The sequence below is a fragment of the Sylvia atricapilla genome, chromosome 24 (assembly GCF_009819655.1).
Source record: "Sylvia atricapilla isolate bSylAtr1 chromosome 24, bSylAtr1.pri, whole genome shotgun sequence".
Taxonomy (NCBI): domain Eukaryota; kingdom Metazoa; phylum Chordata; class Aves; order Passeriformes; family Sylviidae; genus Sylvia; species Sylvia atricapilla.
Window position 1 is genome coordinate 1,055,436 of NC_089163.1, and position 70,016 is coordinate 1,125,451.

At 51.2% G+C, this 70,016-nt stretch overlaps 2 protein-coding genes across 7 annotated transcripts in view; both read right to left on the reverse strand.

The window, feature by feature from the left end:
* Positions 1-22,248: 22,248 nt before the first annotated feature.
* On the reverse strand, positions 22,249-47,978 carry CLIC4 (chloride intracellular channel 4). Its single transcript, XM_066335070.1, has 6 exons — positions 47,822-47,978; positions 33,876-33,985; positions 29,162-29,287; positions 28,274-28,380; positions 26,925-27,106; positions 22,249-26,267 (listed from the first exon to the last, which is right to left on the reverse strand). The coding sequence occupies exons 1-6, from the start codon at positions 47,891-47,893 to the stop codon at positions 26,103-26,105; spliced, it is 762 nt and encodes a 253-aa protein (XP_066191167.1). The 5' UTR covers positions 47,894-47,978; the 3' UTR covers positions 22,249-26,102.
* A 12,607-nt stretch (positions 47,979-60,585) lies between these two features.
* SRRM1 (serine and arginine repetitive matrix 1) overlaps positions 60,586-70,016 on the reverse strand; it is a 19,252-nt gene continuing 9,821 nt past the window's right edge. For 3 of the 6 annotated variants that reach the window (XM_066335035.1, XM_066335033.1, XM_066335038.1), the window contains 10 exons: positions 69,298-69,569; positions 68,216-68,296; positions 67,827-67,913; positions 67,065-67,209; positions 66,789-66,830; positions 64,407-64,511; positions 63,466-63,927; positions 62,371-62,548; positions 61,750-61,944; positions 60,586-61,578 (listed from right to left, as the gene is read on the reverse strand). In XM_066335035.1, the coding sequence (XP_066191132.1) occupies positions 61,474-61,578; positions 61,750-61,944; positions 62,371-62,548; positions 63,466-63,927; positions 64,407-64,511; positions 66,789-66,830; positions 67,065-67,209; positions 67,827-67,913; positions 68,216-68,296; positions 69,298-69,569 (1,672 nt within the window). In that variant the 3' untranslated portion in view covers positions 60,586-61,473. The remainder of the gene's footprint in view (positions 61,579-61,749; positions 61,945-62,370; positions 62,549-63,465; positions 63,928-64,406; positions 64,512-66,788; positions 66,831-67,064; positions 67,210-67,826; positions 67,914-68,215; positions 68,297-69,297; positions 69,570-70,016) is intronic. The other 3 variants (XM_066335034.1, XM_066335037.1, XM_066335036.1) reach the window with 3 other exon arrangements.

Here is a 70,016-nt window from a genome sequence, read left to right on the forward strand (position 1 = left end):
TGGGGTGGGATACGATGGGATGGGATGGGGTGGGATGAGGTGGGATGGGAGGACCTGAGCTCCCTGAAAATCCCTTTCAGCCTCTCCAGAGGGGTCTGGAGCACTCCCCGTGCCCAGGGACAGCCCTGGCGGGGTGAGATCCATCCGTACATCCCAGTCCAGCATCCGCTCCCTGCTCTCATCCTGTCAGCACTATCTGGAGCCCCAAAACCTCCCCACAAATCCTGCAGGACCCAAACTCCCGGGCGGTGCGAGCCCAGACCCCTCAGCACCCAGCCTCCAATGACAGCTGAAAGGCAAAAATAAAACTATCCCAGCCCACAGCAGGATCCCGTGCCAAGGCGCTGCGGGCCGGGGCTCCCGGGGAACAGAGGAATTCAGTGCCAGAATTATTCATGAGCCCGGGGCAGGAGCGCCGGGGACATTCCCAAAGCTCTCCCTCCCCTCTGAAGCATCTCTGTGAGTGGAGCCCACAGCGGCTTTTACGTGGAAAGAGAGGGGAAAAAAACCAAAATTAGGAAAAGCCCAAACCACAATAAATGGAGCTCGTACCCGGCTCCACAGCCCTGGCCAGCAGGAATGTGTTCCAAGGAAAACCCAAAGCTTTTCTCCACAGCTACTGGGAGAGGAAACACCCCGAGGTGTAGCTGTTATTTACAGGAACTTTTTGTTCCAAAAGGAGCCGTGCTTTTCTCTCAGCCTCGGTCAGAACTGCAGTGGGAAGAGAGAAGGGGAAGGAAAGGGGGGAAAAAACAAAAAGAGGACAAATAAAAAGGGTCTTGCTGTACTGGATGATCCATGAAATCCATGTGGGCTTGGTGCTGGTGCCCGTGGAGAGGATGAGGATGTGTCCCACCAAACAGCACCTAAAATCCTGATGGGAGGCCCAGAGAACTGATGGTGTTAAATGTGCCCAGCACCTGAGGGCCAGAGGGGTGTGATTTTTATGTGGGCATTATTTTTATATGGGTATTAGTATTATTTGTCTTGTTCTACGGGTGACGTTTTTATAAGGCTGGTGTGTTTTATATTGGGGATATTTTGGGTTCCACACAGGTTTTGTCCCAATTTAATGAATTTAAATGGAAAGGTGGACCTCAGCACAGCTGTGTGGGGTTGTGGGGCACATCAGCCTCTCCCAAAGGCTCCCAAACACCCAAGGGCTCCCTCTGTCCCAGGGGGAAGCTGAAAAACAGGGCTGGAAGCCACAGCGTGGGGCAGGAATGTTTGGGTTTTCTTTTGCAACAGAAAACTGAAAGGGTAAAAAAAAAAATAGCTGGAGCTTGGAAAGCTATTTTTTGAGCATTCAGATATTAAATTGCGTGGAGTTTGGGCTAAAAAATCTCCTAGGAAAAATGAAGACTATTTCCTTTGAGATCAGAGCTAACAAAAGTCTCAGCAGAAAGCTTGTTTTATTCTCATTCCAGCCCAAACTCTAAAGCCCAGCCTCTGTTTTAATGACTCTGTTGTGTCCAGACTGCCTTGGTAAATAATCTTTTAACTTGCACAAATTCGGAGACTACACAGGATATAGGGGAAGGATCCTGGCTCTTGCCTTGCCCACATCAAGCCCTTAATGAACCATGCCCAAAACGAGCAATCAGCATCATTAAGGCCCAATTCTGTTCCTCGGAAACAGGAATGAAATCCTGTTCCTCTGAAACACAACCAGACGGCCCTGAGAGGCGCAGAGCACCCATCCAGCACCCCCAGGGACCCCCTGAACCTGCAAAAAAATCCTCTCTGTGGGCACCCAGCTGGGGCAGAGCGAGGTCTCTGCTCTGGCATCATCTCCGTGGGCACCCACGGGGGGTTAATCCTCCTGCTGGAAAGGACGGGGGCTCTGCGGGGCTGGGGTGGGTGTTTTTGTGAATGCTGCCTATTTAGAAGCCTAAATGATGGAAAACATGGAAAATTCATTAGGGTGTCTGGGCAAGTGTTGGGTTACACGTCATTCACATCCACTTACTCAGCGGGACCTCGCGCCTTGGGGGAGAGATATATTTATATACATTTATATCCACGGATTTTATATAGAGGAGTGGTTGGGGGGGGGGGGAAGTTTTTTCCCCTCCATTTAATTTCCAGACTGGCACAAAAATGAGACTTTTTTTGCTTCTTTTCGAAACTGGCTGCCCCTCTTGGCCTGGGCCGGCTGGGCTCTGTCCCCTTCCCAGCCCTGGGAGGTGACTGGTGCCATTCCCACTGCTTGGAAAAGGCAGGAGCTGCTGTCCCAGGATCCATGAAGGACAAATCGACGGCCAGGGCAGGGCCTGCAGCTGGGATATCACTGCTCCTTCAGTGCTGGCTGAGAGCAGGGAGAGGAGCTGGGGCTGGAGGGCTGATGCAGTGCCCGAAGTATAAAACCCAAAAAAACCCCTCAATCCTTCATTCCTGATCGCTCAGAATTTCTCCAGCTTGCTGCAATACAAAACCAACCCAATGAAAACATTGTTCCAAGGTCGTCGGAGCTGTTTCGTTCAGGATGTTACCTTTTTCAGGGAGCTCTTTCTCCCCAGCTTCAGCCTCGCCTGACGCCACCTTCCAGCCCTGAACCACATCAGAGATGCCACCAAGCAGGGCCCTGTCACCTCCTGATGGCACCTGAACCTGCATCCCGGTGCTGGCAGCCCCAAAAAACCACATCTTGAAAGCCTCAGCAAGCGCCTCGTGTGCTGTTCTGTGATTTAATCGCACGTTTTATTTTTATTTAGTCCATGCAAAGCAAGGCCCCCGTGTAACTGTTAATTCCTGCCAGCAGCAGCTCGGGATGCAGGGAAGGTGTTTTCTTGTGCAGAGGCTGGGCTGGGCCGGGAGATCAGAAGACTTTAAATTAAAATAAGCTCATGTGAGCCTTTATTCTTGCCTTAGCCCACAGAAGCTAAAAAAAAAAACGCTGTTAAGCGACGCAGCGCCGGGATCCCGCCGCTGTCAGACAGGCGGCCCTGAGCTCAGCTCCACTTCAAAGCGGCGGGGCAGGGCACGGCGGAGCGAGGCTCATTAACCCGGGGATGGCGTTAGATGCGCCGATAGCGGGCTCTAATTAGGGCAGGAGGGGCGGCCGGAGGGGGAGCCGTGTCCCGCGTGTGCAGCGCTCGGGGCCGTCCCGGAGCATCCCCCAGGTGAGCGCCCCGGGCGGGGCACCTGCTGCGTGGGCAGGGCTCACGCGTGACCGGGCAGGTCCGAGGAGCCTCCCGGAGCCTCCCGGAGCCTCCCGGAGCACCCACAGCTCCCGGTACCTCCCGCCGGCCCCACCCTGGACCCCGGGATGAGGAGCGGGATGCGCCTGGGGAGAGGGTTGGGAGCGTCCCCGCCGCCTTCAGTGCGGCCCCCAGGCTGCTGGGGGTGGTGGGGATGTTCCCCGGGCTCCTGGAAGGCGGCACCGTGTGCCCGGAGCGCGACGGGGCTGGAAAAGGCACGGCTGTCTTCTTGGCTGGGTGGCTGAAGCATCCCTGGGGTGGCAGCGGGGCTTCAGGAGAGCGCTGGAGCAGCGAGTGCTGCCCGAGCTCCTGCCCAGGGCACCGGCGGGGAGAGAAGGGAAAGCCCGGGCACGTTTTGGGGCTGGATGGCCCAAATTCAGGCTGTGGGAGCACCCAAATTCAGGCCGTGTGAGCACCCAAAATCCCGGCCCTGTGAGCACCCAAAATCCCGGCCCTGTGAGCACCCAAATTCAGCTTTGTGTGAGCACCCAAAATCCCAGCCCTGTGAGCAGCCAAATCCCAGCCCTGTGAGCACCCAAATTCAGGTCTGTGTGAGCACCCAAATTCCGGCCCTGTGATCACCCATATCCCAGCCCTAAGAGCACCCAAATTCAGGTCCTAGAGCACCCAAATTCGGTCCTGTGAGCACCCAAATTCAGCTTTGTGTGAGCACCCAAAATCCCAGCCCTGTGAGCACCCAAATTCTGGCCCTGTGAGCACCCAAAATCCCAGCCCTGTGAGCACCCGAATTCCGGCCCTGTGAGCACCCAAATTCATGCCCTGTAAGCACCCAAATCCTGGCCCTGTGAGCACCCAAAATCCCAACCCTGTGAGCACCCAAAGTCCCAACCCTGTGAGCACCAAAATTCAGGCCCTATAAGCACCAACCCCGCGATGCTGATGGGGTGGGTGGCCAAGGACCAGCTCGGGGTCTCCATCACTCGGTGATCCCTGTGGATTTGCCGGGATTTGCCCCTTCCCCAGCCCGGGCCGGGCTCTGGCGGCGCTCCAGGAAAGGATATTTCTCCCCAGCGCTACCAGGGGCAGGATTTCCTTTCCATCCGAACGATTTGTAAAGCCCCCGGGTCCCTGCAAAACGTACACGGGGAGGGGTTTAATTTGGGCAGGAAAATAAGCAGGTTTGGCTGGGTGGGCCCAGAGGTGCTGGTCCCGGTGTGTCTCCGGGGTGGCTGCAGCCCAGTCCTCCCCTTGGCGGGTTTTGCTGTTTGTCTTTTCGCAGCCGGTGGGTTTATTAAGGCCCGGGAACACCCAGGATTATTTTGCTGTCTGCCATGAAATCGATCCACTAATTTCATTTCTCAGTCGTAAATGAAATGAGCTGTAAAGCAAAGTTGGGTGTTTCAGCCGGAGTGAAAGAATGAATTGTTCTAACGGGGGACGTTAACGAGGGGAGTAAATGTTCCTGCGAATCCTGGGGGTTCCCAAGCTGTCCCTGGGAGTTTTGGGGGCTCCCTGCACCCCTCACTTGTGCTGCCTCAGACCTGTGTGGTCCAACACAGAACTTCACCTGAGCCCCTCTGGGCGTGGAGATACTCGAGGGAGGTTTGGGGGCACTGGTGGCTGAGGAAAAGGGATCAGAGGGAAATCTTTGCTGTGGGAAGGGGCTGGTGGAGAGCTCTGCCAGCCCTTCATCTTCTCATCCTCACCTCCTCATCCTCATCTTCATCCTCATCCTCTCATCCTCATCTTTTCCTCCTGGTGACACTTCCACATGGAAGACAGACTAAAAGCAATAACGAACACAAACCCGAAGCAAAGAGATATTTGTTACCAGCAACATTTACAGCTGACCCAAAGGCTACTGGGGTTTTTATACCGAGGGTTTTTTCACTCAACCCCTGCTGCTTTCCCAGGAGGGTGGGCAGAGGTTTCCAGCCCCGGGGCCGGGCAGTTCACAGCTCAGGGGATGTTTTTATCCCTGGCACAGAAGGCAGGAGGTTTGCTCAGCTCCACACCATGAAAGAATAAACCCAGGATTTGGTCTTTGCTTTCCTGCCCGCAGCCTGGCAGCCCGACCTCGGGAGCCCTCCTCTCATGGCAAGAGCCCAAGATCCCCAACTCCCCTCCTGCCCTTGCTCCATCATTTATTTTCCAGTGGAAAAATAACCCAGCGCTGATCCGGAGCACTTTGACAAGTCCAAAAATACGAGGCCGTATTATCTGTAAACCGTTTTTTTTTTTTTAAAAAAGCCCCACAGTGAAAGCCCTATTGGGGCACGAGGAAACTCCAGCCAAGTTCCCCGCATCCGCCCCCTGCTCCAGTTGTATTCCCCTGGAAATCCTCGCAAAGAAAAACACAGGGCCTGAAAGAAAAAAAAAATAGAAAAAAAAAACCTTGGTTTTCATTAAAACCCTCGAATGTGAGGGGTTCTGTGGCTTTCAATGGGGCTTTGATTCCTATAGATGATGGAATGTTTTCAGAACATTTAAAAAATGTTCTCCACCTTTCTATCTTCTATCGGCGGGGAACTGCGCCGGCGTTTTTCTCCCTGATAGAAGTGGCGAGGGCTGGCTGCAGATCCAAACCCTTTCCTTTATTTACCTTGAGGTTTCGGTTTAAAAATGTGATGATATTTTCTTGTGGCTTTGGAACCAGAGGAGATAATCCACGTGGGGGGAAAAAGAAATGGGTGGAAAACGCTGCAGGAATTTTTTTTCAAGAGGGATTTTAATTATTAATTTTTATTTTTTTTTCCCTATGGAGAGGAAGCGGGGTCACTGAGCACATGCAGGCACCCACGTACCTCTGTGAGCCCTTTTTGGGGGAAGCTGAGAGGCATTTCCTACCCTCTAAATCACCTCCAGTTTTGTGGAGATTGCCTAAAGAGATGATTTTATTGCCGTGTTCCATCCCTGCTCCTGGGTCCGCCAGCTGGTGGCTTTTCTAAATCCCCTTTTATAGGAGATCAGCCTTTTAATGTAGTTTAATTCCATTTTGTTTTAGTGAGTGTAAAGTGGGTTCTTGGCCTTGGCCTTTTTGAGGGTGAGGTTTAAAGGGCTGGAGAGAGCTGAAGTTTCCCTTCTCATCTCCCCCAACCTCAGTGCCAGCTGTGCCTGAGCAGCCCCAGGGTGCTCAAAATCCCCGGCTGGGACAGCTACGTGGACTCATCTGCACCCCGGGGACTGTCCCCAGGGCCGGGCCATCCCCAGGGCTCTCTCTGCACAGCGCTTTTACTGCAGCTTTCTTCTGTCCGAGTCACCCCCCGGTGTCACCTCCCGGTGTCACCTCCTCACCTGGCCAGGAGCCGGCAGTCCCCTCCTCACACAATCCCCACCCCAGCCAGCTTTTCTGGGGCTTTTCCCTGCAGGAACCCCCAAAGCAGAGCCCTTGTCCTGCTCCTCAGCGGGGCTCGGGGCAGGAGGAGGTGCCCGAGGTGGCACGGGGCTGGTGGCACTGGTTTGGCCCGTGGCACCCAGACACGCCACTGTCACTGGCCCTGCCCTTCCCCGGCTGGCAGCTCGGCCTCGGCTCAATTAGCGCTGGTTAATTACCGCCCCACAAAGCGCCACCCAGGCTGTGGTGGCCCGGTGCCACCGCCGGTGCCCGGCCCCGCTGCCCCGAGCCCGGCGAGCACCTGCAGCGCTCCCAGCCTGGCTTTATCCCGGTTCCTCCCAGGGGACTCCAGGGATGTGAGTAAAGCCGAGGGAGATGAGCATGGAGCGCCAAAACCCGGCCCCAGCCCAGGCGTGCTGACCCAGCGCCTTGGGGAGAGGCTTTGGAGCTGGAACTGGGCTGGAATTGGGCTGGAGCTGGGTTTGGAGCTGTTCCCTGAGTCAGGGTCCCTGTGCGTTTGGGATCCAAGCAGCAGCAGCGATGTGGAGGGGCTGGGATGTTCCGTGGGATGTGATTCCATGGGGTGTTCCATGGCATCTTCCATGGGCTGTGATTCCACGGGCTGTGATTCCACGGGCTGTGATTCCGTGGGCTGTGATTCCATGGGATGCTCCATGGGCTGTGATTCTGTGGGGTGTTCCATGGGATGTTCCATGGGCTGTGATTCCACGGGTTGTGATTCCATGGGCTGTGATTCCATGGGGTGTTCCATGGGCTGTGATTCCATGGGGTGTTCCATGGGATGTGATTCCATGGGGTGTTCCATGGGCTGTGATTCCATGGGATGCTCCATGGGATGCGATTCCGTGGGGTGTTCCATGGGCTGTGATCCCATGGGAGCCTGGCCATGGGGCTGCACTTCCCCGGGCAGGGCTGAGCCCATCCAAGGTGGGAACAACGCGGGGTCACGGCTTCTCCCTGTCCCCTGGGGAGCTCCTGGGCCACCAGGACAGGGGCTGAGGGCTCTGCCCAGCCCTGCCCCAGCCCGGCTCCTGCCCCAGGGCTCTGGGAGCTGAGCAGAGCTGCAGTGTGCCAGAGCTCACGTAGGCAGGAGGAGCTGCCGCCTCTCCAGGGCGGGATGAGGACGGGATGAGGACGGGACACGCTCCCCTCTCACTCACCTGCAGCAGGAGACTGGGCTGGTTCCGAGCTGGGAATGCCCAGAGCCCCCGAGCGAGGAGCCCGAGCCAGCACCCTGCTCCCCCCTGCCCCCAGAAATACAAACATCCTTCATTTTTTAATATCTAATTACAACGTTTTAATGTGTTCCCCCGGCACGGCGGCCACCACCGGAGTGGAGAGGTTATAAAACACCCCCACGGAGCCTCTGTGGATTTGAGGAGCTTTGTTAATTGTTAATTAGCACGTGGAGCAATGCTGGGTTAATGGCCAAGGACATTGTGGTCCTTGTGTGGCCGTGGACCGGAACAGCATCCCAAAAGAGCATCCCAAAAGAGCATCCCAATCCAGCATCCCAATCCAGTATCCCAATCCAGCATCCCAAACCAGCATCCCAATCCAGCATCCCAAACCAGCATCCCACAGATTCGGGGCTCTGAGCCCCTCTGGAGCTGGGCCTCTCCAGGTCCCTCCCAAGGCTCCAAACAAGTTGAAATTATCCCAGTCAAAGGCCCCTCTGTCACCCAGCCCGGGGCTGATCCGTGCCTTGAAAAGCTCCAGCATTTGCCTACGGGGAGGAAAAAAACCCCTTATTAGATTAAAACCAAGCCCCTCTGCATGAATCCTCTCCCTCTTTCCAAGGCTGGTCACTTTAAAAAGCAGAGATTGGAAAAAAAAAAAAACAAAATCTGGGATGGGTTTAAAGAACTCAGCCCTTCACAGGAGATGCTTCAGCCTGCTCTAACTTCACAAATAAACTTTGAGCCGTGGCACAGCTTTGGCAAATTCAGAGCCCTCCAGTGCAGCGTTTCCTGCATTCCCGATTGCAATTGGGAGCCTTGGGAAAATATACAGGTGGAGGGAGCGGATTTAACTCTTTGCTCCCCAACTTGGCCACCCCCCGAGTGAGGAGGATCTCAGGGCTGCTCAGGAAGGGACAACACTCTCAGATGGGGAATAAATCCCTGCCTCAGCAGCACAGGGAGATGCTCAGGGTGGGCTCAGGGAAAAGCAGGATTTGGGAATGAAGGAAAAGGCTGGGAGCCAAGCTCTAACCCAGCTTCCCACTGCCTGTGCTGGAGAACACCCGGGGACAAGAGGGTTTCCACAGCCGTGGGATGGCCCCTGCCTGGCATCAGCTGCAGGAACACTGAGAGGCTTCACAGGCTGCAAAGGGATTTTTATTCTGGGTTTTTGAAACAAAAATCAGGGTAATAATGATCATTTTTTTATGAGGAACCCCAGCCTCAGGTGAGGCTCAGGGAGGTCTGGGCTGGCCGAGGTTCATTGAGGAAAACCCAAGCACAGCGAGTCCCAGTTTAATTCTACAAATGCCAGCGGCCTCGCTGGCCACAGCTGGGCTGGAAAGCCAAATAAATGCAAATAAAGTAATAATAATTAAATAAAATAACAAATTAAAACTGTCAGCCAGGCCTTTTGAGGCCTGGCCCAAGCAGCAGGAGGAAATTCCAGCCCCTCTGTGCCAGCTGCCACCACAGGAAGGTGCTGGAGGTGCCCAGAGAGCGGCTGGTGAGGAATGCAGGGGCTGGGCTGAGCGGGAAGAACACATCCACACCGGGATGGAGAGCCTGGATCCAGCCCTTTTTACCCCTTTAATCCCAAATATCAGCCTTGGCCTGGCTGCAGCACTGGACGTGTGTCAGCCAGGACATTGCTGAGGGACAGACGTGTCCTGGAGCTGCCAACAGCCTCCCAGGAGGAGCAGGAGCTCCAGACCTCCCAGGGGAGCGTGGATGAGCTGGCAGGGACACAGAGTCGGGGCAGGGATCCTGTCCCCACGGTGGCTTTGCTGTCCCCAGGGTGGCTTTGCTGTCCCCTTGGCTCCAGGGCCACCAGCGTGCACAGAGTCCCTTTCCTGGACAGCTGTGGAGAGAAGGGGGATTACTCATCTCCGCGGGGACTGCGGCTCCCGGGGGAGGAAAGGATGTTCCCGGGGGATAAAGGGATGTTCCCCACCCTCCCCTCCCACCAGGGATGGATTTTTCCCTCTCTGGGGCCAGCTGGGATCTCGCTGAAGCAGCGGGACCAGAGAAATCGCCGTCCCTCCCCAGCTCAGCAAAGGGACACGGGCCACCTCCTCAGGCACCTCCTGAATGCCCGGCTGTCCCAGCAGCCACCAAACTCGGTGTCCCCAACACGCCTCACCACCTGCCCAGCCTGGGAACATCCCCAAAACCCTCTTTGCCCTGAAGAAGAGGAGAAATGCACCACTGAGGCTCGGCTTTGCAACAGCGGGAAGATATTTGGGCATCAGAGGGGAGGGAGCTCCTGCACTCACCATCAGCCTCCTCCTCACATCTCCAAGGGATGGAGCAGCAGCAGCAGAGCCCCTCTGGCCACAGGAGGAAGGAGGAGCAGGAATTGGGGGCAGGAGCAGGAATTGGGAGCAGGAGAAGGAATTGGGGGCAAGGAGCAGGAATTGGGGGCAGGAAAAGGAATTGGGGCCAGGAGGAGGAATTTGAGCCAGGAGCAGAAGCTGAGGCAGGAGCAGGAACTGGGGGCAGGAATTGGGGGCAGCAACTGGGGGCAGGAGCAGGAATGCATCCAGGAGCAGGAATTGGGGGCAGGAGCAGCTCCCTTTGGGGCCCAGAGCCCCGGCATTCACACGCTGCTCTGCCCATTCCCATCTCCCGGGCACAGGCGGCAGGGCAGAGAGCAGGGAAAAGGGAACCCCAAGCCAACGCTGCCCTCGGCCGGTTCTGGGCAGGGTTTTTGCGGTGAGCACAGGGAGAACTCGCGGGTCTGGGCAGCGGGGGCACGGCCCGGGCACTGCCAGGGAAAGGGCAGGAGCGCTGTGCTGACCCCAAAGGCACCATTCCTGACCCACACCCGGCCCTGGGGCATCCCCCGCCATCCTCCAAGGTCCATCAGGATTTCCCCGGGCTTGGACAAGCCCTTCCCGGCAAACCCGGGCTGGAGGGGGGCTCTGCCGGGGGACATCGGCCGGGGGACATCAATCAGGGGACATCGGCCGGGGGACATCGGCCAGGGACATCGGCCGGGGACAGCTCGCACCCAGCTCAGCCCCGGATCCCCTTTCCCTCGGCTGGACTCTGGAGCTGCTCGGAGCAGGGGGCTGAGCCCTCCCCGGCTCCTGCAGCGTCCCCGGCTCGCAGGGAAAGTGGGAGGAGAGGCCGGGCCGAGGGTTGTGAAACACGGCCCGGTACCTGCCCGGCTTTGAAATGCAAAGCGCCGGGCTCCGCTCGGGCAGCGCCGCTGCGGTCTGAGGCCGACAAAACTCTCAATCCAAACGGGCTGCAGTCGCTGATCAACCGGCAGCTTCAGACCGAGAGGCATCTCGTATGCAAATGGCCTTTACCGCTAATTAAATGCACAAAGGAGATTTTTCCAGGCATCCAAGGTTGCTCCTGCGGAGTCTGAACTCCCACACGCGCACACACCCAGCGCCTCTGCAGAACGAGAGCTTTTTCTGCGCACAAAGCACTTCATTTCCATGCGCGTGGATTGGGCAACGCTGCCCTCCCCGGCTCCTTTCCCTGCTCCTGCCGAGGACACCCCAGTCCAGCAGCAGCTCCTGGGGCTCCCAGTGTCACCCCGAGTCCGCCTGGGTGGGAATCGCAGCCCTGGGATAATTCCAGCCCGTTCCCAGGTTCGCTGCGGCTGGTGAGGTCCCGCCGGTGCTGGGCTCCCTCGCTGGGGAAAAGGGTTTGGTTTGAGGGACGAGACCCACAAGGGCCCATCTCCCAGAGGGATCCATGAGGCCACTTACTCTCCTGTCCCCTGAGGACAAAGTCCCCTGTCCCCTGAGGACGTGGCACCGCTGACGCCCCATGAGCCAGAGCAGGGATTGCTCTGCCCCAGGAATGTCCCCCTCAGTCCCTCCCTGTCCCCGGGGCAGCGCAGGGGACACCCCAGCCCGTGTCACCCGGCCCCTCTGCCCTCCTCCAGCACGCCCCAAAGCCAACCCCAACCCCAAAACTCCGTGTGCCCCGATGGCTCAGCTGTGGCCGGGCTGCCCGGTGGGGACAGGGACAGGGACAGGGACAGGGGACAGGGACAGGGACAGGGGACAGGGGACGCGGCACAGGGACAGGGCACAGGAATATGGCACAGGCACAGGGACAGGGACAGGGACAGGGGACAGGGCACAGGGCACAGGGCACAGGAACAGGGACAAGGCACAGACACAGCACACAGGGACAAAGGACAGGGCACAGGGCACAGGGCACAGGGACAGGACACAGGGCACAGGGCACAGGGCACAGGGCACAGGGACAGGGCACAGGGACAGGGACAGGGACACGGACAGGGACAGGGCACAGGGCACAGGGCACATGGCACAGGGACAGGGACAGGGATTGCCTCTGGAGGGTCAGGGGGCGGCTGGAGTCCCCCCGGCCGCGCTGCTGAGGGGCAGCGAGGACATCCCAGCGGTTCCCGGCGCCGGAGGGGACACAGGGGACACTCAGGGGACACATCCGGGGTGTGTTTGCAGTGCCGAGATGTGCAGGGTGTATCTCCTGCCCATCTCCAGCTGGAGCATTCCTGCTTGTTTCCTGGGGCTGTCCCCCAGCCCAGGATCCCGCTCCAGCAGAGGAGCTGTCATTTCCCGGGGACATCTTGCATTCATTAGGACATGTTGTTATTGACTTACAAGGCCGCTAATTCCCAAGGTCCAACTGAGCCCTCCAAAGCAGCACCGTGTGTGCCGGGGGGCGGCTCCAGCGCTGCCAGCAGCCGTGTCCTCGGCGGGCACACAGGGAGCCCCGAGTTAAACCAGGGAGCTTTGGGGACCTCCGTGCTCAGGATCTCCAGTCCAAGGGTTATCTGCGCTGGTGGGGGACAGGGCCACCCCAGCAGCTCAAATATCCGCCCTCTGCAAACGGGGAAAATGCCCTGAGAAGCGGCCGGGGAGATGCTGTGGGGTGACGGGGACACGCCGAGGGGGACAGGGACAGCTGGAACCGCGGGGCACAGCGCTGTGACCGCAGATACAGAGCCAGGAGCGGGGCCGGGGTGAGCCGGGGCCGGCAGAACCCTGAGGAGCAAAACCCGCCTTGGAGGAGCTGCAGCAGCCACCGCAGATGATCTCGTCTGCGCCCGGCTTTAGGTCAAACAGGTTCGCTTAAGAGCCATCTGAGAACTGAGGTCTGGGGCTCTCGCCGCCCGCCCGCGGTGCCCGGGGAGGGAAGGCGCTGCCCAGAAATAAATACATCTCTGACACAGCTTCCCCCCGGCCCCGCGGGCACTGAGTCAGCCGGCCGGGGATTAAAGGCTGAGGCAATTTGCAGCGCCCGGCTCCGGCCCCACCCGGCCGGGAAGCGGCAGCCCCCGCTGCAGGAACCGCACGGGAGGAGCCGGAGCCGGGCTGCGGAGCCGCGATGGCGCAGATTGGACCCGGAGCAGCAGGAGGAGGAGGAGGAGGAGGAGGAGGAGGAGGGCCCGGAGCCGGAGGGGATGTGGCCGATGCACCTGCGGCAGCTCCGGGGCTGTGACCTCGGCAGAGCACAGAGCGGGGACACGGCAGCACCCCGCCGCCACCTCCCCTCGGCCGGTTTGGGGACATCCTCCCCGGAGTGTCCCCGTGTGGGACCAGCGGCTGGGGCTCCCAGGGTGACCCAGAAACCCTCCAGAGAAGGGTGGGAATCGTTTCTCCGAGGCTGAGCAGCCGCAAATCTGATCTCTGCCCTGGGCTCGGATCCCCACGGGATGAGCAGAGGGTGGGATCAGCATCCCAGAGCCCCGGGCAGGGACAGCACACAGCACACAGCACAGCATCCTCTGCATCCTCTGCAGCCAGCGGCCTCGGGCAGCGCCTCACCCTCCTGCGGGGACCCTGAACCCGGGGATGAGCTCCAGGGTCATCCTGAATCCCGGGGAATGGGCTCCAGGGTCATCCTAAATCCTGGGGATGGGCTCCAGGGTCGTCCTAAATCCTGCAATGGGCTCCAGGATCATCCTGAATCCCGGGGATGAGCTCCAGGGTCATCCTGAATCCCGGGGAATGGGCTCCAGGGTCATCCTGAATCCCGGGGATGGGCTCCAGGGTCATCCTGAATCCCGGGGATGAGCTCCAGGGTCATCCTGAATCCTGCAATGGGCTCCAGGGTCATCCTAAATCCTGGGGATGGGCTCCAGGGTCATCCTGAATCCCGGGGAATGGGCTCCAGGCTGCTCCTGAATCCCGGGGATGGGCTCCAGGGTCATCCTGAATCCCGGGGATGGGCTCCAGGTTACTCCTGAATCCCTGGAATAGGCTCCAGGCTGCTCCTGAATCCAGGAATGGGCTCCAGGCTGGCCCTGCTGTGGGAGTGCTGAGGCCCTTTTGGAAATCAAGCTCCTGGAGTGCTGCAGGAAAGGTCAGGAGCTGCTCTGGGAGCTCATTACCAGAACCAAATCCCAGGAAATCCAGCCTTGGGCTCCTCCAAAGCATCGATTCTCAGGCCGTGGCCGAGAGGGACGGGAATTCATCACCCTGGATTTGGAAAATGCAGATGAAGAGGAGCCTGGGCAGGACAGAGGCACCTCACTGCAGGCAAGCCCTAATTAAAGGGTTCAGCTAATTCTTCCCAGTCAGGTCACCTCTTCACTTTGTCCTGGGAAAATCCCAGTCCCAGGCAGGGCTGGGAGCACGTGGGTGACACCAGACCCAGAGAATCACCTGCTGATCGGCTCCAGGGTGGGACAACAACCAAAAAAGTCCCTTTTGGCGTTAAAAACCTACAGCTCACCCTTGGAAAAGTAACCCCAAAAGCCTTTGGGTGGGGAGACACGTCTCCAGCTGCAGCAGAGGCTGAGCTGCTCATGGATACTCAGGAGAGGTGGGAGAACATCCCCAACACAGCCCTTGAGAAAACTGAACAGCTCCAAACTGTTCTTCATTTCCCCTTAAAATCGTTTCTAATTCAGCCTTAAAACAGCAGCTGAAAAATCCAACGGGATCGTTTCCTCCTGGACATATTTGGGAATGTATTTATTTTATATCTTGTGAAAAAAAAAAAATTCCAGGATGTAAGTGAGAAGCCAAGAAAGGAGAAAAAAAAAAAAAAAAGAAAGAAAGAAAAAAAAAAAAAAAAAGAGGGGAGGGGGAAAGAAAGAAAACAAATTTGAACTGAGCCTGTTTTCCGTGCAGTATTAAATCTCCAGCACACAATGAATCATGCAGTCCTCGGCCTAACAAGGAGGACTCCAGAAAGTCTGTAGGATGAAGGAGTCACTGGAGACTCCAAGAAATATGACAAGCCTTGCTCCAAAGTGCACAAAAGGTTTTTTTAGTAAAGGAGAAAAGAAAAGGAGGGGAAGAAAAAAAAAATCTCTGAAATTACAGCCCCACAACAGCTTCATTTGTATAATCCCTCTCAGGGCTGGGGGCTGTGGAACCCAAGCTGAGGAGGAAAACGGCTGTGAACTTTTGTCCCAGATGCAGGCGTGTGTTTCTGGTGGGACAGGGGAGGCCCAGGAGGAGCCCACAAACCCCAGAGGATCAGGGCTGGAGTCACCCAACCTGTTCCCTGGCCCCAGGCACCCCGTGTTTACCCAGAGCAGCGTGTCTGGCTGCCCCAGCACAGCCTTCACCCCAACAGCTGCAGCTTTCTCCGAGCATCCAACCCCAACCTGCACCTTTGGGTTCCTCTCCCTGGGCCAGCAGTGCCCTCCGTGGGGACTGGTGCCTCTTCCCAGGCCTTGGCTCTCCAGATGTTGCTCCCTCTCCCGTCATTTATCCCACCCCAGGCTCCCCCAGTCCCTCCTCTCTCCCCTGGAATTCCAGGAAAAGCCACTTTAACCTCTCAGGTCTGAGCTGGCAGCCTCCAGCCCCGACTTCCTCGCTCAGGAGCAGCCTCGGGGAAGCTCCAGCAGCTCTGGCCCAGCCTCTCCCCGTGCCCAGGGTGTCCTTCTCCGGGAGCAGCAGCCACATTCCTCCTCCGGGGCTGGACACCGAGGGATGGAGCTGAGGAGGATCCCTGGTGCTGCCTTGGGTCTGCAGAGAGGGCCCAGAACCAAGAGCTCTGAGCAGCCCAGGAGCTCTGCAGTGATCCCAGCACTTCCAGAGCCCCAGCCCTGGGCACAGCACAGAGCCCCCAGAGCTGCCCAGCCCCACGGGAATTTACGGGATCAGCCTCTCCTGCCCCTCCATCCTCCGGGCTGAACCCTGGGGATGTGCAGAGCTCTGGATCCCGGGAGGATCCGCCCATCCTGGTCCTCTGTGCCCTGCCAGGAGCAGCCCAGCTCTGGCTTTACACACACATCTGGCCAGGGTGAGCCCCAAAGCCCAGAGCAGGGCAAGGTCACACCCTGCCCGGTCCCACCACGCTCCAGTCCTCTGGGGAACGCGTGGAAAGAGGAATGCTCAGCTCAGCGAGGAGCAGGGCAGGGGAAGGAGGGGGGCTGTACCTTGTTTTTTTTGGCTGCAGGAAGCCAAAGGTGAAGTTGTCACTCAGCTCAGCCCGGCCACCATCCAGGCAGCGAAACCCTCTCTGGTTTTGCCCCATCACATCATCAGAGCCCCTCCCTGGAGCTCCCTGGAGGGACTTTGGGGCAGGACGGATGCACTAAAGGCCCGGGGAGGGGCAGAAAGCTCAGCCCTGGGCAAGCACAAGCACAGCAAACTCATTCCTTGGCCTTTCATCTGCTTAATCACCCTCTCTGTGGCATCCGGAGAAACCCAGGAATGGCAGAGAGCAGGAGCTAAAAACCAGGGATCCAGGTTCTCCCCGTGGAGCACAGGGAGCTCAGGTGGGGACAGTCCCCCAGAGAGCTGCTGCCACCCAAACCCACCGCGGTGTTCAACCTCTCCTGGCTTGACTGGCTGGGAAATGAGAAGGATTATTGCTCTGATGACACCCAGAGGGTTCAGATCCAGAGAAATCCTCCTGAAAAACCCACCCCAAAGCACAGAACAGCACCAAAAGGAGTCCCAGTGTCCATCTGGGGTCACCTTTGCTCGGCCCCTGGGAGATGTGGCAGAGCCCGTGGTGGGGACACAAACATTTCCCCAAGCCGAGGCCAGAAATCCAGGAGTTTTTCCCCCAGGAGCAGGGGGAAAAGCTCGGGGGATGCTGCGGGAGAGGCAGAGCTGGCAGAAGGTGCAGCCCCAGAGGCGCCGGGAGATTCCCCGAGCCAAGGCTGACCTCCGCAGGCCGGCGGCATCATCACAGCCCCGGCTGCTCCTGGCACCTGAAAACATCCCCAGACCCTGCCCACCCCCGGGGCTTTGCCCCGCCCGGACTGTCCCAGTGCCACCAGAGCTGGGGACACCTCTGGGAATCCCTGCCGCGTGTCCCGGGAAGGGAGACACGGCACATCCCGGGCTGGTTCCTGCTCTCCATCCCTCTGGGACACCCAGGGCTCCTCCTGCGACTCTCCCCACAGCTTCCTGCTGCTCTGAGAATCAGGGGGAAAAATGCAGGAGGTGGGAATGCTGCAGACAGGGAAGATTTGCAGTGCACGGGGGATGGATCCAGAAATCCCGAGTGCCCCAAATCCACATCAGCTGCTCTGACAGGTGACAGCAGGCGAGGACCATTTACCCCTGTGCATCACTGAAAGGCTTCTCCTGGATGCCAATAATCAGTTTGGGGCAGATCCCATCGGTGGGGCCGATACCGAGGCTCCTGTCCTGAGAAAATCCCAGTGAGCCCTGCCAGAGCCAAATCACCCCCGCAGGGCAAGGGCAGCTCCAGCCGGGCTCAGCTTTGCACCGGCAGCTGCTGCTGTGGGTTCCTGGACACAGCCTCAGCCTCCCCAGAGTGGATCTGCTCTGCCTGCGGTGGGAAGGAGACCTGGCAGCGTCCTCATGGAGCTGCTGGGGGGCTTCAGAGCAAGAAATCAAAGGAGGATCAGCCAGAGACTCGTTTCAGTGCCTGGGGAGAGCGAGCGGAGCAAAGGCAAGGACACAGGAGGGGTTTGCAGGTCTGTGTTTGAGGACAGTGGCCAGGAGCTGCTCCGTGTCCCTCACCCCACAGCCTCTCCCCAGCCCTTGGGGTGTCACTGAGCCCCATTTCCCTGCACTGGGGCAGCTCCAGCTTCCCTCAGAGCCCCCAGCCCGTGTCCCCCCACCACCTCCCCTGGGAGACCTGCAGGGCAGCACATCCACATTCCAGGGGCCAGAGTTTCCCTCTGCGAATGTGGGAACAAGAAACGCCAGCGGGAAAACAGAGCCCCTGACACAATTCCTCCTCAATTCCTCCTGGGGCTGTTGTGCCACCGGTCCTCTCATGAACAGGACTTGTCCCACTGGCCCTTCCTTCCTGACAGGAGATCTGCTGGGCTGGAGAGGTGAGGGCAGCAGGACAAGGCTCCCGGGGGAGGCTGAGGAGGGCCCTGGCACGGTTTGATGTGCAGGCACATCCCACAGAGCCAAGTGTTTGCTGCACTCTGTACAGGGCTGGGCACGGAGCAGCAGCACAAGGCTGGAAATACAATCAGGGTCCAGCACAGATTCCAGCTTGCCCACTGACCACATTCCCACTGACTCCAGGAAATATTCCCAGGAATTCTCCCGTTTGCTGTCTGGCAGTTCAGGCTGCTTTTCCCCTCTGTTGGACCAACACTCCTGGTGGAGTTCCAGCTGCTCTCTGAGTGTGAGGGCACAAAGATCCCTCACCTTTCATCCTCCTGTTCCTACCAGAGTGGCCAGAGCAGGGATCCTGAGGGATCAGGGCTGCTGGATTCCCTCCTGGGGATCCTTTCTGCTCAGGGGGTTCTGCTGAAGCAGGAGTTTGTCAGCCCAGCTCCTGCAGGCACAGTAAGATCAGCAAAACCACGGCAGGACCATGCAGAGGGGCTGTTCCACCCAAAACACAGCTTTGCCCCGGGGTCAGGGCTGGGGACTCGCCCCAGGGCACCCAGAGGCAGCTCCTGCACCCCGAGGAGCCAGAGGGACCCCCAACGATGCCGTGGAGCTCAGCTCTTCCCAGGAACCAGCCCCGACTTGCCTGGGATCCAAGGCCCTCTCTTATCTTGTGCGTTGTGAAATCTCCCCAGTGGAGATGTTACAGCCAGGATTTATGGCTTCTGTAGTTTCCCTTTCATGGCTCCAGCTGGGGAAGGGCTGGCGAGGGATGAAAGGTGCTGCTGCTCCGGGAGGGATGGCAGAGAACACTTCAAAGGGACACAGAGTCACGTTGGGATGTGGGGATCCTTCTCTCGCAGCCATCCGCAGCCTCCAGCCGCCTCTCCCTGCCTCAAGCACGGCCTGAAAAGCATCTGGAGCCAGGGTCAGGCACCTGCAGCTCAGCTCTGGAGCAGGAGCTGCCCTCAGGAGCCCCCGGCAGGTTTCTCCTCAGCCCCTGGCAGTGAAAGGGCAGCACACACACACACACACACACAGAGGTTTCACAGGGAAAATGAGCAGGGTTTGTCCTAAGGGAAGTCTGGGCTGGAGGGAAAAGGCCAGAAGGAGCCTGAAGAGGGATTTTGGCCACTGGTTCCTCTGGATCACGGCCGCCTCGGGCAAGTCACGCTGTGAGAGGCTTTGCTCATGTGCATCTTTCACTGCTCACTGGGACAGAAGGATCTCAGCCTGCTCTCTGACCTTTCCCAACACTGCCTGAGCTGGCCTGTCACCCTCTGCAGGGACCCAGGGACAATCTCCAGCCTGTGAGCTGCCTGCAAGGGTGTGCAAAATTTCCCTCCTCAAGGAAGCTCAGAGAGAAGAACACACCCAAAGGTCAGAGCAGCATTGTTCCACACTCCCCTTGGGTGCTGCCTCTGGCTCCAAGGCCACCAAAACTGGGAAAATAAAGAAATTAAAGATTTCTCCCCATGAAGAAATCTCCCCCTGAAGGTTTCAAACCCACCGAGCCCCTGCACTGAGGCTGCAGTGAATGTTCCTGTGCTGTTGTGGATCTGATTCCTGGGCGAGTGGGTGCAGCAAGATGAAGAGCCAACCACTGCCTTAAAAACACCCAAACACAGACTGCAGGAACTCCCAGTCCCTGTACGAGCCATCGCCTGGGGAAACTCAACCTCAGAAGCAGCTGAAGCAGCAGATGCCTGCCCACACTTTCAATCCCCAAAAGCAGGAGCTGTGAAAGCTCCCAGCACTTTCCTGCCCTCTGTCCCTGACAGGACAGCACAGGCTCCATTCTCCAGCTGGGCTCCAAACACATCCACAGCATCAGCTCAGGGATCCAGACCAACCCTCCCAGGCTGGATGGATGGATGGAAAAACTCAGCCCCGAGGCACAGAGCAGGGCTGGGCACTCACACAGCTCTGGGACCCTGCTGGAACTTTGCTCCCAGCAGCCAGAGGAGCTGATACCTGGAGTCACTGTGACCAGCAGAGCTCATAAAAGCCAATTTCCTCAGAGCTGCTTGTCCTCAGGCAGCCTCCAGGGCACACCTCAGCTCCCCTCTTCACGCCAGGAGGCTCCTGGCAGGAGGTGCAGCAGTGCTGGGGCTCACCTGGAGCCACACCTGAGGCTTTGGGCCAGGGCAGCTCCAGCTCTGCCCTCCAGAGGGTCCCCACTCAGCTCCCAGAGGGAGATGATTGCAGCTACAGGTGGGAAATCCCACCAAAAACTCCAAAGGAAACGATTACTTTGAATTTCTGAAATGAAATTAATTGAAATGGAAAAAAAAAATAAATCAGCCAATCAAGGAAAGGGGAATAGTTCACCCTACATTTTAATTACCTTACATTTTCACAACAAATGGGAACAGCCTGCCTGACACAGACAAGAAATGAACTCGTGGCCTCTAAACTCAACTCCAGGGATCCAGATCATCCCATTCCTCATTAGGCTCTTCCCAACAGGACCTTCACCCCCAAAACAGCCCCCAGCAGCTGTGCAGGAGCTCCTCGTGGCTCTTCACAGGCTCCAGCTCTGCTGCTCTGTGTTTAAAGGCAGGAAATGGCTCAGGAACACAACTGGGGGGTCTCTTCATCTTTTCCCTGGCAGCCCCCAGTGGCAGGAGTGTCCAGGAGCTCCCCTGGGAGAGCTGAGTGCACACAGGACCAGCACAGAGCAGCTGGAGAAGCTGCTGGGAGCTCCTGGGCTCCCTGCAGGAGGAACCCTCCTGGGGCTGCTCTGCCTCACAAACATCTGCACAGAGGAAGAAGGGAGAAAACCAGCAGAAGCTGAGGGTGGAGGGTCCTTTTTGCTGGAAGGGGGAGGCAGGACTGAGCAGTCTCCATGGGGCAGGACCCTGACCCAAGCTGTTCTTGTTCCTCTGGACAGAGTGAAGACAACTACAAATAACTGGGTTTGCTGCTGGTTCTGCTCCCACTCCAAGCACCAGCTTTCTGTAGGACACGGAGCAATCCCTGCACGGTCCAGGCCCCAAACCCCCCTGGGCAGGCCTGGCCAGGGGCTGGGGATGCACAGAGCTCAAAGCTCCCTCCCTGGCAGCCTCTCCACCCTGCTGCCTGCAGTGTCTGAGTGCCCCCATCAGCGTTCTGAATCCCTGGGGATCATTTAGATTTAGAACATTGCTGTGCTCTGCACTCAGAGCTCAGCCCCAGAAATGACTTCTCCTCTCCCCCGCACGTGGACAGGGATGTTTTCACCAGAGCTGCCTCCAGACTCATTAAGAGGAGCAGTATCACTTTAATCAGCCTCTTTAAAAATAAGAATTCCGTGTGCAAACTGACAAAGCCATTCCCTAGGTCCTGCCAAGCCCTTTGCCGTAGGCAAGGAGCGGAGACGTCCCTTAGCATCAATTCTGTTTGTTTATTTCTAAAGTTCACATGTTTGATCTTTGTTTAGCAAGGGTTTTCATCTCCCCGTCCGCTGGTAAGAACACAGCAGTTCTTCTCTTGAGTCAAAGAATCATGAGTTCTCTTCTCCCAGCTCTGGAAAGAATCCAGCATCAGCCTGGGGAGCTCATCCCAAATTTATCCAGGCCCTGTGGGGAGAGGAGCTGCTGCCCTCATCCACACCAGGCTCTGGTTGTCCCCTGAAATTAAAGCTTTTCGTTAATTACCTCGTGACTAACTCACCTCCACGGCTGGGATTACTTTTAAAAGGTGTCCATCACGACCCCAAAACTCGCTCAGTCACAGCTTTTGGCAGTCCTGGAAAAAACACTAACCCAGGGTAAAACACTCTGGTGCTGCCAGAGCTGCTGCATTTCATTTGGAAGGAAAAGACAGCAAAGGAACCCATCTGAAACTCAGGACAAGAATCCAGGAATTCTGTAACTCAGGGATCAATTCAATCCCAACTCCTGAAATGGACACTCAGGGGGTAAAGCTGAACCAAGCTGGAGATATTTTTTTGATATCTTTTTAATCCAATCTCACACATCTCTGAAAACCTGTATTCCACAGAAAAACAAGCTACCACCATCTGTTCTTAACCTTCCCCTGAAAATCTGAAAGAAAACCTCACTTCTCCTAAAGGAATTGTAGAAAGTCATCATTTTTCTTATTTTAAGGAAGTTCTAAACTTTCAGGGGCACCACAGCTGGTTGTAATGTTAGAAATATCACTAATTCTGCCTTAAATCACATCACCACTGAAAAAAACCATAAACCTGAGGGCCAAAAATGGAGACTATCATGACTAATAAATTGTGTTGTGTAGTTCAGCCCATCACCCTGCAGTCCAGGATTACACACAAAACCTTCAGAAATAAGAGAAAGATCTGCTTGGTAGTGAAAATATAATTTTATTTAACAATAGCTGCCAGCAGTATACTGGTATATCTGTAAAAGATGTTCCAGAAAGTGAAAGACATAAGCAAACTACAACAAATAGTATCAACTCTTCAAGTATTTCTGCAAACCACGCTCCCAAATCCTTGATGTCCTGTCTGGGGAGTCTCCATCCCCTCCAGAAATAAAACACAGGAGTTGGTGGCACATTTGGGGCTGATGGAGCATTTCTCACTTGAAAAAAAAAATAATAAATCAATTCTCTGGATGTGTTTAGCTGGTTCTGAGTGGCAAAGGGAGCAGAGTTGGCTGCACTTCACCACTTTTTGTTCTGTACCCAGATAGGCATCGGTGGGTTTGGCTCCAGCAGCTCCCATTTATTCCTGTCTGTGCTCCTTTGATACCAAATGCTAATTTGCTGCTTTAGCATAAAAATTTGATTACATCTCTCTCCTTATCACGGAGCTGCACGCAGCTCTCAATCAGTTTGGACATGCCCAGTGTGGAGAAAAGAGGGATTTTATGGGAAAATGCAAAGCTAAAAGCTGGGACTGCCCGTGTGGGATATTGCAGGGAAGAGATGGACAGGGGAGCTGTGCAGGGGATGGGATTATCCCACAAATCCCACACACCTCTTGTCCAGCAGGCAGCCTTTCCACAGCAAGGATCTCTTCAAGAAGGAAAGCTTAGTTAAGGGGGGGGGAAAAAATAAAATAACATAAGAATGCAGCGAGGATAATCTGTTCTCCCACACACAGAAACAGGGTGCAGGTGATGGATTTTCCCTTTGTGCTCAGGAAATACACCAGTCACCTGTTTTAATGCGAATTTAAGCATATTTCAGCTTGAGAAGAAAGTAAGTTATTCAGCATGCTAATACATGCAACCAACTTGCAAACTGGAATGCCTACTTGAAAGGGTAACTGCTGTTTTTAAATTGGAGAAGGGGCTAGAAGCAGCATTTTAAATTTAAACAGGGGGTAGATTAATTGCTGTTTGATGAAATTAAAAATGCATTTAAAGATCAGATTGTAAACAAGTTGACAGAAGTCAAGAATTTACATAGTTATGAAAGGGCTTTTTTTTTTTTTTTTTTTTTTTAATTAGTGTGGAGCTGGTGATTGGGGCCAGATGAAAGTGCTCTGCCCACACCAGACGCTGCCTTTTCCCCGCTGCTCTGCAGGGATCACCTACGGAGCTGGGAGCTGCTCCTCTCCACCAGATTGCTGCTCCCTGCCCCAGCCAGGAGGGGCTGGGCAGCTCCTGCCACAACAAAACTGCAGCAGGAAGCCCCAGAGACAGCCAGGACAGGTGCCAGTGCCAAGCTGGGGCTCATTGGGATTCCACCTCCCAGGGAAAGGCGAGATAAGGAATCCACTGGTCACAGACAGAGCCTGAGCTCTGTTTACAAGCTCTCAGACACAATTAAGACACCGAGGGAGAAGGAGGGTGGTTTGAAGGCTGCCTGAGCAGCAGAGGGGATGGATTATTTCCAGGAGAAGCTGGTGTTTAAGGAGGTGGGAGTTTGCTTGCAGCAGCTCAGGAGCTCCTGGGTCTGGGTGCACTCTGCACTCCAGGGATAATCCTTGGGGAAAGGGAGCACAGCCTGACTCTACAACCCCACCAACACAACCTCCAAGGGCCATCCTGATCTAATTCTGAAAGGAGAGCTGAAAACTGAACAAAGATATGCCCACAAGCACGTGCTTCCTTACAGCTTTGTGAACTCTACCACGGCAAAGAGCACCAAACCAAGGAGGGCTGGGTTTGGGGTTTTTTCACCCCATGTGTCATTAAAAATGCTGCTAGTTAAATGTAAAAAGTCATTCCTTTTTCTAGATGTCACGTCGTAGCAGGGACTGAAGCCCTACAGAAGATTCTTATGGCTGAGGGGAACGTGACATTAGAATACAGCAATTATTTAAGGGCTACAGTTCAGGTTCTCCTGACTCAGGATTTCCCCTCTAAACATTCCTGTAAGAAACCAGAACAGGGTTTGATGAAGTGTATCTAAGAGAGTTGCCTTGGAAAGAGCTGTGCCAGGATTGCTAAGTGCCTTTACATTGGAATTCCAGCTCTAGGAAGGCAAGGCAAGGCACCACAAGCCACGTGTACAAATATGGATCTGGTTCTCTACCTCTTCTATGTCCAAATAACTCCATGGGTACATAAAGTAGCAAAAGCAGGATGCTTAGAAAAGTCAGGCTGGTTTTTCACAAAGCCAGTGCTTACCAAAAAAAAAAAAAAAAAAAAAAAAAAAAAAAAAAAAAAAAAAAATTAGTGTATAAAAGTGTTTATGTGAGCATTTCCACGTTATTGCAGAATGTTAAATATTCCAAGAACAACCTAGCAGGAATAGCACTTTCCAGCTTCTAAAATCAGTTAAATATAAAAGTATCTTTACAAAAAAATAGGCATATAAGTCTAGAATTCTTTGGAGTTGTTTATGATGGTCTTTTAAAAATAACCTAGTAGTTTATTTCGTGCATCAAAACCATGAATTTTAAACAAGAAAACTATTCCCTGGTTTAGAAACATTTGAAGTTGCTTTTAAAAAAATTGTAGTGCTATTCCTCAGTGTTGCTGTAAAAAGATTTAAATATAGAAGTGCAATGATTATGAGTATGCAAAACTGCAGTCCAGGTGCACAGAAACAACTGGGATAAACTCAATGGAAAGGACTGGATTCTACCACCATTTCTTTACAAAATTCCCCAAATTTCCTTTCAGGAAAAAAAAAACAACCAACCCTACTATTATTTAAGGCAAATGTTCTCTTTAAAGGTCACTTCAGCTTTCTTCAGGGAAGAAAGGGCATTAAAAAGTTCCCATTTCATGGCTCTCAGTCCATTTTGCATCACTAATCATTGCACTGCTATTCCCCACCCAGAGTTAGGACACTACAGTTTCCACAGATTTGGGCTATGACAGAACAGATTTTTAAGTAAAAATCACCAAAAAGACCTATACAAAACAAAAAGGCTCTTAACTACCAAAAAGAAAGCCACTTGCAATTCTTAAGGTGAACAGAGGGCAGCTTCCAACTCCGCTGTTCCCTGATGGTAAATCCTGACAATTAATTGTTTGCTGCAACTCAAAATTCAGACAATGCAGGTTGTTTAATGTCCTCAAGCTCTTGAAGACACAATCAGCATCAGCTCTGAGCTCTGAGCTTCCTGCTCTCGAGCCTGGATTCAAACCTCCCTGGTGCTGAGGTCATTCAAATCCAAGGTTCACATTGAGTCCGTTCTCAACCATTACCGTGACTTCAAATCCAAGAGATTTAAACAAACAAACAAAAAAAATAATACAACAAAACAAACCAACAAAAACATCGCCAAATATTTTGCAAATGGCTCTTTTGGCTACTAAGTTCCCTTCTCTATGTAAATAGGATAGACAAGCAGGTACAGTTCAGTGTGTCACAGGCATGACAGGTGTGTTCAGATCTTCCAGAAAAGCAATAAATCCCAAAATACATAAATATTCCTTGTACCATACAGTGAGACAAGATCCTAAACCAATTCCTGGCCAAATCATGGACCAAATGGTTACAGAGCAAAGCAGCAGGGGCAAGGCAACCCTTCACACTGAAGAATTCCAGAGTCACCCCAGCGCAACAGGAACTGCATCGATCATATTCGAAGGCTGTGTGAGAGGAGGTCAGGAAATGAGTAGCCTGTGATTAAAGTCTGCAAACTTTAGGTAATGACTGTACCTGGTCTATCCACCGTGACTTGGAGTAACTGCGAGTTCATGCACAAAACAATTGCTATTGATATGAAAAGAGCAGTCTGTTAGAAGCATTGTTATGGGATATGCAGGATGTCATCCTTTGCAAGTGCTGATTACTTGGTGAGTCTCTTGGCTACATCACTGTAAGCTATTTCGATCTCCTTGTCTCCAGGACAGGTGTTGGTGAACTCATCCCTGCTGTAAGCATTTGTCAGGTATCTCCAGATCCCCGTCATCTCCTTGGGAATCTCAAAGTTGCGGTATTTTTTGGCCACCACCTGGAACGAAGGAATTATATTATAAATTTTCCTTGTCACTCTCTTCTGAAGTTATCCTGCCAACTTTGGGACGCTTGGAATGACTCCTGAAGTTTCCAGAGGCTGTTCCTGAGGGCTGCTCCTGCCTGGCTCCCTTTGGGGCTGTCCTCACCCAGGCAGAAACTGAGCCTGTGGCTCCATCTGCAGTACAGAACTGACACAGAGCACACTGCAGCCAGGGAGAGGAATCAAACCTCTTGTGGTTATCCCAGGCTGCCTCTTCCAAGATTCCACCTTGGTTTTTTTATACAATTCTTTTATTTCCCACTGTGTCATTAACTTTGTTCTGGAGCAGTTTCCTCTACAGAAGTGAGCAGACACTTCAGCCATTACCTGCTCCTCACCTTCCTCCTTCCTGTGAGCTCTGCAGCTCCCTGAGACCACGGGGTCAGTGAGGGAAATGGGGTTTGGCTGCTGCCCTTCCAACCCTCTGCTGCCCAAACAACAGCTTCACCCCTGCCCTGAACTCCTCTGCTCAGAGCCCCTGTGAACAACCCGACCCTTGCACAATTCCGGGTGTCAGCTGAATTCAGACAGCAGAAATCAGCTGTGCTCAGGAACGTCACAAACCACAAACCTTTTCTCCTGCCTTTCCCCTGGAAACCCTGCAGTTTTTACCTTGACAATGTGCAGTTTGGGCAGCAGGTTGCAGTCGGCCAAGGTCATCTCGTTGCCGTCCAGGAACTTGCGGGTGGAGACGGTGACGTCCTCCAGGCTGTTCTCATCGATCTCATCAGGCAGAGGGGAGTTCAGGTACTCATCCAGCTTCTGCAGGGTTTTCAAGAGGCCACGTTCTAAGGCTGCACAGGAAGGGATGAGCCCAGGACAAATATTAAACTGAGACTGGCACCAGACCTGAAATACAAACCCCACGGCCCTGAGCTGCCCAGAAAGCTGCTGAAGGGTTTGTGTAAGCCTTGGTTTCAGTTTTTGTTCAGCTGCTGGAGCTGCCTCTGTGCTCACCAGAACCCTGAAACTGCATCAGGATCTCTTGAAATATCCCACGAATGCAGGTTATTTAAAAGCTGGCTAATACAGGAGTTCGCACTAATTTAAAATACTGTAAGACTGTCCACAAGGGTTTATTTTTGGTTTAAAAAGTGGCTTATGGCAGTTTCTTAAGACTGTGCCTAACTGGCTTAAACTGATTAGAATTAAGCCATGCTGGGGGTTATATACATTTAAACATAATCTGTTTAATGTCACATGCTCAGCAAACAGCCCTGAGCAAGCCCAGAGCACCCAGGCTGGGGCTGGAATACAGCAGGATGTGGGATGTAACAGCAGCTTCATGGAATGCAGCAGCAGAGGGCAGCACAGCCCATAAAATCCCCCTTTATTGCCCAGAGCTGTTTACAAAGATTTTGCATCTCTCCCTTGGAAATGCAGAAAGGATTCCTGATTCCCCGAGTTTGGTTTAAAATTGAGGATAAAATTGATTTGTACTGAGCTACTTAAAGGCCCAGCTGTGAGTTCTTTACCACTTATTGATCCCTCATGTGAAATCTCCTGTTTTCCCTCCACACAGAAAGGTTTTAGTCCTTTAGTGGAGTGACACAAACTAAGCTTAGCTCAGAACTCTGACTGTGAGCCCTCAGTCCTAGAGAGGTGAAATAAGAGCAGAAAATGCACAGAAATTTAACCACTGGGGCATGACACAAACTCGGCCTGAAATTTCCTTCTGGATGCTGAAATATTAATCCTTCATTCAAGAGTTTTGAGTGGCTGTTGCACAGAGAAGATCCAATGCCAGAGATATTCACAGACCATGCACTGAAATTCTGATTGGACTGAAGTTCTCTTTCAGATGTTGAAATCTTTGATATTACATTTAAGTAATATTTTAATTCATGAGACTCTCAAGTGTCTCATGCAGCTAAATCTGTCAGGGAGACCCTTCCCACAAAGCTGCTCTGACAAACACAAGCCAGGGAAAGCAGGAGTGCACTGTCCCCCCAGTGACCCACCTTCATTAGCTTCTGGTCTAGAGTTCTTGATAAATGCAGAAAATTTGGCAAATATATCCATTCCAGCAGTGTTGGATTCTGGATGCTTTGGTGAGAGTTTCAGGTACCTGCAAAGCAGCAAGGAGCAGATCTAGAGCACATTTAGCAGAATGGTGCTCATTACCTATTCACAAAATGGCACTTTGGTACTAATTTATGCTTTTCCAGGCTTGCTGCTGAAGTGCAGCATTCTGAAGGTTTTTAAACCCAGCATTTTCCAGAGGGACACCAAAGCACATTTCTGCTTTCTGAATCAGATATTTGGTACAAGCAGAGTGTCTGAGGCAGCCCAGGAGCACCAGAGCTCCCTTAATCCTGTGCTGCCAAGGGGACACATCACACATCTGTAAGCCAAATACAGAGTTTGCCATCTCAATTAACACCAGAGAATTATGGACTCCACATCTTTCAACAGAACCCTGAGGTTTTGCTAAAAAGACAAAACAGTTCAGTCTGTTAAAGGCAGTGTCTGGATCTTGCCTGGAGCCAAGAGTCTGGAGAAAGTCTGAACACACTCAAAGACATTCTCACTGTAATTTAGGACTAAGTTCATAGAGCAGACTCATCTTCATTTGCAGTATTTGGACACAAATGTGCCTGTCACCAAAAGAGAGAGTTTAGAAGTGCAGAAAAGGATGACTGGGGTATACAAAAGATAATTTTAAAATAATCTTAAACAGAAAACAGTTTTTGATATAAAGATGGGGGAGCAGAGGGGAGGGAAGGTGTGACAAGCAAGATCTTCCATGTCCTCAGTTTCTTGATGCTGCAGGACACCTTAATTAGGGCAGAAATGCCCTGTGAGATGTGTGCCTGTCCGAGGTGACAGACCATCAGCTGAACACTTACTTGGGTGGCGCCAGAACATCCTCCAGGAACTCTTCAATCTTGTTCACATCTGTTCTCACCTCCCCGTTGTAGGTGATGAAGGGTGGGTGAGTGCCTGGAGCCAGATTCTGAAGGTCTGCTGGTTTCCTGGGGGAGAAGCAAACCCATGAAGAGTTAGCAGGGGACAAAATTGCACTGGTACAACCACAAAAACACTGCTGAGGTTTTCACACCCTCTGTTATAAATACACACCACCAGTTTTCTTTTCTAAGAAGTGAGTTTACAACTACACATGTTGAATACACCTGCTAACAATTAATTTACAACAGTTAAAAACAATTTCCTCCTACCCCTGGCTGTGTTGAATCTCAAATCAATACAATGTTGAATTAAAAGAGGGATATCTATACACTGACCACACACTCTCCCTCTTTCCCCAGCCCTACAGAACAGTTTATAAATAGAATAATCTGTGCTAATCCTCCCTCCTCTCACAGAGCTGCTCTGGAAATAAGCAACTCTGATACAGCCCAGTGTATAAACCATTTATTACATGCCCAGGGAGTTTGGTTCCAGGCAGGCTGACAGATGCTTGAATGTTTAAAAATGTTAAAATGAATGTTAAAAATGTTTAAAATTACACTTCTGTTTCCCCCAGTGAGAAAAGGTATTTCCAAACAAGAGCAGCACACCTGGGAGAGGAACCCCTGCATTAGGATTAGACATGAGAGAAACAGCAAAAAGCTGAAATACTCAGCCATTTCTAACTCCATTTTTGGCTAACATTTCCTGTGTGACCAAACCCAGAGTGGACCATAAACCCTCAGATGGAGCTGAGCCTTGTCCAGTTCCTGAGCCAGCTGCAGGAACTGGATTTACTGGAAATGAGCTGCAGCTCAAGAAATCCTCCTGAGAGCAGCAGACAGGGAAACTCAGCATCCACAAAGTCAGTCCTGCAGGGCAGCATGAGAAAAGAACGTGTTCAGGGAGAGCAGCTGGCCTCCAAACTGAGCCCAGCTTACAAGTCTATCTTGTTTTCCATTACAAAATTAAGAACCCCTGCCAGAATTTCATGTCCTGCCCACTGCTGCCCCTTTTATAGAGCCAAAGTGGGCTTACTTGTAAGACTGAATGAGAAAAGTGATTTTCATACTTTAGAATATTCCACACCCTGCTTTAATCCAGGGGATGGAAACCTTATGAATACACGAGTTTCTCAGTTTTTAAGCTTCCGAGAAGTAATTTCTCACTGAGAGTTGCCACCAGTCTCTCACTTTTAGGATTTAAAGTCTGTCATCGGGTTATGCTTTAAGTAGCTTAACACTTCATTTAAATACAGCTTTGTAACTCCCAACAATTACAGGAAGTCAGCGTGGCTCCCTTCCAGTTCCCCATGTTGGCCAGATAAAATTCCTCCAAAGGAATGTTATTTTAAAAACAAACAAAGGGGCAAGACCACCGGATCTACAGGAATACTATCAAAGGCAAGCTTTAGCTCAGATCATTCCAAAGAACTAACCAAAAAGTTCTCCAAAGAACCAGAGTGCAGCTCAGAAAACTTTATTCCTCCAGTCAGACCACCTGGATCTTTCAAGAAAAGGAGAAATTAAGATCCCACAGCCCAGAATTTAGGGTTTGACTTCCAGTTTGCTGCTCCTGCCAGGAGATCCTAAACAAGCCCTGCTTTAGCACGCAGGAACAGCCTTAAAAGGCTCAGAGTACAAATTCCCCTAACAGTCAAACAAGGAGGCAATTAATGTAACTTGTGACATTTTACTTCAGAGATAAAGCTGGAGAGCTTAAAAAACAAACCAAACCCAAACAAAAAAAAAAAAAAATAACCCTTCTGTAACCACTCCAAATGACTCCAAGATGGTTTGTGCCTACCCCAAAGTTTACCAGGGGTTTGGGAGGCAGGGCCACATGAATTATCTGCCCATCACCACCCCCAGAGTTAAGGTGTAAACACCTCATGGCTGTGCCACAAACCAGAATAGTAATTAGCACGCAAATTATTTCTTGTGGAGCAGAACAAAACCCAGCCCCTAAATGTAACACAGGTATAAATTACACAAATACTGCACTGAGGAGCTGAAGAGTAACACGGGGGAAACCAGCACTAAAACCCCAGTTCCTCAGCAGTATTTCACCCTGCTGAAGCTGGACTCACCTCTGGGTGGCCTTTAATATTTAATTTGAACATTTCATATCGTGATTGAAGCTTTGCCTGTCAAAGGAACAGCAAAAACTCCAACTGAAGATGCTTCAAAGGGGATTTCAGCCCTCAGCTGAAGGCAAGCTGGCCCTGAGGGTTGTTCCAAGGCCAACAAATGGTTTGTGCACTGCAGCTCTGCTCTGGCCTCCAGCACAAGGCAGAGCTCTGAGCACTGCAATGCTGCTGCCCAGAAGGGAAGAATGGAGCCTCTGTGTGCCCAAAGAGAGGGAAGAAATGCCTGACTCCTTGCAGAGGGTGGGACTGCCCTCCTCCTTTGCCTATGTGCACATTTTGTGTGTTGAGAGCAGAGCTGAGGCCTGCAGAATGTGCCTTTGTTAGCACGGGGCAGTCACAGAGGGGAGAGCACACAGGGGCAAGGCAGGCTCAGATTTTCCTGTGCCTCAAGTCCCTCACTCATGAACTTTTGTACCCAAGCACGACCTTTTCAGCCTCACAAACACACAGAGCTGTGGCCTTGCTGTTGTGCAGCACTCAGCTTATGAGGCAGAGGCAAGCAAAGCCCCTTTTTTAATTATTATTTTTTCTGCTTTTGGCCAACAAAAGAAATGCAGTCGTTTAAAACAAAAGAACTGCTCTGCTCTTGGAGTTTGTGTCTAACAGGAACAAAGAGCAGAGGGGATAACTGGCTTGAATAATGTGCTCATAAAAGCACTTTCTTGTGGCAATATGAAGGCACCACCTAACATCTATTATCATTGTGGTAGTGATAACAAGGGAAAGCAGCTCCATCTGATATCAAACATTTCCTTGAAGCACTCAGCTGGATGTGATGTTCTGCAAGCTGCACTGCTCTGCCAAGGGGTATTGATCAATCCACAGTGTTAAAGTTGTATTTGTGGACATTTAAATCAAGTCTAAAAGGAATTAAGTTTGTATCAATGTCTATTCCAAGCTGAATTACCTTCACTGGTCCTTTTTTCCTGTTCAGTGCACAACACAAAGGTGATTTATTTGACCTATTCCCCTGCAGATCTTTAATTTTGCACTTATTTTGTGTTTTCTCCTCCTCAACAGAAAAAAAAAATAAAACCCCAAAACTGAAAGAAAGCTTTCCTTGTGTAAGGAAGGTCAACTTTAAACATCTGCAAGCAATTTATATGCTGAAAGTCAGCCTCACATCCCATTCCCCCATCCAATTAACTCCAAGTTGCTAAGGGGACACAAAATAAAGCCAATTCATCAGGAATATTTGGCATTTTAATGATATCTTAACTGGTTCAGCAGTAAAAAAAAAAAAAAACCTTCTGAGCCTAAAATATCCCTGTCCACCTCCTCCTCCTCCTGCCCACCCCAGTAACTGCAGGAGGTTAAACAAGCCCATCATTAAAGGAAAAGGAAATCCCAAAGTACCAGGAGCCCACAAGCACAAGTTCTGCTCCTGAGTTTGCACAAACCACAGGCAGGGCTCAGTGGAACTTGTGACACGTTTGGTTTATGGGGCTGGCAGCACCAATATTTGCAGGGAAATCCCACACTGGCCAGAAGAGCTCTCTGAGCAGCTCCAAATGCACCCCGAGCTGACAAAAGCTGCTTTCTGCCCCTCACCACACATGGAAGTCTTTAACACTCCTTGGCAGCACTGAAGCAGCAACTGCAGTGGTTTATAAAACCCAAACAAGGCTTTTTGAGCCTCCCTCAAAAAGAGAAATCACAAGAGGTGAAGTCCAGCAGGGTGATTTCTCCCCTCTGTGTTGGATTCAGGGCAGAACACAGTGTTTCTGTTGGCTTTATTCCTGAAATTCAGGTTTGGAGGCACTGGCAGCCTCCCCTCTCTGCAGAGCTGTGACCAGCAGAGTTTTCCATCAGTGCTGGGAAAACAGGACTTCACACCCAAAGCAAACACAAGGCCCCTGCTGAATTTAGCACTTTCATAAAAAAAGAATGCCCAGCCTGAGGAAATTCAGACTCCTGGATTCACTTCTCACTGCTTTTAACCACCAAGGTCCTCATTTCATAGAGGCTTGCTATTTAGGTGACAGCTTCAGGACTTTTATCTGGCTGACACTGAACAAAGGCAGAATATTCTACATTTTATTCCTACCCATTTCACTCGGATTTTTTACCTCATGGGAAGGTATTTTCATTATTATTGCACAATAACCAAAGTGACCTTAAAAATGTTCAGAAAAGGAGGAGGCTGCACGTTGTTTGTGACAATTATTCATCACTGGAGATCTGACCAGAGGGTGGTTGACTAAAAATATCCATCCCCATTTAGGGGATTTGGATGTGAAGTCACTAAAGGAAGAGACAATATTCAGTTATAAAAGACTTTGTGTGAGTTTTACAGAAGAGCATCACTGAATAAATCCAAGAGAACCTCCCAGCCCCATCAGTTTTGGTTAAACCACCAATGAATGCACTATTTACATCCAGGTTGCCTCAGTCATTTATTAGGACAGGCTTTAATTTCAGAAACCCACCCTGTGAGCCACCAGAGCTTTGTTCCACCAAGGCTGCTGAACTCTTGCTGCTCCAATAAATCAAGTATTTCTTACCTCTTCAGGTCCACTGTTGTGACACTGAACACGACTCCCTTCAGCCACAGGATCATGAAGAGCCTCTGGGAGAAGGGGCAGTTTCCTATGCTCTCACCATCGCTGCCAGCCTGCAGGACAGAGCAGAGCATTAATGTGGGCAGGGCTCACAAACCCTGCAGCAAATTCCCCTGGAACACACACTCAGCACAGCTGCAATGGCCACACGTGTCAGGTTTGTCACTGGTCACGTCCTCTGGCTGCTAAAATGATGCACAGAACAATCTTTCAGTTCTCTTTGACACTGACAATGCTGCAGCTGAACGTCCTCCTCTGAGCAGCCACACCTTCTGATGGCACCTCTCCAATGTCAACGCTGTCCCTTTGCTCTTTATTATTCTTTTTTTCTTTCCTCTCCAAGCCGTGGCTAATTAATTGGAGTCATCTTCCAGTTCAGTGCTTCTATCTCTCCCTGTGCAGAGCCAAGTGCAGCCAGGAGCTGAGAATTGATTGTAGTGCAGGTGTTGTGAGGAAAGACAGAACTGTGAGTACATAGAGACTTCACTGACAGTTAAATAATATCCCAAAGCCACTTTTTATAGGCAATTTCTCAGTCAGTCTTTGTCCCAGCACAACAAAGGGCCATCAGAAAGCAGCAGTGAGCTCCCCAGTGATAGCACAGAGCTCATCATGGCTCTGACAATGAAGGATGCATTGCAGAGTTGGAAAATTTTAGTTTTTACTGGGCTAGAATGAGGCACTGGAAACCTTTGTTATAATATTCGATTCTCTGAGAACTGGTTCAGTGCTTAAAGCAGCCAAATATGTCAGATTATCCTGACATGGGCTTTATAGTTGGTGAGTTTCAATGGATTTTGCTTATTATTATTATTATTATTACTAGAGTCCATCCAAGAGTGATTTTCATCAGTGCAATTCTCAAAGCCTGGCCAATTCTTTCATCATCACAGTGAGGAGAATTCAGAAAGACTTTGCAAGTTAAGAAGAATAACAGCAGGATTTTCAAAGGCCAGGAAAATAGAAAGTTCTTCAGTGAAACTGTCTTAAATTCAGAAAGCTGTTTGGGTTTTTGTAAAGTCATGGGGCCTTGGCAGATAAAGCTGAGTCTCTTTAACAGCTCTTGAGGATTTATAAATTAATTAATGTTCCTACAGCTTATGGACTCATTTCTGCAAGTGTCAGAGCTTCCAAAGACCTGCCTGTAGACAGAGAGTCAGTTACCTTCAAACCTTTATTAGTGCCATTAATGAAGACTTGAAAGAGAAAGGAAATTGTTATTCTGCCATAAATTACAAATTGCTTGCTTTATCTTTGGCTAGTAGAGCCAAACTTGCAGCAGATTACTGCTCATGGATTGTTTTAACCTCTGCCACGTGTGTGCTCAGGAGACTGAACTCTGGAAGATTCCAGAAAAAGGATAAACAGATAAAGGATAAACTCTGGACCTGTGTGAGGAGCTCAGCTCCTGCCCATCCCCACACTCCCACAGCACTGACTCCCCTCTGCACCCAGCAGCAGGGTTGAAATGTTAATATTTCACCCATTTGTGTCCCAGCACACAGCAATCCCCAGCAGTTACATCCCCTGTTTACACTGGAGCTGAAACTTCCTACAGCTAAATTATGGATTTCTACTCATCTGCTTTTTCTGCTGCCACGTGGCAGATCTGATCTACCTTTGGAAAAAAAGGGATTGAAAAACACAATGCTGCAGCTCATCTAAGGAAAATCCATGTTTTATAGTGCTCAGGGTAATTCATGCTTTGAAGCAGAAGTAATTCTTTGACTCAGAACTGATCTGATTCTTCAAACTTCAAGCAAAGTCTGAGTTATATTGCAAGTAACAGCACAGGTTGAAATCCCCATCCCATTAAACTTGACCCACTGGAATCCAAAGAAAAAAGATTTTAAAATCACAGAACTGCACAAAAAGTTGTTTTAAAATTTCAGGCCCAGCACTGACCTGTGGCTTTTATCAAGGTCCATCCTCATAAGCCAAAATCAAAGTGACCAGAAAAGGTCAAATGCATTTTACTCATCCCAAAACTTCCCTTCTGTCCCCACACAAGTGCAACATTCAAAGTGAACAATCCGCTTTAGTTCAAGACAGGCTTTTTGGATTGTTTGAGTCAGAGGAGGGGATGAGAGCCCAACAACTCTCAGTGCCATGAACAAACCCTGCTGCAGCCTCAAAGCCCAAAGGGAGCCCAGACTTTTCTGTCTGCAAACGTTTGTCCCACTTCTGCTCCAAAAAGTCCCGAGTTATTCTGAGCACATACTGGAAAAGGAATGCACTCAGAAGGCCAAGAAACTCTGGCTCCAGTGCCCTGGAGCCAAGGAATTCTGCTCTGTAACTGTTTGCCCCAGAGGCCCACTCTGTGTCTCTGTGGTGGATGCACAGCTCTGGATTCTCCCTCAATCCACGGATTCTCTTCCCAGGGTCACCACTTTGGTGGATGCTCCTGCAGGAGTCACTCCTGGCTCTGATTTTCCTTGCTAGATCAGAGCTGTGCTGGCAGGAAACTCTAAACTTCACCTATCACAAGGATATTCTGAAATCTGGCAGGATTTGTCGTGCAGGGGGTTAATCAAAGAATAACTGTTGCTGGTCTTTGAATTCAGGCCATAAAATTCCAGGATCTCTTCAGTGTCTAATCCTCATCAGCATCAGAGTAAAGTAAATATTAAATGTTGACGTCTTTGCACGAACCTCAGCATAGGTTATTTGTTATTTAACAACGTTACAGTCATTCTGTACTGAGAAGCTTTGGGGTTTTATTTCAAATTCTTTTTAAAAGCAGCCTGAAAATCTTTATTACCAGTAATATTGGTAATATTGCTAATGCCAAACTGCCTGCAATCAGGGCTAATTTCCAATTTTACCATCATCCACTGAAGGATATGTATTCCAAAACCTCACCATATATCTAATTTCACTGAATTTCAGGTTTTTAATTGTAGGGATTGGGACCAGACAGAGGAAACAAAAGTGCCACACCTCTCACACAGTGAAGAAACATGAAATTCTTCACTTGTTTTACCCTCTACAAACTGAATTGAATTAAAAAAAAAACTTCTGAGAAGGTGGCCCAAAGGCCCTCGTTAATGGTAAGACGTGGCACAGGCAGGGCAGAGCACACACCCAACCAGAGCTCTGCTCCACAGAGCTCTGTGAAAACAAATAAAGCTATTTTTAAAGAAACATTCAATAAGAAAGGAAGTTCAAACAAGAATGGCAGAGTTACGGGGCAGTTTCACAGAGCAGCTGCTCACAGAGCTCAGCCTGGTTTGTGGAACTCCTGGAACCCCCAGTTCCAGCTGCTAGGCCCCTTTGGAAAGGGGAAAACCCCAAAAATCAACTTATCCCAGGGTCTGTCTGCAAGTCTGAGCTTAGCTCAGAACCACCTCCTCCTTTTCTCTTCCCCTGAGCAGTGACTTCATTCAGATGAGACTGTTTCTGCAAAAAAAAAACAAACCCAAAACCCCAGAGACTACAACAGACATCTGTTTCAGTGGCTGAACAAGCTGCAGGAAGGAAAAAAAAATCCATTCAAATTGTGAAATGTTTGTCTTTACAGCTGCATAAAAATTAACCTGAGACCTGACAGGAGAACCTGAGTGGATTTACCTTAGCAAGGGAGTGCTGAAGTTTATTGCAAGACTAACAAAAAGCCAGACAAGCAAAGAAAGATTGAAAGGGGCACAAACCTTTCTCATACAGCACAAATCTGAGAATTCTACAAATCCTTGGTCCCAAAGATTTCTGCAAAATTGCATGAATTAAATATTACCCAGTTAAAAGGAGCCCGCTACAAGCTCCCCAAACTGGATCAAATAACTGCAGAAAAACAATAAAGTCAAAGTGCATCTGATGAGCAATGTGACACAGCTCAGCCTCTGCCTGCACAAATAACACCAAAGGAAAGGGCAGAACATCAGAAGACCATTTCTTAATTTACCCAAAACTCTCCAGGGAATTTCTCCCAGATCTGACATACCAGAAGTGGTAGGAGAAGTTTGGATGAAGAGGGATAAAGACATTTTAGAAGCAGCTCACAGAATACTCTTCACCAAAGGCAACTGGAGCCATCTGACTGCAGCACCAAGGAAATCCCCACTCCCCCAAGTGGGAAATCTGCCAAGTCCAGCAGAATAATGTTCCAGCCAATAAACAGATCAGGGGAAAATGGAAATAAATGAGAGAGTGTGTTCAAATCCTGAACTCAGTAATTCTGAAATATGTCTCGAGTTCTAACAATGAAAACCAAACCTGCTGAGAAAACTGCATGAGCAACCCAGCATGATGCAAAGCCATTGCCCCAAAGCAGCAGATAACAATCAATTCTGCACGTTTAATGAGCAGTAAGCTCATTCCAAAACTGAGTAATTAATAATAATCCTTTAAGGATTACTGTTTCGAGAGGAAATGGTTTAAGGTGAAGTAACAAAGCGATTCAAGTGAAAAACCTGCAGCGACTGCAAGGTCTGAGACAAAGGAGCAGAGGATCCAGAGAGGAATGGTTTGATGTTCCACACATGAGAGGGCTCTGGCTGCATCAGCCCAAATCCTTGGAGCTTTACCTTGCCACGCTGAACAGGCAGAATTCCGTGGGGCTGACTGAGGGTGTTGGCAGATCAGATAAAGAATCCCCCCCATGGCAAGAGTGACAGGAATAGATGTGACAAACTCTCCCCAATGTCCCATTATCCCTGAGCTCCACGTGCTCAGGCAGGGCAGGGATGAGCTCAGGGATGCTCTGTGCAAACCAAAGCACACCTCAAAGGCTCCCAGGGGCTCAAGTATTGATGACTATTGATGTTTTCTCCTTATTCAAAGAGCCAAAGGAGGGCTGGAAACGCTTATCTGCAGCAGTGCTCCACTCCTGGTCACCCAAACCACAGCTGCAGTTTGAGAAGGGAGGTGGTTGGTGTTTTTAGGGGAGGAACAGGTCAGGGAGCAGGGCAGAGTCAGGCCCTGACTAAATCCGGTTCAACCAGATGTAACCTGAGTGACAGGGACACTTCTTGTCACCTCTGCCTGTCCAGGACAGGGCACAGCTGAGGCCACCAGCCCTGGGGCAAAGCTTCTCCCTGTGCCACCAGGCAGAGCACAGAGGAACAGAACATTTCAGCACAGGGGTGGCACAAACACGGGGCTGACAGCCCAAAGGACCTCCCTGCCACCACGGACAGACCCAGGAAAGGTGGAATTAGGGAGGAAAAACCCGTCCTGCAGGGGGTTCAGGGGATCAGAAATGCCTTTTCAAAGTGAATCTTTAATTTGGTGATGCTGTGTGAAGGTAAACTCTCAAGGGACAACCACCACACCTTGCCCAAATTTAGCTCTAGTGAACAACTTGGACAGTCACTGCTCCTTTAAACAGCCATTCATCTGAGAAAAACACAGGAAAATGGGAAACAAAAAGCATCAGGTCAGTGCTCCCACCTGGAATTCTCTAGGAGAATTAACCTAAGATAATCAGTGTGCATTTGCTATATGCTGGCTGACATTAACACACCCAGGGCAAAACCAACCTGAGTTACCACTGCCTCTTGTGACCCCTATCACCATTTGTAACCAACCCAAGTTCCACTTCAGCTGAAATTCCTTTAAGCTCAAAAAAATACTTCAAAATAATTAACTCAAGTCCTGAGTTGACTTGAGATCTGGCTCTTTTGCAGGGAAAGGAATGTTTGTCAGCCCCTCTGAGGTGCCTCTTCAGCCATTACCTTTCTGATAAGTCCCCACTGTGTCACACACTGGGCTGGAACAGCCCCTGACCGTTTTAGGATGATGCTATTTTTAGCTCTGTGATGCTGTTCCCAAGAAAATAATTAGTAGATTGGTCCTGCACACTTTCCTGCAGCTCCTGCTCATTGCTGCCCAGTCCTCACTGAAAAGCTTTTGGAGAATGCTGTGGGATCCTCATGATTTATGGGAGTAAATTCACAATTCAGCAGAATTTAATTAAGTGCTTCTAGTCCTTTGGAGAACAGGAATTATTCTGTGCTCATCCTTTGGGAGAATCAGACAGAGAGTCCCAGACCTGCTTTAAATACAAATCACCATTTTCTTCAGTGAAGAAATTAGCCTAATGACAGGAACACAAACCCCTGGGTTTATTGTGGACAGACTCAGGACACTTCCTGCCCTGGCCCAGGAAAATCCAATTATTCACTAATGGCACAAGGCTGGCATCTCTGCTGTGCCAATACCTCGACCAGAGAACTGGTGGTGAACAAACCCCAGACCATCAGCAGGGCAGCACTGCCTCAAACGGGCTGGGTAACATCTTGACACATTATTCTGGTAGGAAAGTGGAAATTGTCTGTCTGTGAGCAGACAATTAACTCCAGAGCACTGAGGGTTTCTTTTACACTGTGCCTGCAAGTTGCCTTTGGGTCTCTAGGACAGAAACCCAGAGCAGGAATTGTTCATGGCAGTGATTTCTCTCTCCCTGGACTTATTAAATTTGTTGAAGCACAGTGTGTGCCTTGGCTACAGCCCAAGAGACCCATTTCCAAACCTCCCCCACCCAAAAGGAAGCACCAAAGTGAGAGGAAAGAACAGCAAACTGTGTCATTGAGGCTTAGAAAAACTGAGTCAAATCTGGACCTGTGGTTTTCAGAGCTCCTCGAATAAACCTGTGACTGTGCATCGCTTCCGTGGGGCAGGAGCTGCGTTTGTGGGACTGTATAACCTCATTTCCAGAGAGATGAGCCAGGGGCTGGGCAGATGAGCAGAGAGAACAACCAAGAGCTGCTCCAGCTTCACCCTGGGCTGCTCCTCCTGCTCCAGGTCATTCCAGCCCGGCTGACTCAGAATGAGCCCTCCCAGGGGCAGCAAACCCCAGAGGAGTTCTGTGTCAAAATCCCAGCCCAAAAGGCACCAACTGAGAGCCTCAAAGGCTGGTGAGACACAGGATGTGCAGCTAAAACCGCAGCTGCCTCTCCTCTGAAGACAGAAACTGCCCAAACTCTCAGCAGCCTCTCAGAAACCAGCACAGCCCTGAACCTGGTCCCCTGCCAACAGCACCTTCAGCAGCTCTGGGGAGGAAAAACTGACACCCAAAGTGGGGCTGGAGTTTCCATTTCAGAACGAAAACTCTTCATTCTGAAATGAAACTCTTGAAAAGGCTTGGGCTCCCCAACACAAGCCCTGACTGAATTCCCCCTTCCCTGGGAGATGGGATCTGAGTTTCCCCTCTGGGACATGTGTCCTTATCTCCCTGAGATAAGGGAGAACATCCTCCAGAGCACCTAATGCAGCTCCCTGAAAGGCCACAGAAAGCTCCTTAAGCTTGCTTTGATTTTATTATTAGCTAAAACCACATCCAAAAAAAAAAAAAAAAGCCATTTCCTCTATTTCAGAAAAGCAGCTCTCCTAAGGACAGAGCAGCAACGTCCAGCCAAAATAATAAAGCTCCAAGAGAGTCAAAAAACTCTGAGGCTGGCCCAGTAGCAGTGACTGATCCCGTCAGGAAAATACACAGATATGACTTCACTCCTGGATTCCACGCCTCTATTTCGTTTATACCTAATATGGAGATTCAGTGTGCAGGACTCAGGCATTTCCTTTCCTCGGGTGAGTTCCTTGCCCTTTGTCTGGCCAACAATACAAGGAATAAGTCTGGACTCTCAGAGAATTCCCACACAAAGATGTTTGTAAGTAACAGCAGTTTAGCTGATGTTTTTCACTTCAGCAGAAGCAAACACTCTAAAAATCCAGATTGTGCCACAAATGAATGTGACCTGAATTAAAAAAACTCAAACTACTCAAAGCTGGTCTAAAAAAATTAACTGTCTTTTTTTTTAATTGTTTTTTTAAATAGGGGAAAATATTCTAAATAAAGGATTTAAAGCTCCTGAAGTCAAACCTCTATTATTGAAACTCCTGTGAAAACAACACAACCATGCTGGGTTTGGGTGTTTTTACTGTTAAAATATGCACAAACTCTTGATGCCACGAGGGAGTACCTAGCATCTATTTTGAGACTAAAACTATATTGTTCCACACTAAAGAATATGCAGGGAAAAAAAAAAAAACAAACCCAAACCTGATTAGGACAATAAGCTGTTTGTTATGGGTTATTCACCAAGAACTTTGAAGATAAAAATCAAATTAGATGGATAACAAATACAGATGTAACGTATTTTTCCACGAACCCTCAATTTGCAACCAACCACCACCTTAATTAAATTCTGTTGTCTTAGACAAACTAAGTGCCTCCCCTGGCAGACAAAAACCACCTTGTTTTCTCCCACTCTGCCCAGTTCAGGCTTTACAGAACTGCACTGCTCACTTCACTGGGAAAAGAGAACATCTACCAAAACAAGGCAACAAACCCAATTACTGCCAAGTACACTCAGCCAGGCTTAAAAGTCGTTCTTGTGGATTTTTAAGAGCTGTGTCCAGCCCAGCCAGAGGCTGGGATTGATGCAGGCATTGTAACAAAAGCTTGCAGGCCTTGTGTTTGTCACATCACAAGAAATGTTTCATTTAAACACAATCTGAACACACACTGGTGAGAAAATAACAGTCCAGGGCTTTTTTTTTTTTTTTTTTTGTCCCTTTGAGCTAACGAATAGTTTAAAAAATCAAACTTTAGAGTCCAACAGTCACTTCCCAGGGTACACAGCTTACTGTTTAGCTTGGAGTTCAAGGAATTCCCCAATTAGATCCTTCCAAACATGGATTTCTGGAAGGGACAACTCAGCCTTTAAAAATCCACGAGCAGAGCACCAAGACTTGTCTGCTCTCCCCATCCCAAGACAGACAGGCTTGCTCCTGAATAAAGAGCTCTTTCCATGCCCAGGATGAGGTCAGGACAGGCAGGGAAGGAGCAGACAGTGCCCTGAGTCACTCCAGCCTGGGAGGAGGAGGATGATGACCAACTTTTCTCAGCTCTGCTAATCCTGACCCAGCGCTGCCCACTGCCAGATCAGCTGAGCCTCCCACCCACTCCTAAATCGATGTAAGGATTTCTGGGCTCTCCTTACTTCTCAGTAACCAAGGACCTTTACGTCCACACCAGAGGATCTCACTTTATCCATGTTCCCAGGAAAGCTGGTGCTCACCATGCCCTGCCCTGCGTGGTGGACTCAGCCTGACACACACAGCATCAGGACAAGGTCTGGATGCTCACTGCTCCTTTACCCCTGACTTTTGACAGCCCTAAAGTCTGCCCCACAGGCTTTTCCCTTCCACTCCAAGCCCCGGGTGCACAGCCTGAGAAATCCCAGCTGGGAAAAGGGAGGCCAGAGCTGTGTTTTGCAGCAGGATGAGTGGTGCAGGAATGTGTCGGTGGCATGTGGCCCACGGAAGGAGTGACTCAGAGGCACCACTGCCCCTGGCCACACACCCAGCCCTCGGCTCTGCAGGGCCACCAGCCGAAATCTGGGGATTCCTAAACCCCCCTGAGGGGAAAGGAGGGAAAAGTGCCTGAGTGTTAAGACACATTTCAGCTGCAGAAGTCAAACACAAGCTCTCCTGACAATCAGAGCTGTCTGGATGTTAATTATTGGGAAGGGGAGAAGGGATGCCAGGGAATACAACCATTATTCAGAAGCAATTCCTGACTGAAGGAAAGCTAACTCAACTGTGTAATCCCTCTGGAAATTATTGCCAGGAGGTTTTAAGCTTACTTCACCATGATTTGCAAAAAAAGAACATTTACACTTGAGACCATCTCTGTACCTTTAAACAACCCTGTACCAAGAGCACCAGCTCCTGTATCACCAACCAGACTCCAAGGAAAAAGCTGAGGACGTTTCTGGCTGTGAGGACTTTCCCAGGCAGAATTTAAAGGCATTACAGTTTGCTGGCCAGAGAAGGAAAAGGCCTGATTTATACCCTCTGAGCACAGGCTATAACTAAATGGTTACACCTCCGTTTACAAAGGGCTCCTTCACAACGCTCCCAAGAAATAACCCTCACATGACATTTTGCTGTCTACACCAAACACATATCAAAGACAGGCTGAGGAGGTTCTCAGCTGCTGAGGTTACATCAAACCCTCCAAGGATGATCTGGTGCATAAGGAGGAGACTTATCTAATAAGATTATCAAGCAATAACCCTGCCAAGACTATCTCAGAGAAGCAGCACTGCGTGTCTCCAGTCCTGTTATTTCCTTGTACTGATGTGCCTTTAAATTGTACAGCTACTTTGTGGGTGAAAAAAAATAAATAAAAACTGATGACAGAGGAGCTCAGGGACGGTTTGTTCTAAACCAATGTACGGAGCTACAGGACTCCAGAGGGCCACAGCAGAGCTTACATAAGGGAATGGCACAGGGTGAGACAAAGGCAGACCTGAATCCACACAAATCCATCCCGTGGAGCTGCTGGAGATGCCCACATCCCCTTCCTGCCTGGGCCAGCACTGCCCTGCACAAAACAGACCCCAAAGACAAACTGTTCACCTGCCAAAACTCTGCTTGGTTCAGACACACAAAATCAGGGACAAGCTTCTGCTACAATCACTGGGAGTATTTCAGAGTGGGGCATTTATTAAATGTGAAATCACAGCTTTTTCTTTTGTACTGACAGGCAATTCAAGGGTAAACAGCAGCCTCTATCTGATTTTCAACACAGGTGCCCCATTTCGCAATGACATCTTATTTGAGAGCTGCCAGAAATCCAAGGTCTGATTAATTAGCAAGTACACACACGTTACCAGTGGAGAGGGGAACCTTTCCTCACTGCCTCTCCACATCTGCTCCGAGCCATGCCATCAGCAGAGATCCACAGCTCTGAATTCCTCGTTTGTGGACTCTGCTGTTTGTTTCCTTTAACACTGAACTTGTTGACCCTCTGTGCCTTCACCTCGGTGTTATCAGAGGATGCAATCCCTGAGTGCCCTCCAAAATGCCAAAATTTCGGCAGCTCCATCCTCACACACTCCCTGACAGAAGTGCACAGGCAGTTTTGTAACTCCCTGCTGTGATTTCCACAGGTGACTGGCTCTGTTTGACCCAGTCACTTCACCGCGTTTTTTTATTTACAATAAAATTCCACACGCCATCAAGTGAAGAGCAGCTATTATTCCAAGTGACCTGTGTGAGCTGCACTCAAATCCCAGAGCTCAAGTTTCTCCCAGCACATCCACCACGATGCAGCCTACAGTGCTCTGAAATGCCACTAGGGCACATGAAAATATTCCTGTTAGACAATGGAAGCCTCCCTTCGTTAATAAAACATGGGGCAGACGAGGAAACGAAACGAAATCAGATACGTGACTGGTTTGGTTCTAATGGGCTCTCAAGAGAAAAGACTGGGAAAATATTTACACTTGGTTTAGAAGGGGCCACAGGCAGCCCACCGGCTCTGGAATTAAAGAGTGCTCCAGGTTTTCATGGTGACACCCAGAATCGCCACTGTAACAGATTTTCTCAGTTCCTCTCTCACCAGACCAGGGAAATACAAGTTACAGCAGATTGATACATCGTCTTGTGGAAAAAAAAAATAAAATAAACTCCTACAAATGCGCTGGTGCCAAGAGCGAGGCAGAGTGATTCTGAGTGAGCCCAGCCGTGTGTGTGCTCCTCTTCACGCCGTGCCCGTCCTATTCTGTCCCTGATCACAGTTTAACAAGGCTCCAACCCCACGGTTTGGGCACAGAGCCAGACCCTTTCTCCTCCTTCACAGGTTTGTTTCTGAAGCTTTAATCCCCACCTTTGTGTCCTCCGGAGGCCGGCCGCTGCAATCCTTTGTGCTCAGGTCGGGCAGTGACCGCCCCTGGGCTCCAGCTCCACCCGCAGCCAGGACTTTTCCCAGTGCCCGAAGTTTCCCTGGCTCACAGGGAGATCCCAGACCCCGCCTGAGAACTGATTTCTCTGTGTGGACAATCTGCCAGGAACTTCGCCTTTGTTTGGGGTTTTTTTTTTTCCTCTAGATTGCACCCACAACCACGTGGAAAAACTGCAAGCCTCGTTCAGGGATAAAAAAAAAATAATAATAATGACTGAAATCCAAATGTAGTGCTCCTCTAGACAGACACAGTTGGTTCTCTTCAATAACAGTATTCTGCTGGCAATTTCTGAAGTGAGCATCTAAATGAGTCAGGAAACAAGATTGTATTTGCTTTACAAAAACGCTGTCCTGATAATCCTCAACAGCTTCAATCAAGTGTGGGACAGGCAGGTGAAAGAACTGCTTTGGTTTGTCTGCTGGGGCTGGGGTTGTTCTTTATTCCACGGGAAATAACCTTCACCTGAAGATCGTGAAGGCAGGCCAGAATAATTTCTTATTTTAACCTGAACTTTATCCTTAGGGCAGACAGTGCTCAGCACGCAGCAGCCATCCATAACAATGGGAAAAGGTTTCCTTGAGGGGAAAAAAATCCTCACTGATAACCCCAAATTTAGCCTTCTTAAACCCATGTCAACAAAGAAACTTCAACTGAAAAGGAGAGAAAAAAAAATCCCTGATTTCTTCCTTTCATATGATCTCACAGCTTTATTGGTCCAATCCTGTTTTAATCAGAATGAACACATCTCTCTCAAAACTATTTTTACAGCTTCTCCCATGCCACTCCTCATGCATAAAATATTCTCTTAAAACACACCCACGAAGCTGATTTCCCTCTGCCCCCGAATCATTCTGCCATCAATCACTGCTCCGAATTGGTTTAAAAAGAAGAAAAATCAGCCGACGAACTTTAGGACAGATGAAGATAAATCGGCATCTCATATTAAAGAGCCACTGCTATAAATAATTCAAAGTAATGTGTAACTTAATTGCTGCAGTTGTAAATTCTAACCTCTACACTAAAAGCCTAAATATTGTGACCAAAATAAGGTCTGGAATCCTCCACTGCAATGCTCTCCCTGGGTTTTGTTACTGCCTCTTGATACTATTACTAAAAAGTATGAAAAGAGGAAAAATTCAACACTTTTAGAGTATCGTATAAGAAACAGAATCCATATTTAATAACTTATTTTAAAGCTCTAGCCGAAAAATTTCACGTTTTGTCATTGTTGCTTTTATACAAAGCAATTCCCAAGTTCCCAGAAGAAGGGATCTCTGATTTTCTCACTGCAATTGGGAAAAAAAAAACTTCATCTGAAGAATTTAAACACTTCTGCAGAGGCTTTCATCAAAGGACGTTCGAGCACAGAAAGAGAAGAGTGCACGGAGTAATCGGAGCTACTTTTGATACGAAGTAAAAGCAAGATGCTGCATCACCAGAGAGCCCCGGAGGATGCAAAATATTGCATCATACAGCAATAAACGAATGCAAAACATGTGGAGATACCATATGGTATCTTCGCCAGATAAGCGCAGCACAAACACATGCTCATTCTTCTAGTTGGGATAAAAACCCGGTGTTACTTTACATATTCCGTCACACAAAGTAGACTTTAGGGGTGGGGAGCGAGCGGTACCTCGTGGGTTTTGTGAGTTTTTTTTTTTTTTATTTGCCGCCTTCCTGCGCTCAGCCGGGCACACAATGCCGAGCCATTGTGCCACCCTCCGCTCCGGCCGGAGAATCTTCCAGCAAAAAGAACTCAGCCCGAGCCTCACTTTTCACTCCCCTCTCCCCCCCTTCCCCAATAAAAAAATGGAAAATAAAATTTAAAGTGAGTTTCCTTGCGGTCCGCCGGCGCTGTCGCCCGCTCTGACCCAGCGCGGCTCCCGCACTCCCCGTGCCGGCGCTGGGCACACGCCCTCGGCTCGGCTTTTGTGGCCGCAGCGCGCCGGGAGCCGCCCCGAGCGGAGCCCCCTGGGTGCTCCGAGGGGTTCGCTGAGCCGTGCCGGGCGGGGAGCGGGGTCCCCGGGCTCCGGGCTCGGCGGGGAGCGGCCCGAAGGAGCCGTGAGGGGAGCCGCAGCCCGCGGGCGGGAGGAGGGAGCGGCGGGAGCGCCCAACGGCCGCGGCGCCTCAGCCGGGACGAGACTCCCCGCGCCACACCTCTTTCCTTTCAGCCTCCCGCTCGGCCGCCCGTACCTTAACGAAGAGCTCGATGACGGGCTCCTTGTCGCTTTCCTTCAGCCCGTTGACCGGCACGGACAGCGCCATTGCTCTCGCTGCTGCAGCCGCTGCCCCGCCTCGCCCGCCGCTGCCACAGCCGGGACGGCAACGCCGCTCCGCTCCCCTCACCCGCCCTGCGCGCGACTGAGGGCGGCCCCGCCCCGCGCCCGGAGCCCGCCGGGCCGCGCGGGGTGGGCGGGGCCTCGGAGGGGGCGGGACAAGAATGGAGCCAGGGCAATGCTGAGGGGGCGTGGTTTTTTCCACGAGGGGCGTGGCATCCTTGAGGGGACAATGCTGGGCAGCGCTGAGGGGCGTGGTCTCTAGATGAGTGGGCGTGGTCTCTCGATGAGGGGCGTGGTCTCTCGATGAGGGGCGTGGCCGCCGTGAGGGGACAGTGCTGAGGGGGCGGCTCCGGCCATGGCGGTCGCAGAGTCCCCTCAGGGATGAGTGTCTCCGCGGTTCCCCCCGTGGCCCCAGGGACACCCCTGTGTCAGCCATGGGCGCCCCGGGTGTGGGACACCGCCCGCTGCTGGTGCCGTGCTTGGTGACAACGTTTGGGAGCGGCCATGGCGAGGCCACAGCCCAGGGGAGGGGATCGAGGTATGTGTGCCCCTCGCTATCTGCTCAGCCCGCCTCACCCTCAAGTGGAAAAACTTAAAATCTAGAAACTTCCCCCTCACAAACCCACCACACCAGAGCGGCACGAACAGCTCCTGTCCTGCCAGGGGGAAAAATCCATCCCAAGAGGCAGCCGCTGAGTCTCCGGCCTATTTTTCCCCTCACTATTAAGGTCAGGGACTGAGGAGCCAGACCACAAAACGTGCGGGAGAACAGGAGGAGAGGAGAGCGATGCCATTTTCCCCGTGCGGCCTGAGGCTGCGGAGCCCGGCCCTCACGGCTCGGCGCCTCCCGGCCCTGCTCGCTCCCCTTTGGGCAGCCCAGACTCCTGTTTTTAATAAGTCTGAGTTGGAGCTGCACCTGAGCGTCTGGGCAGAGCCGTTCCCAGGGCAGGCCGGGGCTGTGGCGTCCCCCGAGGTGACACGGAGTGACTTCAATGCCGTCTGTGACCCGGGAGGAGCCCGGAATAATTCCCTGTAATTTGTACCCAAATGCGGCCCGGGATGGCTCCACACGGGGATGGATGGTTACCGACGGAGCTCTCGCTGCTAATAACAAAACCTTCCGTCTCCTCGGGCGTTCACTGCCCTGGGTTCTGCATAACCAGATGTCTTTACCCAAATGTCGGCTTTGAATGCCCTTGAATTCATCTGGAGCAGGAAAAACTGCTGCGAGCCCCTCTGCGGAGCTGAGAGAGCTGGGCCATCGATGTGACAGGGTCCTTTTCATTCCCTTTTCCTGCAGCTCCTGGACAGCCCCAGCTCGCAGGGAGCCGGTGGAATATCCATCCCTGTCTGGAATGTCCAAGGAATCTCGCTGATTCATGGGGTGGGACAGTCTGGGCTGGAAATCCATGTGTCACTGGAACCAAACTGATGTGGGGCTGTGCAGTCCAGCCCCGGCCAGGAACCTCCCTTGGTAATTACCCATTAATTAATTGCAGCCTGTACCACGAAGGACACTGTCCCCAGCTGTTGCTGTTGTTATTGGAACGTGGGTTCCAACAGAAGGGAAGGAAAAAAAAAAATTCCCTTAAATGGGGTTGTCCCGGAGACTCCACAAGCATCTGGTTTAGGCTTTGCATGGCAGAGTAAAATTTGCACCAGCTGGGGCCAAATGTGGATTCAGGGACTGGTTTAACAAGGGGCAAAGGAAAATTGGATCCTCTGTCTGCTGGGAAAGGCAGGAGCTGAGTCCTTATTCCAGGACAAGGAAGGCTGAGCCAGGTACTCCCCCCGAGCCAGGGACTGAGCCTCCCTCTCTGCTTCACCAAAAAGTTTAAAATCCCAGGATTTTGTCAAACTTGCAGAACTTTCCAGGGCTCCCCACAGCACAGACCCACCTGCTCGGGGAGAGGCAGTGGTTTAGCACAAAGGAGCACTTCTCCCACGGCGCCCACAAAGGTGGGTGTAGAGCAACAAATTTGAGGTCTGTGAGGCACTCGGGGCCTTTTTATGTTTCCCAGCTCCACAAAGGAGCTGCCAGGGCTGGTTTTCCCTCACCACTGCTGCATTTCTGCTCTAACAAAAGCTCTCCCCTGCTGCTATCTCGCAGAGCAGCTAATAGCTTTATTTCATTTATACCCAGCTGCAGCAGCCCTGGCTCTGCTTTAATATCTTTTCAATTATTTCACTTTCAGATGACATTTTCCCTTGGTTTCCAGCTGCCACTTAGCAAACCCTTCATGCTCCCCGTTCTAACAGTGCTCAGTCTGAAAGCTCTTGATCCTTTCCTCCTTCAGTAATTGCTGCTTGTATTATTCCAGGTTTATTTATTTCCTTTTTTATAACACTTAGAATTAATTTGTCCGCGCTTTCCATAATAAACCCCAGTGCTCCTAACAATCCATAGGGAAATGAGCATCACCCACCTTTAACAGCAGGGAGGAGTGAGTCAGGAAGGTTCAGTGACTTCCCCAAAGCTAAATTTGCACGGAGCCACCGAGTGGGAACAAAACAAACCTGGCCCCCCACGGGTGCTCAGTGGGTCACTCCCTCAGTGTTTTTTTATGCTGCCTTCAGGAGCTTCGTTCCCATTTGGCAGAGCAGCAGAACAACGTGGGATTGTTTCACTGCTCCGGCATTTTTGGCCTTTCTGCGGCAGTTTTTCCATCTCCAACTTTCCGAGTGCTTTTGAAGCTGGAGGCCTCAGACGCTGAGGATCTCAAAGCAGGGCCTCTCCTGCCCTGCCTCTGCGTGTTCCTCTGGTGGAATCTGCTGCCACACTGACCCCGGGGCTCAGAAATGGGGTTTTATTTCCACGGGGAATTTTTCAGGCACGGGAGGAGCTCAGCACACAGGTCCTGTTGTCACTCAGTGGGACACACCCGTATGAACATCCCATTTGTTTTTTAGTTATAACAAAACTGCTGTGGGGAGAAAGATGCTGAGGAGGTTGGGGCAGGATTGCATCCCGTGCTGGCTGTGGCTGGAAGCAGGAGCCTGTCCTGACTCTCGGGTTCATTGGAGCTCCTGCAAGCCAAAGCTGGACACAGCTGGGACAAGAACCTGCCCAGGGACACCTATTAAAGGAAAGGCAGCCCTGACACACCCCGGTTATAAATACCAGCATTGCCATTCCACAGCTAATTCGGGATCCTGCGCTGGGATGCAGCCACTGCAGGCCCAGCCCTGGTGTCCCAGATGCTCTGCTGAGCTCCTGCCCCCTCAGAGGAACCCAGGGGCTCCACGTTCCTCCCTCCCATCCTGAGGGATTTGGGGCTCCATCCATCACCTGCCTCCTGGGAGGGTGAATTTGTCACGGCTCATTCCTCTTTTCTTTGCCGTGTGTTGAGCAGGGTTCGGTTTGGAGCTGCTGGGAGGGCAGGAGCCCGCCAGATTTCCCCGGATTGCGGGGGAAATCCCACTTCTGCCGGTGTCAGACTGTTTGCAGTTTGCTGTGATTCCCGACCAGCTGTCCCTGGATGGCTTATTTTCCTCCGGAGCGGCTGCCAAACTTTAGGATTAGTGCAGCGAGCAGCTGAGGACAGGCGCGGAGCCGGAGCTCCCAGCTGCCGCTGGGGACAAATCCATGGACAAGAGCTCTGTGCTGTGCGCTGGGGCAGTTACAGCAGCACGGGACACAGCCCGTGTCAGTATGTGGGAAGGTGACTTCATCCCACGGTTTCTGGGTCACTCCTCTGTTCCCTGGTCCCAGTCAGCACCGCTCCGAGCAGAATTGGAGAACTCAAAGTTTCTAGGAAACGTTCATCAAGAACTTTCCAGCGGCAGTAATTGCATTTAAGAGTCATTTAACAATCTTAACGTGCCGCTTCCTTTTTTTGTTTCCCCTGGTTACTGGCATATGGTCTTTTCCCCGGGGAGCTGGATGGTAATTAATGCATTTTGTGGTTAAATGTTTGGACTCAGCATCTCAGGGCGCCCGAGAAGCAGGGAGGGGACAAAGCAGGCATTGTCTCCAAGTCTCCCTCTGCCCTGCGTCCCTCACGGAGCCACCGGCGGCAGCTTTTTGGGAATGCCGGCACAGGCAGAGTTTTCACCTCGCTTCCTTTTGGGGGAAGTTGAAGTGAGGTGATACCCGAGCAGGAAAGGGAAAGTTGGCTCCCAGGACCACACACACGGCAGGAGAAACTGAACGCCTGACTCTCCCCTTTCAGCAGGAGGCTGTTGCCGTGCTCTGCCCGGGGTTTCTCGCTGCCCTACATTCCAGATTCAGACAGCAGCCTGTCCTCTGCTCTGAGCATCAGGAAACAAAGATTTGGGCTTCTCCCTTCTGCAGGGAGAGTCCTGGAAAGGATAAAGAGGCAGAGATGGAGCTGGGTCTGCGTGCTGGGAAACCTTCCCATGGCAGCACTGTGCAGATGCACACACACAAGGAGGCCTTGAATAAAAACCCCAAATCCACTGCATTGCTGCTTTGAAAGGTTATTTGGGAAGAAAAAAAAAAAAAAAACCAAAAAACAAAACAAAACAAAACAAAACAAAAAAAAAAAAAAAAAAAAAAAAAAAAAAAAAAAACAACAGTTTTGTGAGCCTGATTAAAATCTATATTTCCCCACCTTTATGTATAGAAGTTGCCTGAACGTAAAAAAATTTAGATACTGGCTGTTTTCTTTTAAGGTTAGTCCCCAGGTGATTCAAACAGCTGGGCTGATAAGGAGATTTGGTGAAGAAAAAAAGCACTACACAACCTGCTTCTCCCAAAATAACCACCCCAGCTTTGCCTGGCTGAGGTGGATTAGGTGGTTAAATCAGCCACCCTCCCCTGCAGCAGCAACCAAATGCCACCACCGAGGTTTCCTCCTGAAGTCCCATCATCTGGAAGGTGCTGGGGGCTCCCCTGATGAACCTGTCCTTTATATCCCAGCTGGGATCCACGGAGCTGAAATGGCACAAACTCTGTTTGCTGGGGTTTTAAAGGGCTGCAGGGCCTGGGGGAGCTGTGGAAAGGCAGAGCTGTGTTTGTGTGTTGGGGAAAGGGAAGCAGCAGCTCCTGCCCAGCTCCCAGCCACCCTCCGTGGAGCTGCAGGGATCACTCCAGTCACAGCAGTGATGCTGTTTTCCCTCTTAGATGCAGGTCAACATCAGAGAGAAAAAGATCCACAAAAAGCCAAGTCTGACACAAACCCTCTTTATCTCCAGGCTGGCTTGATCCAAAGCCCTGTTAGGAAAAACAATTCTCCCTGTGAGGGTGGGGAGGCCCTGGCACAGGCTGTTTGGAGGAGCTGCCCCTGGATCCCTGGGAGTGCCCAAGGATGAGCAATGTGGGGTAGTGGAAGGTGTCCCATGGATCATCTGTAAGGTCCTTCCCACCCAAACCATTCCATGACTCTCTGATTCCATCAGGGCGGGCACCTGATAATCCATCCCAGTTTGGGGCAGGCCTGTCACCTTCACAGAGCCAAAACCACTTCTGCCCAGCCGGGCACCACCTGAAATTCCATGTCTCTGCTCTGCCCGTGGGGTGAAGCTGAGCACCCTGAGCACCCCAACCCCCCTGAGCGTTCCAGGAGGTTCCTTGGACAAAGTCCTCATCTGGGAGGAATGACATTTGTCCCAAGGAACAAAGGCAACACCTCTCCCAGAGCCACCCTGCTCGCACCGATGGCGTAAATGCTGATCTGACTCAAGCACTGACATGATGAATGTGGGGTTTATTTCCTCCTACCTGAGTCACACTGGAAGGAGACAGATTTTTTTTTTTCCCCCAAGTACTCAGGAAAGAAAAGGAATTATGGGCAGGACAAGAGGCCAAGATCTCGCAGTTCTACCAGGATTTAGAAATAATCTTTCTGATAAAGTTATTTGCGTAATGTCGAGTGTTCCAGCTCTCCAAATACAGCGACAGAAACTCCTCCACTTTCTCCAAACCTCGCAGCCTGAGGCACTGCTGAGGGAATGACATCCCAAATCCCTGGGATAGTCACAGCAGGCCGGGGAACTGAACCCAAACCTCCTGAGTCACCGACTCAAAAAGCAGCTGCGGTGCCCAGCAAAGCCACTGTGCCCTGCAGAAGGAGAGAACAACAACAATCCTGCGGGGCAGGACCAGAGAGTTCCCCAATCTTCCCATCTCCCTGCTCCTTATCTGCAGCACACGCTCGACCTGCTCAGGCTGAAATTCTGGTATTTCAGATCATCGGGTACTTGCTTTTGCAATTTTAATTATCACCTCTTTACCCCGGTGGTTTGTCTGTGTAATGATTGCTGTGAGGCTCTTGGGGCTCCTACCGAGTAACGATAAGAGCCGGGTAGAGCCAAAAATTAAGGCACAAACCCGGGAGAGATAATTGAGGACTGGAGGCACCCCTCTGCCCCCCGGGCCGGTCAGGGATGTCCAAACGCAGCCTCTCAGAGCATCTCTCCGAGTACCGAGGCTGTGGAGATTTTCCCTGTTAAACCCTTTGCTTTTATCCCAGCCGTGAATCCCAGCTGGAAAGGGGAGGAATTGCCACGGAGAGGGTTAAACCACAAAGGGCCAGCTGCTTTTCTAACCTTGCCCTGAGCAGCTGCACAAGAGCTTTCCGTGATTCAGGTTTCTTTCGCAGATTTAAAACTCATTCCAGATAAGCAAATGAGCAATTAGCGGCGCTGCATCTGTGATGTCATTAAAATTCAAATGGTACCGTGGCTGCTCATTAATAGTGGGATGTGCAGTCGGAGAGGATAAACCCAAATCCTCTGGCAGCAGGGGAAACCCTGTCCCCTTGTCCCGGGGGTTGGTAGCAGCAGGATCAGCCCCTCCCGGGCCTCTGAGCCGCCGGAAGAGTCTCGGTTATCGGCACACAATGTTCATCACATGAGCTTCATCGAGCCCTTTATCAACAGGAATCTCCCTTGCGTCACCGGGAATGCTGAACGCGGCGCTGAGGGGACACTGAGGGGACACTGAGGGGACACAGGGGCAGCGGGGGGATCCCAGGAGGATTCCCGCAGCCTGTCAGCACTCCCAGCTCGGCCTCTCCCCGCAAAAATCCCCCCGGGAAGGGCAGGGAGCAGAGCTGGGTTAGCATCGGCGGGGCCGTGCGGCAGGAAAGGCTCCGGGGGAGGGCAGGAGGAAGGAAACGGAGCTGGAGAGGGGCCAGAGCCCCAGTGGCAGCGCGGCCGGCCTTGGGACGGGCCCTGAGCACCAAAACCTGGGGCTGCGGCAGCTCCTGCAGCTGGCCCGGGGCAGGATGGAGTCCTGGGGTCACTCGGCTCGTGGGATGCAGCGGCTGAAAGGGTCTGAGCCCCTTGGGAGCAAGGGAGGCTTTTATCCTGTGGAGAAATTCAGCCTGTGGAGAGCTGGGAACCCACAGACCACTGACACCAACCCAGTGCCACCATCTGGGGCCCTGTTCTCCCACAGAACACGAGGATTCCTCTCCTTTCACACAGCTCCCTTCACTTATCTCTGTCCTGGATAACAGCAGGTGTCCACTTTCCCTGTCTGGAAAGGAGAGTTGGGCTGAAAGCGGAGTCTGCCTGCAGCCACAGGGACGGCTCCCTTTATCCTCCCCCATAAATAATAGAAGATTCATTCCCAGGCTGGTAATAGATTAAAAATAAATAAATAAAAAAGAGCTCAATTTTGTTTTGCCAACCATGCACTTAATGTAATTTTCCCTTCTCATTCCCCTTGTGGACTCACAAAGGTTTTAATAAGCTGGAAAGGTGCCAAACCATTTCTGTCTCATTAAAAAAATATCAGCACGGTGACAAAGGTAATTTTTTTCACCTCAGTAGTCAAATCCACTTGCTGAATTAAAATCCAGCTGACAGGGAGACTATCAATTTTTAATGGGAGCTTCCTCCCTCCTGGAGAGGGGAAGCCTGGTGGGGGGTTATTCTTTACAGGGATCCACATTTCTCACAACTGCTCCATCAGCTTTGCCTTCATCTGAAGCTCAAATTTTAAAGCCTGAATGAGGAATTACAAGAAGCCCCACCAGTTAAAAAACCCCCTGAGAGCTCCCCAGGCTGTGCCCCCCAGCCATTCCCTTCTCCCAGCGCAGCGTGGGTCAGGGCTCGGACCCTTGGTGCATTTGGGGAGGACAGGGCCTGGGGCAGAGCCCAGAGGAAGCTGTGGCCGAGCAGATAAGGACTGCAGCCCCTCAGAGGCCAGCCCCTCACACCGACCCTCCCTCCAGGGCCATTCCCCAGCCGACATCGGCACCAGAACTCCATTTGTTTCATGGACCACAACAATTCCCACGTGCTGCAGCTCTGCCCCTGGACTGGACACAAAGCCTCTGTGGGGGAACCGAACAATTCCCTCCCATTCCCTTCCCCCAAGCGCTGCTTTCCCAGGACAGCTGTTTTCCTTGTTTTCTTTGAAGTGAAACACAAGGATCCTGAACTTCCCAGGGATTCGGGGCATCGCTCCCCCGACGCCCGGATCCGCACAAGGACCAGCCCCACGCCAAAAGCAAGGCTTTGGTCTGTCTCACCGGGCTGGGGATGGACTGCAAGTTGTTCCTGAAGGGATGAGGATCACAGTTTGCCATGGAGCTGGAAAGGAGGGATTGGGTTTTTCTTTCCTTTGTTCCCAATCTTTGAAATCCTGAGTTCTCCAGGATGTGCAGGACAAGGTCCCTCTCCGCTTCCCGGGATTTCAGGGCCCGGTGCAGGAGCAGCCGCAGCCCCGGGGCCCGAGCCAAAGCCCGCAGCGGCCCCATCCCGCCTTTGTGCGGGAGGAAGGACGCTCCGATCCCACATCCCTCCTGCCTTCAGCTCTCGGCCCGCGGAAGCAGATGTGGGAGTTCAGAGGGATTCCTGACCTCATCCCGGATGGCAAGTCCCACACCTGGCCCCGGGAGGTGTTCACCCCACAATTGATCCCCAGTGAAAAAACCCCACGATTCTTACAGAATCTGCCACAACACGAACGCTAAAGATAATTAATGACTCGATGATTAAAACACCTTGCACTGGAGGCGAGTCTTTCTCCCCTGCAGCACATCCCGAGCCGTGAGGAGCTGCACTCCCAGCCCCGGTTTGGGAGCCAGCACGTTCCCTCCTGCAGCGCTGATTTTTAGGATTATCCAAACCCCAAAACAGGCTCGGCACGGCCCCAAAGCACGGCACCAACGAGTGCGGGTGGCCCCGCGGCTGCGTCACCGTGAGTCACCGGCGCTCGGTGCCGGCTTCACCCAGCCGGGCTGCGGCGTCCGCCTGACTCAGTGCCCCGGAGCCGGCGCCTCCCAGCGCAGAATCCGACACTCCCAGCTAAGGAAGAGTTCCGCAGCGTTTTCTGTCGCTGGGAGATGGGCTGGAGCCACACAGCTCCCGTTTGTTGCTCTTAAGACAGCAGCAAACCCCAGAGGAGGCACTTTGTGGCTCGATTTTAAATAAAAGGTTGGGGAAAAAAAAAAGGGGAAGGAAAGTCCCAAACCCTCCTTTGCAGCTCCGTGACAAACTGTGATCCTCATCCCTTCAGGAACAGCTTCCCTGTTTCCTGGTGAGATAGAGCCAAAGCCACTTGGGGATGTTTAGGTACAAAGCTGCAGTGAGAAGTGGGGACCCCTCTGAACATCATCGCCCTCTGCTCCTTAAAGAGCAATTAAAATCAACCCCACTTTTCCCAGCCATCGTCCCAAGGCTTCATCCACACTCAGGATGGGACACATGAAAAATTCACCACCTATCTGCCTGACTGCCTCCAGCCACCAAAGAAGCAAACACAAACCATCACAAGTGGAGCAGAAGATCTTTAACCATGTTGGATGTTCCCTGAGCTCCGCTCACAGCAAAAAGCAACGCTCTGCCTCAAGTCAGAACCAAACTGAACAAGTGATAACAAAGCCAAGCACTTCTTTCCTCCAGAACAAACCCAGGGCTGCAGAACAGCTGAGCTGTCACCCCAGGAGTGCCACAGGGCAGGAAGGAAGCCAGTTCCTGCTGGACTTTCAGCAGGTTCTATCTGATCCCTGAGGCAGAGGGAGCCCAGATAAGAGTGGCTGGTCCAGGACATCCTCTGCCTCCATCCCCAGCTGTTGGTTCACACCCAGCTGAAGGGACTCCAGCACTTCCAGCCTCTTTGAACTCGTTCAGGATTGTTGTATAAAGTTCCAAAGTCAAAGTGCTGATTAGTCTGGGAATACACAACTCCCTATCCCATTGTGCTGAGATTCAATCATATTTTTATTGTCCTGGAAGAGATATAATTACTTCCAATAGTAATTTATTGGAATGAGTAAGACCTGATTTAAGAGAAACACAATTCCATTGAATTGTCAGTGCTTTGAGACATTGGTGACAGCCACGATGGACTTCAAGCAGACAAATCAAGGGACCAAATCATAAGTTATGACACACAAGAGCTAGAATGGAACTCCCCCAAAATACAGCTCTGTGCCCTGCTGAGCTGCTCCTCCCAGAGCTGCTTTTACACCAACACACAGAGATTTGGAGTTTGGTGCTGCAGGAACGAACTCAGAGTGCAGAACTGCTCCTCCAAGGCCTCCCTGCAGCCCTCACTGCTCAGGACGTGGATTTCTGTCAGGAGAGGGAGGTTTTGGGATGGCTCCCAGCACAGAACTCTGCCCTGGTGCTGGGCTTTATCCCTGGGCTCCCAGGGAGCAGCAGCAGAGTTCTGTGTCCTGGGGCAATTCAGGGTAAATCCCTGCCTCAGGGAGCTCCAGGCAGCACTCCCAGGCAAACTGTCAAAGTCACACAAGTGGAAAAATTTAACAATCCAGCCCTGAGTTTCTAGAAGCTTGAAACTGTTGCACACACACCCCTGCCATTGTCCTACCTGTTGACACAACAAACACATCTTTCTTCAGAAGCAGCTACAGAGACTGACCTGTGACTCACCTCAGCCTCACACTCGCTCCTCAGGGCTCAGCTCCACTCCAATTACACAGCCCAATTAAACTTTTTGTGGAGTTGGATACAATTATTGCAGCAGGTCCCTTACCTAGACCCTGTGTCTGTCACTTCACCAGGGTGGCCTGGGTCAAGAAGCCAAAATTCAGCACGAGCAGATCCCGGGTAAAAAGGAGTGAGATCCAGGCACCTGCAGGGTCATTTCTGAACTACAAATACAAGGACTTAAAAACAGAGAGAAGAGGTTAACCAAGAAGCTGGGATGGAGAAGGGATCAGACAAGTTTGGGTTTGGATGAAGGGAGCTCAATCAGAGGATCAGGAGTGAATTCAGTGGTGTCATGAGCAGCAGAGACACAGATGGAACCCAGCCCAGCAGAGGCTGTGCCAAAAGGAGTTTGTGCAGCAGCAGGGACAGCTCAGGAGAGGAGAGGGCTCATCGTCCCAATTGGCATTTAAATGAAATGTTAGTACTTGGATGGAGAAGTGGGAAGGAATTAAAATACTAAGCTAAACACAATTTAGAAGTTATATTCTATTTAAACACTGCATTTAACTGCTCTTTTTAAGCCTACAACATTCTTTATGGATAAATTAAAAAAAGAGGCAGAGGAAACACAAACAATAGAAACTCCAAGGGAGATGGAAAGGTGGAGGGAAGGCCTGGCCCATCCAAACCCAGCAGAGGTCCTTTATCAGTCCTGGAGGCAGGAGATGGAAATAGGTGTGAGGGAAGATAAGCAGTGACTCAGGTCCTGAATGTATTTAAAGAACTCCTATTAGTGCTAAGATTAAAAGGCACTCAGAGGTCACCAAACCCGGGTGGAAGCAAGATTGGGATGATAAAGGAGGAGGCATTAAACCCTGGGGAGCTGCACCCCTGCGGGCTCTGCCTGGGACATCCAGGGAAAACCCAAGTGAATGAGGATCAGCACGTCCCCAGTTCAGGTCTGTGGCTCCACAGGCACCAAACTCACCCAGATGGACTTTGAAAAACGCCTCTGTGCAGAAGTTGCTTGGAATTTATCACACACATTTTAAAAACCAGGTGATCCTCAGCATTCCAGCTGCTGGAGGAGGTTTACAAGCACTTGAGCACACAATGATATTCATGAGAAGAAACAAGATTCAGCACAGAGGGAAGTGCAGAAGGAGCTGCTCTGAAACCTCCTCTCCCATCCAGGCCCTGGAGCAGCCCTGCCTGAGGTGAAACCCTGCACAAGGGCCAGATAGACCCACCAACCTCCACACTTCACTCTGCACACCACAGCTACTGCACACAGGAACTCAACATTCCTTCCAGAGGAACCTCAGGCTTCAGCACTGAGCTGGTTCCAGAAACACAGCTGGAGTTTTTACAAGAATTCCACAGCAGCAGTGACCCAGCAAGTCTGCAGTGTGATTAAAAGGGGGTTGGAGCTGATAAGGTCCCTTCCAACCCAACCCACTCTGTGATTCCATGATTATGGAAAGGCAGGGGGAACCCCCAGGATCCTCAGATGAGCTCTCACACCACCACAGCTCCTCCTCCAAGCAAATCAAACCTGATGTCCATTTTTTACAGGGCCTTGAAACCCTTGACTTGCTCTGACCAGAAACTTTCACAGCAAATATTGAGTTTGAGCTCCTCCATCCTCTCACAGCACTGCCCAGGTTTGATTCCTCCTTGGCAAGAACTCCACAGGAGCATCACTAATTAAAGGGCTGTTCCTGCTCTGCCAGGCCAGTTAAAAGCCCCAATTTTTCCAGAGCCAGCACAGTGGATCAAATGCTTTCTCATCTCTGAGCAGTCATTAGCCCTGCACAAAACAAAGCTGATTAGCAAATGTAAACGTCCAGATAAAAATAGCCAACATCTGTTTAAATTTAGAAATTTATTTTGTTTAATCCACAAGCTTTATATAGCTTTAGTTAAAAAAACAAAAACAAAGAACAGTGAAAACATGACAATATCCAAAGTTCAGGTTCCTCTAAACTTTCAAAGAACACAGCTCTGAAAGTTGCTCAGACCATTCTGAAGAACCGTAACGAGACAAGATTTATGAATGGGGCAACGACAGCTCACAAACAAAATTTATGGAACTGAAGGAATTATTTTTTTTTTTCCTGGGACTGCTGATCATGGAAATTGCCCTTTAAAAAAAGAACATAAAAATACAAATGAAATTCCAGTGTTCCAAATCAACATGTTACATCAATATAAACCCACAGTGTCCTGGTAAACAACATGCTTTCATTTATGTACCACTCTAAATTGCTATTCTTGATTGGCTTTAATGGAGACTATACAGGCAACAGTAGAAAGCATTAAAATAGAGATGTACTTCCTTGAATTCTGCAGTGGTTTTAACTCCTGGGCAAGCCTACAAACCACAAAGGTTAGTAGCATCATGTAAGTGATACAAAAGAAGTCAAATGAGACCCTCACAAGCTCTGCTCAAGGCTCTGTTGGATTTCAAAGAAATGAGGGAACTGACGGTCATGTTTCAAACCTCCAAAACAAATTCCTACTGCTTCTAGAAAGTCTCACTCTAAATGAAATTATGCTGTCAATGAAAGAATGTCACTAGTACACTGTGGACACCTTTTGTAATGTAAATCCATGCCCTTTGTACATGGTGAACCTCAACCTAGCAATTATTACAACAAATGTTATATTCTAAAGCTCAAACACATTTAGCAATTTTGAAATTGAATTCTGAGTACAAACCAAATAAAATGTACATTATATCAAAGGGTTGGCCTAGGAGGGGGGGGACACCTGCGCCTTCCTCATGGACCTCAGGGCCTTCTCCCTCAGGTGCTTTTCTAGGTCATCCAGGTTGTCCTCGGGTTCACTTTCTGTCTCCTTCAAACAAACACAGAGAGTTGCTTCAAACACCCCAGGCCCAGGCAGGCTGAGCCCTCCCCAGCACTGAAATCCCCACAGGGAATCCCACGCCCCAAATCCCACCCCCAGAGCAGTGCACACCCACCCTGTCTGCTCACACTGGGCCCTTACAAAGTCCCAAATTCTCACCTTTTTGGGTTCTGTCTCTGCTTCCTGGTCTCCCTGTACTGAGGTGGTGTCTGCTGCAACCACAGCAGCAGCCGCTGCGGCCGCCGCCGCCTTCTCCTTCTTATGCTTTTTGTGTTTCTTGTGCTTTTTATCCTTTTTATGCTTCTTATCCTTCTTTTTCTTCTTCTTCTTGCCACCACCTTCTTGATCTGAATTCTGGAAGAAATAATTCAACAGATGTTACAACTCGTCTTAAAGGTTTCCAACTCCTCTGGCAAAGAATGGAAGTGTCCCTGGGACACACCTCAGAAGAAGAGGTGAAGATACCAAACAATCTGTTGGAATACTCTGAGTTTGCACACAGGATACTGAACATAAACAAGCCCCTCTCACTTTGTTGACCATGAAACTCATGTACACTCATGAAAAAGGACAGACTTTTCCCCGGAAGTCTGATTTTCTACAAAACACCATTTTCTTCCACACTTCGAAAAAAAATTACGTTACAAATTGTTTTTAGAAGTTTTTAACTATGAAGAATGACCCTGAGCAGGTTTACCCCTGTGAATAACCCCGAGGCTGCTCAGCAGCTCAGCCTTCCCTGGAACCCAAAGCAGCGCTGCTTTACGAGCAGACAAATACCCTGGCAGGTGATGGGCTCTGGGTTGGGCTCTTGGCCTTTTTTGCAGGTGACCAGTTTGCAGAAGGAGAGCGAGAGCGGGCAGGAGAGGCAGGTCCTTGGTGCTTTTTGGGAGCTGTCTCAGGTGACCCTGACGCAGAGCGGGACGAGGACACGCGCCGGGGGCTGGGGGTGGAAGCCCTGGGGACACAAGAGTCACAGGTCACACACAAAACAAGGCAGCAGCAACACAAGAGCCAAACGAACACCTGTGCTTTAACCTGGTCAAGCTGCACTAAGAAGATTTAAATTGATTTAAAAAAAATAGATGAACAAAAGGCAAAACAATCCAGTTGCAGAGTGGATCCGTAATGCAGAGGGATAATGCAGCCTGAAAAGCTGTTAAACAACCCTGCTGCTGCCCAGAACTGATTGCTGCCTTGCTGGTTTAAGTTAGAATCACATTAAAAGTCAAGAGAACAGCAATGCTATTTAATTATGCAAGGCTTTCCCTTCAGTTACACTTCCCTTCTGAAAAACTTCAGAAACCAGCACCCCACTTTTCACTGTCTGCTCACAAAAGCAGCATCTCACTAAAGATAAAAGTATTTAGAATTTTAGCAGGTTATCATGAATGACCACTTATGGAATTATTTCTGAGCTAGTGAGAAGCGTTGGTCCCCTTCCACAGTCAGGTTTAAGGACAAAGTTAGGTTTTCTCTAAAGCCAGCAATTAAAGGGAAGGGTCTGGGGAGATCTCATGGCAGGATCTTATAAGTGAGGGAGAGAGGCTTTTTCATGCAGGCAGCACAAGGGGAATGGCTACTGGGAAAAACCTATTCCCTGTGAGGGTGGTGAGGCCCTGGCACAGGTGCCCAGAGAATCTGTGGCTGCCCCTGATCCCTGGCAGTGCCCAAGGCCAGGCTGGACAGGGTTTGGAGCAGCCTGGGACAGTGGCAGGTGTCCCTGCCATGGCAGGGGAGACACTGGATGGGCTTTAAGGTCCCTTCCCACCCAAACCATCCTGTCATTCTACAATTCCTTAACTACTTTCACTGCATTACAACTAAACAACAACCCCACATCAAACCCAAAGTAGCCAAGAGGGTTTTTTTTACTTTGTTTTCTTGGGTTCTGGTGTCCTGGACACCCTCCTGATGGGCCTGCTGCTGGGGGAGGGTGACTGTCTCCTCTGTGGTGACGCCGACGCTCCTCGGCGTGGTGGAGGAGGGCTGGAGGAGGGGTGGGAAGCTCGAGGCCGTGGTGAAGGTGAATGCCTTTTGTTTTGTGGTGGAGAACGTGTTTCCCTGTTGGATCTGCTGGGAGGAGAGCCCTTCCTATGCTTGGAAGATACAGAAGGGGAGCGCCGTTTAGCTGTAGGGGAGCTCCTCTGCTTTGGCGGTGGGGAGTGGGAGACTCTGCGCTTGGACTGAGGGGAAGGGGAGGCCCTTCTTTTGGGAGGGGGAGGAGGAGAAGCTGTTCTCCTCTTGGGAGGGGGAGATGGGGAATATCGCCTCTGGATCGGGGGGGAGTATCTCCGTGGAGAGGGAGAACGTCTGCGCGGGGGTGGTGATGGAGACCTGCAAAGAGAACAGACAGTCAGGGCCCACCCAGGCATGGCAATCGGCCAGCAGTGCACCCAAAGAGGGGGAAAAGGACTCTCTAGAGTTCTGTAGGCTTCTCAAAATTTAAACTAGAATTCTTTACGAGTTTTAATAGTTTAAAATAAAAACATTTAAAAGTTGTTATCTGGAAAGGCTGCAGTTGTCCCATCCCTGGAAAGCATCCAAGGCCAGGCTGGACAAAGCCTGGAGCAACCTGGGCTAGCAGAAGGTGTCCTTGCCCATGGCAGGAGGTGGGACTGGATGATCTTTAAGCACCCTCCCAACCCAAACCATCCCACGGTCCTGCGATTCCAATTCAGGATCTGCAGCCCAACCCAACGACAGCCAGGCCAGGCGCCCACCACCCCCAATCCCACCCTGAGCACAGCCCCCCGAGGTCCCCAGTGCAGGCACAGGGAGCCCAGGGCAGGCAGGGGCTGCCCGGGGTGTGGTACCTTCTGCGAGGAGGGGACGGCGAGCGGCGGCGCCGGGGCGGGGGCGCCGGGGAAGGGGAGCGGCGCCGGCGGGCGGGGGGCGGCGAGGGGCTCCTCCTCCTCCTGCTGCAGGAAACAGGCACTGGTCAGTGGTCAGGTCAGGGGGCTGCCAGCTGAGCCACGGGCTGCCTCGTGCTCTGCTCTCACTGCATAGAATCTGCTCTGTTCATGCAGCTTTACATGGGATTCTACCGGGAACGCTCATGGGAAGAAATGTGCTTAAATCTTTCTGTAGGGTATGAAATGATGAGTGTCTCACTGTGACCCTGAGCTCAGCAGATGTGTATGTGACCCTGAGCCCACCACAGGTGTCTCACTGTGACCTTGAGCCCACCACTGTGTCTCACTGTGACCCTGAGCCCTCCAAGGGTCTCTCACTGACCCTGAGCCCACCACTGTGTCTCACTGTGACCCTGAGCCCACCACTGTGTCTCACTGTGACCCTGAGCCCACCACTGTGTCTCACTGTGACCCTGAGCCCACCACTGTGTCTCACTGTGACCCTGAGCCCACCACGGGTGTCTCACTGTGACCTTGAGCCCACCACTGTGTCTCACTGTGACCCTGAGCCCACCACGGGTGTCTCACTGTGACCCTGAGCCCACCACTGTGTCCCTGAGCTCACCACTGTGTCTCACTGTGACCCTGAGCCCACCACGGGTGTCTCACTGTGACCCTGAGCCCACCACGGGTGTCTCACTGTGACCCTGAGCCCACCACCGTGTCCCTGAGCTCACCACTGTGTCTCACTGTGACCCTGAGCCCACCACGAGTGTCTCACTGTGACCCTGAGCCCTCCAAGGGTCTCTCACTGACCCTGAGCCCACCACTGTGTCTCACTGTGACCCTGAGCCCACCACTGTGTCTCACTGTGACCCTGAGCCCACCACGAGTGTCTCACTGTGACCCTGAGCCCACCACGGGTGTCTCACTGTGACCCTGAGCCCATCACATCAGCCAGGACACAACTCCACATCTGCACAACCTGATCCATCACCACCTTGTAGCCAGAGAAAGACCAAATGGCTGGAATAAGTGATGGATCATGTGCTGATTTTGCCTTGGGTGGAGGTAATTTTCTTCACAGTGTGAAACTGTGCTCCATCTGAAACCCAAAATTATTTATTTCTTGAAGTGTGGTGAAAGAAACCAGAGTGGTTGCTAAACCTCAGCTCTCTGGATTAAAACTGTTCACCAAATGAGCCATTTTCTGCTTTGCAGGGTTTACAACAGACTTCTGGAGGGGGAATTTTAATCTAAAACATACTTGCATAGAATTTTAAAGGAGTGGAATATTGGTAAAGTGAAATATTCCTTTTTTTAAAAGAAAAGGCAATTAAGATAAAATGACTGGATAAGAGAAAAATGAGAGCAATTAAAAAGCAAAGCAGCTCATTTACATGAAGTGAGATTTGATTTCAAATATCTGGGTATTGTTCTCCAAGGCAATGAGACACACTTTTATAGATAAAGAGTTTGCTCCAAAATACAATGTTCTTTTATGATCCAAAAAACCCCCAGCCTTCAAACGTACTAACTGGCCTAATTAAACATCTATTTATGCAACAGGCAGTACGTGAATTCACCATGTTGCAAAACAAGATCAAAGCCTTTGAATCCCAACCTGTTTTCCATAGAAATGTTTGACAGGATCCATAATTAGGAAGGAGTGTATTGGTGAGGGAGTCATCCTTATCTCCTACATCATGATGTGTGCTGTGAGTATCTGCTAGCTAGGGCTTAATTACAGCCTGCTCAAGGGTCATTACACCCAATTAATAAACCCATCAAGATTCCTGCACCTTTCTACATTCCTGCATCAACACAGAACAAAAAGTGTCACAAATAAAAAAGTCACTGCTGTTTTACTGATTGTCTACTTCCAGTAGTTCCAAGTATCTCATGAACTGAGGAATGAGAGTTGTGAAAACTCCAACCATCTCTGACCCAGATGATCAAGATCTTAATTGCTTGTTGCAAGTGTGCAGGAGGGTCTGAGTCAGTGGCAGCAGGAATCCAACACTGCTCACCCAAAGCTGGGTGTCTGGAGCAAGGAGCCCCTGAGGAACACAAGTGTTCAGCTGTTTTCAGGCATCAGTGAGATGTAACAACAGCAAAGTTATTGATGTCACAGGCTGATGTGAATTAATAAAGGGGTGAGCAGTGAGAGACAAAGAAGGTGCTGCTCCTTCTTTTTTTGACAATAAAATGGTTCCAGGTCCAACACATCAGTCTGAATCTCCCTCACTGAGTGAGTGTGAAGTCTAAAGGACCAAGGATGGCAAATGCTTATCCATGCCAAAACAAATGACAGGCTGTTTAAGAGATGAATTTCTAACCAACCTTTTCATCACTGGTGATTGCCACCTCTTTTCCATCTGCATCCTGAGAGCAGTGGAGGGAAAACAAAACAAAACAGATCTGCCACGGATCTGAGGCAAAAATTCACACTTTCAAAGGTCACAGCGATTTTCACCAAATGAGCGCATAATGGCAAGGAAATCTTGAGAGAACACTGGGCAGAGTGGGCACGACTGGATGTGTGCTGGGTGAGAGTTGCAGAGAGAGAAACAGAGTTGCAGAGAGAGAGGAAGGGGCGAGATAAGCTGAAGCAGTTACCGAGGGGAGGATTCCTTCTGGCGCTTGCGGGGCGAGGGCGAGGGGCTGCGCGAGTGCGAGTGCCGGCGGCGCCTGCCCACCTCCCCGTTCTTCACGTTCGACCTCTTGGGCCTCTCCTCCTCTGAGGAAGATGAAGAACCAGAATCTGCAAACGTAGAAGAATCACTCTCTGGAAAATGAGGCTTGTGACACTGCTCGCTAACAGGGTAATGCTGCAGTTCAAGGCAATCCTCACTCCCGCAAAATGAGAACCCGAAATTTACAAGATCAGCTAAAGGGTTGGTTGAACTAAAGGAGTAAATAAATCTACCAGAAATGGGTAAAAATACTTGTAGCTATCTAACTGTCCCCATAAAATTTAGCTAGATAGATAATTTAAAAGTTTAACTGCAGCTGCTTTTCGAAACTATGTGGACCAAAATGTCCAGGTTAATTTACTGATCTCAAGCAGAAAAGAGTCCTAAGTAAGGACAGATGAAGTAATCCACAGCACACAATATTTGTGCATGATGTTAAGAGTTTAGAAGCGTGACTTTTAAAGATAAAAGCCCATTAACAAAAGATCTAATAACCTTTAAAAGTCATACTTTCATTCTTCCTGAGCAATAATTAAAGTGACCTCATTATGAGTGGCAAATCTGTAATTAAGTTTACAATAGCACTGCAGAGCACAGAGCAAACAGTTTTAATCTGTATTTGAACTTAACTACTTCCTGCAGAAGTAAACTACAACCCGGTTTTAGGGAATTTTGTGCTCCATACCAGATGAAGACTGTTGATTTTGCCTCCTGTACTGGCGCCTCTGTTGGACAGAATCTGCTGCAGCCATTTTGCCTCCTTTGTCTTCTTCTGAAAGGACACACAAGGACAGGCCACTCAAACCAAGGATACAGATTTGTCTTATGCAGGCAGAAGCAAAGTTATGGACAGCACACAACCAAGGTTTTCCCCCACTCAGATCTTAGAATAACATAAGGCTGAACACTTTGGCTGAACTTTTATTCCCAGCAATCTTGCATGCAATGAGGCAGTAGGAGTGCTCATCTTTAGAGTTCTGAAAACTCTTGCTTTCAATGCCAGGAGGGCTCAGCACTGAGTATTTTTGACTGGAAACCCCACCCAGGAGCAGAGCTGAGAAGCCAGAGCCATACCTGATTCCGACAATTCTGCTTTCCTGGGCTTGGGTGCTGGCGAAGGAGATTCTCTTTTCTCAGTACTCTTATGCTTGGGTGCTACAAGACAAAACCAAACAGCTCAGCTGCAATTCACACCACCCCTGCACACTTTCCCACCCCTACAAAACACAAGGGGCTCTTTGAAGGAACAGAAGCCCCAGATGGAAGCCGAGCCCCAAGAGATCCCTCACCTGGAGAAGGCCTGACAGATCCCTCACCTGGAGAAGGCCTGACAGGTCCCTCACCTGGAGAAGGCCTGACAGGTCCCTCACCTGGAGAAGGCCTGACAGACCCCTCAGCTGAAGAAGGCCTGACAGAGCCCTCACCTGAAGCAGCCCCGACAGACCCCTCCCCTGAAGGTCTAACAGACCCCTCCCCTGGAGCAGCCCTGACAGACCCCTCACCTGAAGCAGCCCTGACAGACCCCTCACCTGAAGCAGCCCTGACAGACCCCTCCCCTGGAGCAGCCCTGACAGAGCCCTCCCCTGGAGCAGCCCTGACAGAGCCCTCCCCTGGAGCAGCCCTGACAGAGCCCTCCCCTGGAGCAGCCCTGACAGACCCCTCACCTGAAGCAGCCCTGACAGAGCCCTCCCCTGGAGCAGCCCTGACAGAGCCCTCACCTGAAGGCCTGACAGACCCCTCCCCTGAAGCAGCCCTGACAGACCCCTCCCCTGGAGCAGCCCTGACAGACCCCTCCCCTGGAGCAGCCCTGACAGACCCCTCCCCTGGAGCAGCCCTGACAGACCCCTCTCCTGGAGCAGCCCTGACAGACCCCTCCCCTGGAGCAGCCCTGACAGACCCCTCACCTGGAGCAGCCCTGACAGACCCCTCTCCTGGAGCAGCCCTGACAGACCCCTCTCCTGGAGCAGCCCTGACAGAGCCCTCACCTGAAGAAGCCCCAAGAGGTCCCTCACCTGAAGCCCCAAGGGGTCCCTCACCTGAAGCCCCAAGAGGTCCCTCACCTGAAGCCCCAAGGGGTCCCTCCCCTGAAGCCCCAAGGGGTCCCTCACCTGAAGCCCCAAGGGGTCCCTCACCTGAAGCCCCAAGGGGTCCCTCACCTGAAGGCCTGCTGGGCGAGGCGGAGGCGCGGCTCTTGCGGCCGCGGTTGGACTGCTGCGGGCTGGGCGAGCGCCGGGCCTTGGCCGGGGGGCTGGCGGGGGGCGAGGGCCGGTGGCGGCGCCGTGGGGGGCTGGCTGACGGGGACAGCCGCCGTGTTTTGCGGGGAGGGCTGGACACGGGTCTCTTGGGAGGCTTCTTTGGTGGAGAGCGGGAGCGAGACGACGAGGAGGAGGAGCTGCTGCCGGACAGCGAGGCCGAGGAGCGTCTTCTCCTGCAAATCAAAGCCCACATCAGGTCCTGGCCGGCCACAGAGGGGAACATGTCAGCACAAAGAACAAAGAACTGCAGTTGTTTGCAAGCACAGACACTGAGCCACAGACAACAGCACTTCCCAAACATGGTGGACAGCCTGCGACACTCGGTTTGGAGAAGAGGAGGATAACGACCAATCTTTCACAGTTATTCTTAAACTACAATAGTGAGCTAAAAATTGTTAGTGTCACCTTCACTGGCTTTCTGTCAATCTACAGGCTATGGCTGAGCTTTGCCCCTGGAAACAATTAGTTTTGGTTGGGCTGGCTGACTTCTGGGTGGTTAAGAGAATTGTCTGTGTTAGCACATGTGACTTAATGATCTCCAGAGCAGATCTGGGTAAGAGTTTAGTGTGCAAGGACACTAAAATGTTTTTTACACCAGGAGGTGAAAATTTCAGACAACT

What these genes read in the sequence shown, in the direction of transcription:
- CLIC4 (XM_066335070.1), bottom strand. Translation starts at nt 47,893, where the DNA reads ATGGCGCTGTCCGTGCCGGTCAACGGGCTGAAGGAAAGCGACAAGGAG. An exon ending in ACAACAGTGGACCTGAAGAG is followed by an intron (nt 29,288 to 33,875) that starts GTAAGAAATACT and finishes CTTCTCCCCCAG; the next exon opens with GAAACCAGCAGACCTTCAGA. An exon ending in CCAAACTGCACATTGTCAAG is followed by an intron (nt 26,268 to 26,924) that starts GTAAAAACTGCA and finishes CCTTCGTTCCAG; the next exon opens with GTGGTGGCCAAAAAATACCG.